This window comes from Gymnoscopelus microlampas, assembly GCF_963454915.1.
Source record: "Gymnoscopelus microlampas genome assembly, chromosome: 20".
Classification (NCBI taxonomy): domain Eukaryota; kingdom Metazoa; phylum Chordata; class Actinopteri; order Myctophiformes; family Myctophidae; genus Gymnoscopelus; species Gymnoscopelus microlampas.
Window position 1 is genome coordinate 510,580 of NC_139957.1, and position 72,089 is coordinate 582,668.

The 72,089-nt window shown below is 42.6% G+C and overlaps 2 protein-coding genes across 2 annotated transcripts; one reads left to right on the forward strand and one right to left on the reverse strand.

Annotated features, from left to right (window-relative positions):
* Nucleotides 1-9,025: 9,025 nt before the first annotated feature.
* LOC311036938 (apoptosis-associated speck-like protein containing a CARD) lies at nt 9,026-23,530 on the reverse strand (the record flags this gene model as incomplete). Its single annotated transcript, XM_084045949.1, has 4 exons — nt 9,026-9,291; nt 13,997-14,074; nt 17,255-17,293; nt 23,446-23,530. The coding sequence occupies 4 exons, from the start codon at nt 23,528-23,530 to the stop codon at nt 9,026-9,028; spliced, it is 468 nt and encodes a 155-aa protein (XP_083902075.1).
* A 39,012-nt stretch (nt 23,531-62,542) lies between these two features.
* On the forward strand, nt 62,543-68,213 carry LOC311036852 (uncharacterized protein). Its single transcript, XM_084045866.1, has 8 exons — nt 62,543-62,638; nt 62,936-62,977; nt 63,648-63,732; nt 64,650-64,744; nt 65,385-65,456; nt 65,718-65,789; nt 67,106-67,177; nt 67,817-68,213. The coding sequence occupies exons 5-8, from the start codon at nt 65,450-65,452 to the stop codon at nt 67,993-67,995; spliced, it is 330 nt and encodes a 109-aa protein (XP_083901992.1). The 5' UTR covers nt 62,543-62,638; nt 62,936-62,977; nt 63,648-63,732; nt 64,650-64,744; nt 65,385-65,449; the 3' UTR covers nt 67,996-68,213.
* Nucleotides 68,214-72,089: the final 3,876 nt, after the last annotated feature.

Sequence of the window (72,089 nt, forward strand, 5' to 3'; positions counted from 1 at the left end):
GCCCTAGGAGGGGTCCACGCGCGACTGCTTATTTTTTTTTCTAGTTTTGATTTTTGGCATCCATAGGACCTCTAATATTGGGATTTTGATGATCCCAAGAAAAAAAAGTGGTCCCAAGTGTGTTTTTTTCAATGTTTTATTAACCCTATGAGACCTGCGGGATGGCTGGCTGGAACGCCGGCGAGACTGTCTTTCGGAGACTGTGGAACACTCAAGACGTAGCCCAAAGATAGAGATACCATTTGATTCCAGACAACCTCAGGTTTCCAATGGGACCAACCTTGTCATGCTACCTTGTCGGGAAGGGGGCTAAATACCTAATGATTCAAAGTTAAGACAACATTTTGGCGAGGGAAAAACAACCATCACCATTTTCCAAATGGTCCCTTGAGCTGTCACCTCAATATATGTGAATGAAAATGGGTTACATGGATACCTACAAGCCTCTCCTGTACAGACATGCCAAATGTATGCCTATCTCATGCAGTTCTGGGCAAGAACCATGCAGTGTTTTGCATGCAGTACAAATATGTAATTTCTGCCTATTGTAAAAAGGAGACCACTTCTAGGAGAGGAGACTGCATCTATAGCTGTATGAGACCACTGTACTGTATCTAGAAACCACTGTACTGTATCTAGACCACCACACTGTATCTATTGCTATATGAGACCACTTTACTGTATCTAGAGACCACTGTATTGTGTATATACCACCGCACTGTATCTATTGCTATATGAGACCACTTTAATGTATCTAGAGACCACTGTATTGTATATATACCACCGCACTGTATCTATTGCTATATGAGACCACTTTACTGTATCTAGAGACCACTGTATTGTATATATACCACTGTACTGCATCTATTGCTACATGAGACCACTGTACTGCATATATGAGACCACTGTATTGCATCTAGACCACTGTGCTGCATCTATATCCCACTGTACTGAATCTATAAACCACTGTGCTGCATCCAATCCCACTGTACTGAATCTATAAACTACTGTACTGCATGTATAGACCATTGTACTGCATCTATAGACCACATACATTGACCACTGTACTGTATCTATAGACCACTATACTGCATCTCAACTCAACACAGCTTTAAACATGTATATATAAAGCACATTTAACATGACTATGTCGCCACAAAGGCTCGGTAGATGCAGTACAGTGATCTACAGATGCACTAGAGTGATCTACAGATGCAGTATAGGGGTCTACAGATGCAGTATAGGGGTCTACAGATGCACTAGAGTGGTCTACAGATGCACTAGAGTGGTCTACAGATGCAGTAGAGGGGTCTACAGATGCACTACAGTGGTCTACAGATGCAGTAGAGTGGTCTACAGATGCAGTAGAGGGGTCTACAGATGCAGTATAGGGGTCTACAGATGCAGTATAGGGGTCTACAGATGCAGTATAGGGGTCTACAGATGCACTAGAGTGGTCTACAGATGCAGTAGAGGGGTCTACAGATGCACTACAGTGGTCTACAGATGCACTAGAGTGGTCTACAGATGCAGTAGAGGGGTCTACAGATGCACTAGAGTGGTCTACAGATGCAGTAGAGGGGTCTACAGATGCACTAGAGTGGTCTACAGATGCAGTAGAGTGGTCTACAGATGCAGTAAAGGGGTCTACAGATGCAGTAGAGGGGTCTACAGATGCAGTAGAGTGGTCTACAGATGCACTAGAGTGGTCTACAGATGCAGTAGAGTGGTCTACAGATGCAGTGGAGGGGTCTACAGATGCAGTAGAGGGGTCTACAGATGCAGTAGAGGGGTCTACATATGCACTAGAGGGGTCTACATGCAGTAGAGTGGTCTACAGATGCAGTAGAGGGGTCTACAGATGCACTAGAGTGGTCTACAGATGCAGTAGAGGGGTCTACAGATGCAGTAGAGGGGTCTACAGATGCACTAGAGTGGTCTACAGATGCAGTAGAGGGGTCTACAGATGCAGTATAGGTGTCCAGAGATGTCTACAGATCACGACAGTAGTCGACAGACATACTAGAGGGGTCTACAGACACACTAGAGGGGTCTACAGATCACGACAGGGGTCTACAGATGCACTACATGGTCTACAGATGCACTGCAGTGGTCTATCGATACAGTACAGCAGTCTATAGATACAGTAGCTAGTCTATAGATGCAGTACAGTGGTCTTTAGATGCAGTACAATGGTCTATATATGCAGTACAGTGGTTTATAGATTCAATACAGTGGGATATAGATGCAGCACAGTGGTCTAGATGCAATACAGTGGTCTCATATAGCTATAGATGCAGTACAGTGGTCTCATATAGCAATAGATGCAGTACAGTGGTATATATACACAATACAGTGGTCTCTAGATACAGTAAAGTGGTCTCAGATAGCAATAGATACAGTGTGGTGGTCTAGATACAGTACAGTGGTTTCTAGATACAGTACAGTGGTCTCATACAGCTATAGATGCAGTCTCCTCTCCTAGAAGTGGTCTCCTTTTTGCAATAGGCAGAAATTACATATTTGTACTGCATGCAAAACACTGCATGGTTCTTGCCCAGAACTGCATGACCATCTTGGATGGCATCTTGAAAATTATGCCTTTCTGCTAAGTATATTTTCCTGGATATTTGGGACGTTCTCAAGCATGCCTAAAGGTACCAGAATCAATTGAAAACCCTTTTGTATCAATGTTTAGGGAGGTTTAGTGGTAATCTTTCTTATATGCCTATTGACCGGTCTATTTCTCATAAAAAGTGCTTGTTTAAGATAAGGCTGAAAATGACCACCCCAGAATGAAATACTATGGGTAAATTATACATTTCCTGAATCCTTAGGGTCATGACAGTATTCCAGTTGTTGTGTTTTGTGTCTCTGATGTTTCTTGATGCCACAGAACTAAAAGACAATATATGGTTTAGGCGGAAATTGTGAGAAAAAAAAGGTTATTAAAGGTTTGAAGAGGTCCAGTGACCACTGTACTTATCATACATAGTCACCAAAGGGCTCGAATGAAAGCTCAAAGTGTCCCCTTAAAAATGATACCAAACATAAAATATAAAAACTTGTAATATGCCCTGAACGTGAGCCAATACCAAGATATGCACATGTGTCTAAAATGCCATTTTTCAATGGGGGGTGGTAACTTTAGCAGCTGATGACCCCAATTTAGCTGGGCCTCAGGAAGGTCTATCATACAAAAATAATATCTAGGGATGTATAGGAATAAAAAAATCCCAACTAGAATTTGCCATCCCAGGTGGTAGCGATATGTGAGATTTTGGGGTTTGGCCCAAGGACTAAGGGTCATGTTTTGTATAATGCAATTTAAATGTAAACTGTGACGAGTGGGGTTTGAACCGTGGACCTTTGGCACATGAGACTAACACTGTATTGATCAAGCTATTCAATCCACAGCCTTGGTCAGTGAGAAGGGAGAATCCAACAAAAACAAAACAAAACAAAAGAGGGAATGAAGTACATCATACATTGAAAACAACTACTCTCAATAAGCGTTTCATTTAACAATTGCATGTTTATTCATTGATACAGTCATGTTGTGTGCAATGCAATTGAGTTGAGGTCTGCATGAGGTGAGATTTTAACCGGCGACCCTCTGGTATCAAGGCAGATGATTAAGCCATTGGGCCAACAGACCCGAACTGATGAAAAGGGAGTTCACACACATGACACACTTTCACGCAAATTGCTCAGAAATACTGAATTTAAATGTTTTTCAAACTGCTCAAAATTGCAGACAATCTAAGGGCGGAGCTTACTGGTTAACAATTGCACATGCATTCATTGATACAGTCATGTTGTGTGCAATGCAATTATAATGAATTCTACATGAGGTGGGATTCGAACCAGGAACCCTGTGGTTTCAAGGCAGATGATTAAGCGATCAAGCTATTGGGCCAATAGACCTGAACTAGTGAAAAGGGAGTTCACACACATGACACACTTTCATGCAAATTGCTCAGAAATCCTGGATTTAAATGTTTTTCAAACTGCTCAAAATTGCAGACAATCTAAGGGCAGAGCTTACTGGTCAAAGTGATACATGTGTTCCTTATGAGTCAAGGCACATGTGTAAGCAGATTTAACGGCTGTCGGCCAAACGAGGCATGACTTTTGCCTGTTTAAAGTTTGCATTTTCAAAAAATTGCTATAGCACCCCCCTTTGACCTATTGGAGTAAGATTGGTTTCAGTGATACTTGGAAGGACCCTCTACAATATTGCAAAGTGTCAAACAAATGTGAGTCTGCATGTATGTGTTAGGGGCAGATGAATAATTGTCATAAAACTGCAATTTTCATTGGCTTATAAAAGCTTAACGTTTTCACTTATGGAAAATCCGCTTGCTCACGTCTGTCGGCATTGGTCCAAAGTTCATGTGTATACAGTTTCGTACAGATTGCTCAATCTGTACGAAGGAAGAGTCTTTTTTACTGCTTTTCATAGAATTCGAAATGGTGGGAGATCTAAAGGTCAGAGGTCAAAAGTCAAACAGTGAAAGTTGTTAGGCATGAGGAGACGCATGTGTGCATCGAAGTTTCATGGCTGTGGGTCAAACAGGGCATGAGTTGTACCTGTTCAAAGTTGGCATATTTCAATTGAGTGCTACAGCGCCACCCTTTGGCCAATGGTTGTGAGTTTCGGGTTTTCGCCGTTTGGCATAGCCCTCTACCATATTGCCGAATTTCATAAAAAGTGACCACGCGGTTAGGCCAGAACTGGCAAAACCGGCGGAAGAATAATGAATTCCTACAGATGTAATAAGGCTTCGAGCCTATTGGCCTCGAAACCTTAATAAAACAGTTTGAATACACTTGGGGATTATTTTCTAACCATGATTTTACATAATAAAAAAAAAATCACGGGTCGCGGGGCGGGTTGAGCCATAGATTTATATATAGGTTCGCGGGGCAGGTTGAGGCGGGGCGGGGCGGGCCGAGTCATGAAAAATGAAAAAACCCGACCCGCGCATCACTAATATATATATATATATATATATATATATATATATATATATATATATATATATATATATATATATATATATATATATATATAATTGTAATTAATTAATCGCAATTAATCGCATATCAAGGGGTCTGCCTGACGTTTCTTCCAGTTAAGAGGGAGTTTTTCATTGCCACTGTCGCAAAATTGCTTGCTCAGAGTGTGCTTGTCGGGTCTCTTCTTTACATGTAAAGTGTCTTGAGACAACTTGTTGTGATTTGACACTTTAATAAAATTGAATTGAAAAATTGAATTGAATGCTCCAAATTCGCGCACCCCCCTAAGTGGGGGTCTGCAAACAAATGCATCAGACCTGGAAGTAGATGTATTCACTTCCGGTTTTGAAAAGTGGCCAAAATGCTCCGAAACTTTGCATTCCCTCCCTAAATGGGGGTCGGCGAACAAATATATAATGCTCAGTTTTTGCCTCAGACCACCCGAAGTGGGTGAAAAAAAATGTATTCGATTTTTTTAAAACATTTTTTTAGATGCTCATTTTTTCCTTCAATTTTTCAGCTTTTTTATTTTCCTTTTTTAGGTTATGGTTTATTTTGTATACATCTTTGAATTATTTTTTTGCTGTTATTTTCTTTTACCCCACCAAAATGGTGGCACATTTCAGGCCATTTGGAGTCAATTGATGGTACTTTGTAGTGACACTATTTTGAGTCTCCAGCCAGCTGCAGGCACACTTAAAATGTCTTAGGAAATTTGTTTCTAGTATGTTTATATTATAGTTTGTTTTCCATCCTGCATTTTAGCCTTAATATTGTATGTTAGGATGTCTTAATGATGCACTTACAATAAGTTTCTAGTTTGATAAGGCATGAATTCTATAAAACATCCCTATGTTAGCAATATTTAGCGTAATTAGCGTTTTTTGACATGTGTACACAACTGTGTGTGTCACCTACCTAGTCAAGCTATATACCATTTCAAAGGTACGGGCCTTGTGATTAAAATGATCAAAACCGACGCTACAATCAACACCAAAGTGTGACATACACAAACAAACAAAAACATTTTCAGGAAAATTGTAGATCTACAAGCTCACGTGTAGCACTGCGACGCGTTGTGAGCTTGTAGATCGGCTATTTTGGATTTCTGCACAGTGTAACATTACTGACCTGTTTAAAAATGAATGGATAAACACTAAATTAACGACGGTTACTGTAGCAATTTTATTCATGTAAGGTATTATGCCAGTAGTAAGTATGTACTTGATCAGACCCCATGAGAGTGTACAAATGAAACCAAATAGACCCATTTGGGTATCTTTTATTACCTAATTACAGTATATGCCAGTAGTGAAAACGTGCATTTATTATTATTATTTCTATTTTTTTATCTCACGATTTTGTAACCCCTACTTTTTACACCCAGTACCAATTGTCTATGTAATCCTGGGCACTACCTTCCCTCTGCCGGGTGCATTTCGCCTTTCCGACATGTTGCCTTTCCGACGTTGACGAACCCTATACCTAATCCTAACCCTAACCCTAACCGCACGCGGAAGCCACTAGTCGGAGTGGCGAGATGTCGGAATGGAAGGAGAACCCCCCCTCTGCCAACCTAGGGAGGCCAGGGCCGAGCTCATGCCTCCTTCAATGCATGAGAGCCAACTAACCTTCTTATCACTTATCAGAGTTTCCCTAGTTGGCCGTAGCGCGTGGAAGGCACACGTTATTCCAACCAGTTCCTTTCCCCTCCATCAGGCGCCCCGGCTGGCCAGGGGGAGGCAGTATAGTGACCAGGATTACTGCATGTTTTTGTGAGGGTACCTTCCCTAGGAGACACGCCGAGAACTTGCAAACTCCACACAGAAAGGCCCTTTCGCCAACCCCACCTAGGGTATGGGCACTGATGACGCGGAGGAGAGAACATGCCTCCAGCGCCCACAGCGTCCCCTGCAGGAATCGAACCCAGGACCTTCTAGCTATGAGGCGACAGCGCTACCGACTAGCCCCTGAAAATGTGCATTAATGACTTCACAACTTAAGCCCTGTTTCAAATAGTGAAAATCGAAGACACGCTGTGAGCTTCACTTTTATAAAGGCTAAATGTGAAACATTTTTATCATTTCCTTTTTTAATATGAATAAGAACTTTAGTGTCAACTTTCTAATATGCTGGATGGCTGGCGCAGTGGTAACATATTTAGGTACTAGCTTGTAGATCAACACTAGCCTGGCGTAGCTAGACTATATCACTGCGTGGATATGAGTCTGGTGCTTCCATGAGGACGTTTTGTTCAAAACAATGGCCCTCGACACAATTGGTTAATTTGAATACTGGGCCCTGATTGGTTACACACGTCTTCTGGAACAGGAAATGGATTCTCGATGGAGCGGTGCCAGACCCAAATCGCAGAGTGCAATTTTTGTTTGCACTCGCAGATTCGTCTGGTCCCAGGCTAGATCAACACGCCTGACTGCGACCCCCCCCCCCCCATTAGAGAACAATTAACTCTGGGATACTATCTGAGCATCTACCTGGATCCCCTCAGACCTCCGCCTTTCAGCAATGCATTCTGGGATAGATGTTAAAGTCTCACAGATCACAGAAGTGAACCTTTCAGGCCTGTTTATTCAGCTCGCTGAATCTCTGCAATACATCAATCAATAAACCATATCTCAAAAACTGGTGGGTCAGACTGCCACCATTATGTCAATTTTGTAGCTATGATTCCCTGCTTTCATATGACATGAAAAAACTAAAACTGGCTCTTTGCCATGCTGGGGCACATTATGGTCAGAGGAGTGGGAGTGAGTAAAAAAAAAGTGTAAAGAATAAAGATGCACACAAGGCACAATAATGGTTCTGACATGTACATATATATCATATATGCAGTGTTTCTCCTTCTGTTGTGTAAACTATCTATCTAATATACAACAAATGTACAGAAAATGTATGCAAGGATGGTACTGGGATATTTACACTATACACTATATTACACAGGTCAAATATACAGTGTTCCTCAGTCTGTTGTGTAAAATGTTGAATATCAACAAATCAAATATACATAAAATATATGAGGAATGTTTACAGCTGATTTCTTTCCCATCTTAACATATGGGTTAAAACCAGTCAGAACAAGATGGAACAGGATATATATACTGACATGGCACTGACATATTTACATAATCAAATATACAATGTTTCTCCTTCTATTGTGTAAAATATCCAATGTTAAAAAAAATATGTACAGAAAATGTATGCATGGTACTGGGATATTTACACTATACACTATATTACACAGGTCAAATATACAGTGTTCCTCAGTCTGTTGTGTAAAATGTTGAATATCAACAAATCAAATATACATAAAATATATGAGGAATGTTTACAGCTGATTTTCTTTCCCATCTTAACATATGGGTTAAAACCAGTCAGAACAAGATGGAACAGGATATATATACTGACATGGCACTGACATATTTACATAATCAAATATACAATGTTTCTCCTTCTATTGTGTAAAATATCCAATGTTAAAAAAAATATGTACAGAAAATGTATGCATGGTACTGGGATATTTACACTATACACTATATTACACAGGTCAAATATACAGTGTTCCTCAGTCTGTTGTGTAAAATGTTGAATATCAACAAATCAAATATACATAAAATATATGAGGAATGTTTTCTTTCCCATCTTAACATATGGGTTAAAACCAGTCAGAACAGGATGGAACAGGACAAACGAGGGATTTAGGCTGAATCCAAGGGCTAACAGGGAGCAGTTGATGGCCTCATCCGTCAATGAGTGCACTGTCCAAAGTAGGTCAGTTATAACCTATATTGAAATGGCATACAGTACTTGGATAATGATAGAATATACAATATACAATTTTCGTTCAGAAACGACATATTCACACTTTGCAAAAACGTCAGGAAGAATCCTCTTTCTTCTTTATTTATTTTGTTGTCATTTCATGACAATAATACTGTAACACTGAAAGCAGCATGGCCTGGGAAGTTCCATAAGTGTACTTAAATTACAAGTTTAGATCATCAAGAGATTCAAGAAGAAACTTCTCATGTTCCTCAAGAGCTTTGTAGAAAATGTGCTTGGCTTTGTCCCCACGGGCCTCCAGGAGTACAAATAGTTCCCTTATCTTCTCTTGACTTGTGCGCTCAGACCTCACATTAGAGTAATCCTCATTCTTTATGACGCCCTCACCAACGAGTAGATCCAGGATGGGTGCGACCATGGTCACTCTCTGAATCAAGGCACGCTTGTGTTTATTGACAAAGTCAACATCTGTGGACAAAACACACACAACTATATTAGTTTTTATCTCTGTTTTGGGGAAATGTAATCATATTACTATCAGCTACTACTGTATTTAAAACCAGAATGCTGTTAACACTCGCGTGACTAAGCAATCAATGGGACCGATTTTGAGAATTGAAAGTGGCTTAAATTCTCTCAGGAAGCTCTGAGAAAGTTCCCCTTTCATGACTTTTCCTAAATATATGTTTCAAACCATCTCCGTTTTTTTTTGTTTTTTTTTAACTCATTATAAATATGAAATACATACCATGTATCCCATCCCAGCCGTTTTATTTCGGCTAAATTGATCGCTCTCCCCCTCTCTCCCCCTCTCTAGAGCACTTTACACCTCGAGACCCCCCACAGAGCGGCCCGTAGACAGCAGACTCTGCTGTGGCCATGTTGCCATGTCTGCTTATTCTAAGCGACTTTGGGCTTGTTTTTCCACGTCTTTCTATTATTATTATTATTATAATTATATATATAATTACATTATAATGGTAATAATTTTCTACTCCACTACAGCTCAGAGGCAGTTACTTTGCAGATATAAATATATTTTCATACTTGTTTAGATTAGAGCTCCATGTCCTTTCGTAATTGTTTTTGTATTAGGTGAATATTTATATAGAAAGGTCTAACCAGGGACTGGGGTTGCAAATTAGCCTCGGCTATAAACCCCACAATGGTTTCATGCCTCACTGTTTTGTCAGGGCACAACGCATGCAGTAACATTTTCATAGACCTGGCTGCTTATTTCTCTCGCAAAATTTGGCAACCCAATGCTGCGCCAACAGTTCTGATCTACAAGCAGAGGGCTCGTCAGCCAGCGACTGTTTTATGTTTGTAGATCAGATATTTAGCGCAGGAGTAGCAGGAATGAGCACATGTGTGGAACATAGCGATGTGTTCTCTTGTTACGCTGACAGGCAGGAGGAGAGGAGACGTTTCTGTCAGCGTGGACAGCTGATAGAATGAGAGCTTTACGCTCAGACAATGTGAATATTATATAATATAATATTGGTTTGTCAAGAGATATCCATGTGTTTTGGACAATGGAGATAGTCACGTAATTAGACAGTGGCTTCAGCGTTCAAATAGGCTCCATGTTTCCCTCAAGAGTTTAATGTGACGCTACAGATTGCACTGTTTTATACGCTTTTTTTTATAAACATTTTACAGAATCTGCAGTTACCATTACTACTAAATTACTACTTTTTAAAATGTTTCTGCCTGCAACAACATGTGAGTGAGTGAGCTAACTGACTGAGCAGAGTGGAGTTGAATGGCTATTTAAAAGACAATGGAACCCCCCACTGGGTGGGTGAGAAGGTGTCAGTCAGTCTGGTCCAAAGAGGTGAGACAGGAACCAATAGCAGAGCTTGATTTCTTGACCAAATTGACCGTTTAGCAGGCTGTGTGTAGGATAATGAAACCCCAGTCATGCCAGTGTTAAAACCAACATTACATGTATGCCTATGTTCTCCCTACAACCCGCAACCCGCAACCTCCGTTCTTCAAACACAAACCTCCTCAAAACCCACAAGGCCAACCTACGTACCATGGGCGACCAGGCTTTCTGCTCGAACTGTGGAACACCCTCCACAGTCGTTTGACTCCTTTAAGAGAGGACTATAGACCTACCTTTTTAGCAAAGCATTTTCTTAGCTACACTGGTTATACCTCTGGGGGCTTTATTTCTTAGTTAATGTTTTTTAATGGTGTGATGTTTCTGTTTTTATGCAATTGCCTTCTGTAGCACTTTGAGATTGTTTACAAATGTAAAGTGCGTTATAAATAAAATCCATTATTATTATTCCTATATAACATTTATGGATGTCAATTGGAAAGTAAGATCCGATCAGATCCGATCAGATCAGATTGAGTTCCTAGTCAGTAGCCCTTGATCCCCTCATAAACGTCTGTGACTGCCGGTTCCCTGCTCCCCAGGTTTACAAGCAATGGCCTCTTTGTCCCTGAAAAAAAGAATAGCCTGCTGTCCGGTCAAGGAAAAACGAAAACACCCAAGAAAACAATGGTTACGTAGGTAACCACTGTTATGTGATCGATTGGATCACTCCAATATGGATCCCTCCGCGGGAGGATTACTCTGTATACAGGGGGTGTACTGCGGCTGAAGGCGGCGCTACGTGCCTGCCCAGATAACTACGCTGCACACCCTTCTTCCTTGTGTGCTTTCGAGGCGCGCTAGATCACCGCAAGACGATTGGAGTGATCCAATCGCTCACATAACCACGCGTACCTATGTAACCATCGTTATGTAGAGCTATATTGGATCACTCCAATATGATATCACAGAATCAGATTAATCCGTGAATCTAGAAAAAAAGAACAAAGCTCAGACTCACCTCCAAGAAGGGGTCGAGCTCAATTTCTCACAACAGAGAGTTGTCGTCCGTTTCCACAGAAGAGGAGGCAACCCCCAAAATGGCCCGTTCCACCTGGTCGGAAGGGACCACATCAACGCGGAAGAACCAAGCAAAAGTGGCAGGTGTAGTCCAGTCGGCCAAGGCAGAGACATCAAGAGGCAGCCACACCCCTGGTGGAGCGTGCCACCACATAAACCGGCAAAGGCCAACCGGCCAACCGATAACGACAGTGATGGAATCAACAAGCCAATGCAAGAGTCTCTGTTTAGAAAGTTCTGCCAAACCCGTTAGTGAAGCCTCGGTACACACCAACTCCCTGTGAGCGCCATCGGGACAGTGTTGCCAAACACTCCTGCGTCACCAGGATGCAGCCTGTGAGAATGAAGCCACTGTTAAAATGGTCTGAGATGGAGAAGGCCCAACAGGACCAACAACGAAGCTGCGGTCAGAAGGCCGAGCAGTCGTTGGCACTCCAAGACTGACAAAGTCCGCCCCAGCCGGAAACGGTTGGAGAAGGACAGGATCTTGTCAACCCTCTCCCGAGGAAGCCCTGCTCTCATTAGAGACAAATCTATTGAGATTTTGATAAAGACCACCTTCTGAGAGGGGGTCAGGCGGCTCTTCTGCTTGTTCAGGGTCAGACCCAGGTCCCGGATGTGGCTCAACAGTACTCTGGTGTCCCTGACAGCGTGTTCTCTCGATAGAGCACAAACCAACCAATCGTCCAGGTAGTTCAGAACACGAATCCCCTGGGAAGACAGAGGCGCCAGAACCGCATCCATACACTTGGTGAAGGTACGAGGCGCCAGAAAAAGCCTGAAGGGGAGTACCTGATACCTGTATGCCACTCCCTCGTGGATGGATGGGTACATGAAAATATCCATCCTTCAGATCCAGCATGGTGAACCACAGGCCCTTGGAGATGGCCTGCAACACGCGAGCTAGGGACAGCATCCTGAACATCAATCGTTTGAAGTGACGGTTAAGGGCACACAGGTCCAGGATAGGACTCTAGCCACCGTCCTTCTTTGGGACATGGCAATACGTGGAGTAAAACCCAATGAGCCGTTCTGACAGCTCTAGTTTCCTTATAGCCCCTTTAGTGAGAAGTGAGGCAAACCTCCAACCGGAGGACCCTCTTCTGACATGGTCGGACACACTAGACACACAAACACCCTGGATGGGTGGTGGCCAACACCGGAACTGGAGCTTGTAGCCCCTCAGTACGGTGTTCAGCATCCAAGGGGACCCCACTCACTCCACCCAGGTTGCCCTCGACTTTTTCTATCCCCCAAAAACGCCATGAAGTAATGCTGTGTCCACATTTTTCGTCAACATGCAGGGTCTCCCTCCGAGAGCGGCCTGGCCTTCATCCTCTTCGTTGGAGTCTGATGCCAGCAGATGGGAGATCCCTTTTTTAGGAGATTCCACTCGATGTCATCGTCGCAGGAGAGGTCGAGGATGTGGTCTCTGCGGCAGGACCGCCCACCACGGGTAAGATGATTCCGAAGAGGGCTACGCAAGACACCGTGTTCATTACACCCGGTCCAGCAGCAAGAAGATACGGTAATGAATTTATCCTCCTGTGCGGCGGCATACTGATTGATTGATTGATTAATTGAATACTTTATTACCCGTTTGTAAAAAAGTACAATGTTACGATTATACAAATGGTGCTAAAAGGACAACACAAAAAGGGTCTCAACGCCTCTTTGTTTGGGTCGATGTGTCGCGACGCCTCGGTGTCTGTGTCCATTCACACATTGAGCTGTTAACACAAGGGAGTTAGCTGCCAGTGCGCGAGCGCACACACACACACACACACACACACACACACTGCACAGCAAAAATAATATAGCATCAAGATCAATGATGCTATATTATTATAGCATCATTGTAACCACTTAAAATCTATACATGGGCTTTTTGAAAATAGCCAATAAGCAGACTTGGCAACACTGCCATTCACAAGAAGGGGGGGGCACTACCCTGTCCTACCATTTCCCAAACAAGAGGGAAGTATGGACGGCATAGTCTTTCCTGAGCTTTTGTCGGTTTGGAAAGCCTGACCTTCCCAAAGAAAACGTTGGCCGTCGGAATCAGTATGGATTCTTGTTTTTGTACTGTATTGTATTGTGGTGTATTGTATTGTAGACTGCTGGTCCATGTCTCTGAGACACATTTCTCCTAAGGGAGACAATAAAGTAAACCTTGAAACCTTGAAACCTTGAGGTAAATATAGCAGCCCAGATAATTGAATCACTTTACTGTCGACACCTACAGTATTTGCCATGTCATCTCACCTTCAGCTTTGGCAAATCCCCTCCTCAATGTTGAACTTGAACTGGGTTTGTCAGCAGCTGCACACTGGTATGTTACATCTATTGTAAGGGAAAATATGATTAGACAAGACAAAGTGCTCCTCGGAGCACAGGTCTCCGCCAGGTCAGGTAGGTTATTGTGGGCCAGCAATGTTCGGAATTTGCCAATCAGGATGGAATATTTAAGTTTCACCACAATCGGACACTGCGTTCATGATTTGTGCATTTTGTTCAAAACGGGCCACTCCTGCAAACTTTAGATGTCAATCTTAGCCATCAGGATGGAATATGAAAAATCAAACAGATACGTTTTGATCACATGAATAGAGATCATGTGTACTGATTTAGTGAAATTCGCCTCGTGGCGCTATAAAAGGCAGATGTGAAAAATGCAGGGCAAAGGTTTTTCTTTGGCCTGTAGGGAGTGCGCCTACAAAGTTTTACACAGATCGTTGCAGTTATAGGTAAAAATGCGAATCAGTTATAGCGCCACCATGAGGCTGATTTTAACATTTTCAAGTGGCATTTCTTCCTCGGCCTAGTGGGAATGTGCGTGCAAAGTTTCACGGAAATTGCATGCTGTGTTCATGATTTGAGGCATTTTGTTCAAAACGGAGCAAACTTACTTGGAAGCCAATTTTAGCAAATTAGGATGGAATATGAAACATCTGAAAGACCTGTATATATATGGATATATATGGGCAGTGGACCAGGGGGTCCACTGCAAACGAGGAACAGTTTAACCACTTTAACCCTATTTTTGTTTGAAAATAGCCGATCTACAAGATCACAACGCGTCCCATTACTGGCCATTTTGAGCTTGTAGATCGGCTATTTTCGAAACATTTTGATGAATCTTGAAAACATTTCCCTGGCAGAAAATATTTTCAGATGAGGGTCTACAGCCAAAAATAAAGTTGTGGGTCCTTGACTTTAGAATTTTCATCGGGCCTGAAATTACAATCTAACCCAAACGGACCCGGTTGAGTTGAAACCCAAGAACCATACCCATCCCATATAACCCCACCCACCCTCATCGCCCCCCCCCATACCCCCAACCCCCTACACCCCCACCCCCATATCCCTGACAGTCGCCACACCCCCATTTTCCCGTCCCCTTCCTACCTGAAAGCCCCCTATACCCACCCTTCATACCCATCCCCATACCCCCCCACACAGCCCCCTACACCCCTCCTTGCACCACCATATCACCCACCACACCCCTATTTCCACCCCATTACATACCAAGCAGCTGCTACCTTAAAGACCCTCCATATCCACCCACCAGCTTTCAGTAATAAAATGTTTTATATCCACTACTAACGCTACTCCTGAAAATGAAATATGGATAACATGCTAATTTCAGCAAATTTACATTGATGTCTAGTGGTGATATGTTGATTAATGTGAGAGAAATTATAAAATACATTCATTCATTAAATCAAATAATTTGCTGTTCACTTCAGAAGTACCTCCACAGTACTATTGATTTATTTATTTTTATGTTTTGAGTCTGGTGTTCAACCATCTTTAGACTTTAGTTTAGGTATTCTTTACTTCATTCTCTCAATTTTATTTCTGTGTGTGATTTCCTGTGATTTCTATGTGCAGCAATCACACACAGGTGTGCCTGCAGGCAGAGCCATGCAATCATGCCTTATATGGGGGTTGGTGGGGGGCTCCCTATGGTAATTAGGATTAACTGGCACACCCCTTCACGTTACGAGGATCGGGATTCATCATCATAAGAACATATTTACGAACAATTCTGCCTTTTAGGAACGTTTCATGAATCTGACTCGACTTCACTTAGGAATTCACTTAGGAAGAAATGTAAGAGGAAACATTAGGAACTTATTGCTGCATGAGGCCCATTGGGCCTCATTCAGCAATAAATTTGTAAGTTGTCTTCTTAAATTTCTTCCTAAGTGAATTCCTAAGAGAAGTCGAGTCAGATTCATGAAATGTTCTTAGGCTCTGCCTGCAGTCACACCTGTGTGTGATTGCTGCACACAGAAATCATAGGAAATCACACAGAGAAATAAAGTTGAGAGAATGAAGTAAAGAATACCTAAACTAAAGCCTAAAGATGGTGGAACACCAGACTCCAAACATAAAAATAAATAAATATTTCTGTGGAGGTACTTCTGAAGTGAACAGCAAATTATTGTATTTAATTAATGAATGTATTTTATTATTTCTCTCACATTAATCAACATATCACCACTCGACATCAATGTAAATTTGCTGAAATTAGCTGTTAAAAATGTTATCCATATTTCATGTTCAGGAGTAGCGTTAGTAGTGGATATAAAACATTTTAGTACTGAAAGCTGGTGGGTGGATATAGAGGGTCTTTAAGGTAGCAGCTGCTTGGTATGTAATGGGAAATGGGTGTGGTGGGTGATATGGTGGTGCAAGTAGGGGTGTAGGGGGCTGTGTGGGGTATGGGGATGGGTGTGACGGGTGGGTATAGGGGGGCTTTCAGGTAGGAAGGGGACTTGAAAATGGGGGTGTGGCGAATGTCGGGATATGGGGGTGGGGGTATGGGGGGGCGATGAGGGTGGGTTGGGTGGGGGGTTATGGGGTGGGTATTCAACTCAACCGGGTCTGTTTGGGTTAGATGCATTTGGCTGCAGACCCCCACCTGAAAATATTTTCTGCTAGGGAAATGTTTTCAAGATTTATCAAAATGTTTCGAAAATAGCCGATCTACAAGTTCAAAATTGCCAGTAATGGGACGCGTTGTACTTGTAGATCAGCTATTTTCAAACAAAGTATAAAATAGGGTTAAAGTGATTAAACTGTTCCTCGTTTGCTGTGGACCCCCTGGAACAGCTTCAAGGACCCCTGGGGGTCCCCAGACCACACCTTTGAGAACCTTTTTTGCTCTAAAGATATGATAAAAATATTATTGTAATTTAAATCCTATATTATACAACTGTAGAATTGAAGAAACTTCGAGAATTAAATATTTTTGCACAAACATATCACACTTAAGAACTCAAAGGCCACCCTAAGAGTGCTCTCTAGTATGCGTAGATTTCTTCTTAACTTAAGAACAAATCACAGCTAAGAAAACATTTATGAATGCCAAAATCTCTTAAAGAACTTCTTAAGTGGCTCTAAGAACAAATTTGTTCGTAAGTACGGTTCATGAATGAGGCCCATTGTTTTTACCAAAGCATATCCTTTCGGTAGCCCTGAACTTGATAATGAGTCATGCTCAACAGCACTCACCTGAGACCGATGCAGCCGCTTCGCACCCTTTGGGTAGTGCTGCAAGAAGAAGAAGAAGAAGACAAAAAAAAAAAACTGTTAAAAGTGGTTAAGTCACAAATCACAGTCACAATCATAAACTAGAAAGGGGATCACCATCTCCGCCAAGTACCCTTGGCTGTGTAACATTCATTTCCCACTGCATAGTATTGGCTCTAGCCTCTTTTATTTGCTTTTGCAAATAAAGACAAATTACCTAGCAAAAGGCAGATTGTGACATTGGCAGGGATGATGTGTGGCATTGCAGGAACAAAGAAAAAAAACGGGGGGGGGGGGGGGGGGTATGGGGGTGTAAAAAGACTGGGTATGTCATGGCAGGATTGTGTTGATTACAGTATGTATGTTGACAATGTGCTTTTATAATGTTTATAATGTTGGAGTGTAAAGCTTTCGTTCTATGCAGCATTGTTCGAGTGATGGACAAAGAGGTACAGATGGTACAATGTTGGTGGATTAGGGTGGATTAATTTACGATGTGTGTCTTAGCAGCATTACATGGCAGAATATTATATTATCGCATGTAACAATGTCACATGAATTATTCATCACAGCATGATCAAATACCAGGAGACATGGCCCATTGATAGTACTTACACTGTAGGGGTCCAAGCACACAGGCCCTCATTTATCAACGCGGTGCAGCCCGAATAATGAGTGTACGGCGCAATCACCGCACCTTTCGGCATTTATCAATATCCTGACGTGGGCTTCATCCTACCGTAGGCTGAAATCACACGTCTGGTCGAGACCAGTTGTTGACGTTGGCTGCACCCGTTTATTCCATTCTAGACCTGCGGAGCACCATTGTCTGACTGTCTGACAAGCATCTGGACACATAATCCACTCCTAAATGTGTATATCTACACTAATAAATAATCGCTGTGAAAATATATCATTTTATAAAGTAATTTAAACAAACTGCTTTAACAGTCATTCAGATAAAATTGTAGATCTGTCTGTATTGAAAATAGCAGATCTACAAGCTCACAAGCCAGCGTTGCATCGCGACGCGTTGTGAGCTTGTAGAACTGCTATTTTCAGCGCAGCAGCGCAGCAGTGCTTCTGCGAGAGATTTTTTGGGAGCCCCGACCATCTTTTCACTGACAGTGAGGTCTACAAACTTACAGTAGCTTGTCCTATGTTATGGAGTTATGTCATAGAGAGTTATGTAGGCTACACAACCTGGCTGGGTTAAGGATATAAACCCGACGCTCCAATATTAACGTGGCGGCACGGAATCACTGCATTCCGCCCGAGTCTCATGTACCGCTACGCTACGGACACGAAAGACAAAGTTGGGCGTGTGTGTGTGTGTGTGTGTGTGTGTGCGTGTGTGTGTGTGTGTGTGTGTGTGTGTGTGTGTGTGTGTGTGTGTGTGTGTGTGTGTGTGTGTGTGTGTGTGTATTAGTACTGTAGTATTAGCTTGTGTGGTAGTCTGTAGTTTCTAGTAGTTTTTGTGTTTTTGTGCTAAAAGCAGTAGGCTATTGGCACCCTGGAGTAGAAGTAGTTTCGCCCTGTATAGGCCACTTGATTGCCCTGTGAAGTGTCTGGTTTGACCAGCACTCCTGGCAGACGATTAGCAATCAGTTGAAGTTGTTTTAAACCACCTGCTCTGAAAGCGGTAGCTTTCAAAGTGGCTGGCAAACAAAGGCAAGAGAGGCGACTTTGTCAAAGCCCGACTTCGTCAATGTACGACCTGGGCCATTGAGTGCTTCTTCTCTTCAGAAGCAGCATCAGTGTTTAGTGACATATAGAGGAGTGTGATAGATATAGTAGTGTGTATATGTTTATTGATCTACAATGTGTTTTCTTCCTATTCCTGTCCTCTCCTCTTCCTGGTGGTCGCACAAACACTGGGTTACACCCAGATGTCGCAAGACCACAAATCTAATCTATCCTACTCTTTCAACTCACGTCGAGCAAGTGGTAACGGGAGGGCTCTGGAATTGCCACTCGGCTGTGGTGGAAGGCAAAGCTGCTTTCATCTCAGCCTACGCATCCTTGCTCTCCCTCAACTTTCTTGCTCTGACTGAGACCTGGATCCCACCAGAAAACACTGCTACGCCCGCGGCTCTGTCAGATGTGTATTCTTTCTCTCACACTCCCAGAGCCGTGCGGACAGGTGGTGGTGCTGGTCTGCTAATTTCCAGAAAATGGAAATACTCTCCTGTTTCACTGTCACAATTCTCTCCTGCCTCCTTCGAATTTCATGTGGTCACTGTCTCTCATCCAGTCAAGCTCACCATTACAGTTGTTTATCGCCCACCGGGCCCTGCTGGTGGCTTCCTGGAGGAGCTGGATCACCTAGTCTCTCACTTCCCTGTCGATGGCTCTGGATTCATCCTTCTAACCAACTGGACCTGAACTTCACCAGAGGCTGCTCTACTGCTAACCTGTCCGTCACTCCTCTTTCCAGTGAAAAGGGTAAGAAATCTCTGATCACTACTTCATGTCTTACTCTCTCTCTCTCTCCTCTCCCCCCTCACAGCCCCTCCCTACCCACATGATTTCCTCACGTCGCAACCTTCGCTCACTATCCTCCACTGATCTCTCCTCTTCTGTTCTCTCTGCTCTCCCTGCCCCTGAATCCTTTGCTCTTCTATCCCCTGACACCGCAACTGATCTTCTTTTCTCTACCCTATCCTCTTCTCTAGACTATCTCTGTCCCCTCACCACCAGGCCTGCACGCCAAACTCCACCTGCCCCCTGGTTGTCGGACTCAGTGCGTACTGAGAGACGGAGCCTGAGAGCGGCTGAGCGCAAATGGAGAAATGGCAACCTCCCGGAGGACCTTCTTACCTTCCAATCTCTCCTTTCTACTTTTTCCTCCTCTCTATCTGCTGCTAAAGCTGCTTTCTTCTGCACTAAAATTCAGGCTTCTGCTTCCAACCCTAAAAAACTCTTTGAAACTTTCTCCTCTCTCCTGCAACCACCACCCCCTCCGCCCTCCTCCTCCCTCCTCCCTGACGACTTCGCCAACTTCTTTGACAAGAAGGTGAACGATATCCGATCCCCCCTCACTCCTCCCCCGGCTGGTGCCCTGCGCACTACCCACACCTGTCTGCCTTCCACCTCTCCCTCCCTATCTTCATCTACTCCTCCTCCCTCTCCCTCACCCTCTGTATCCCACTTTTCTCCCCTCTCCTCTAACGAGGTCCTTCTCCTTGTTATCTCTAGTCGCCTCACCTCATGCTCCCTGGACCCGGTCCCATCCCCTCTGCTGCAGTCCTCTGCACCTGAACTCCTTCCCTTCTTAACCCACCTTATTAACACCTCTCTGACATCTCGCTACTTTCCCTCTGCTTTCAAGACTGCCAGAGTCACCCCCCTCCTGAAGAAACCCACACTTGACCCCTCTGAGATCAAGAACTACAGACCGGTTTCCCTTCTATCCTTGCTATCTAAAACTCTCGAACGTGCTGTCTTTAAACAACTGTCCTCTTACCTCCACCAGAACAACCTCCTGGACTCCCACCAGTCTGGGTTCAAAGTGGGTCACTCCACCGAGACTGCCCTCCTGGCAGTGACGGAGTCGCTCCATACCGCTAGAGCGAACTCTCTCTCCTCCGTCCTGATACTCCTGGACCTGTCTGCAGCGTTCGACACAGTGAACCATCAGATCCTCCTCTCCACCCTTAAGGGGATGGGCGTCTCAGGCTCTGCACTCTCCCTGTTTGCATCCTACCTGACGGGTCGCTCCTACCAGGTGATGCTGAGAGGGTCTGTATCAGAACCACACAGACTCACTACTGGGGTTCCCCAAGGCTCGGTTCTGGGTCCTCTTCTTTTCTCTCTCTACACTACATCTCTTGGTGCTGTCATCCTCTCCCGTGGCTTTTCCTACCACTGCTATGCCGATGACACCCAGCTGATCCTCTCATTCCCCCGCTCTGACACACAAGTGGAGGCACGCATTGCTGCTTGTCTGGCTGACATCTCGGAGTGGATGTCGACGCACCACCTGAAGCTCAACCTGGACAAGACCGAGCTGATGCTCCTCCCGGGGAAGGGCTGTCCGCACCGAGACATGGCCATTACCATTGATAATGCTGTGGTGACGTCAACTCGGAATGCGAAGAATCTGGGTGTGACCCTGGACGATCAACTGTCGTTCTCTGCAAACATCACATCAGTGACACGGTCCTGCAGATTCCTCCTCTACAACAGGAGGATTCGCCCCTTCCTCACGGAGAAGGCAGCCCAGGTGCTCATCCAGGCTCTTGTCATCTCCCGCCTGGACTACTGCAACTCCCTCCTGGCTGGTGCTCCGGCATCTGCCATCAGACCTCTGGAGCTTGTTCAGAAAGCTGCAGCTCGTCTGGTGTTCAACCGCCCCAAGTTCTCCCACACAACTATCCTTCTCCGTTCTCTACACTGGCTCCCCGTAGCAGCTCGGATCCAGTTTAAAACCCTGGTGCTAGCCTATAGGGCAGTGAAAGGAACAGCTCCTTCCTACCTCCGGGCTATGGTTGATGCCTACACCCCTGCCCGACCACCTCGGGGCGACTGATTCCATCGTCACTCAAGGGTCCTTCTGGTCGATCGACACGGTCACGACTTTTTTCTGTTCTGGCCCCACAGTGGTGGAACTTCCCACTGAAGTCAGGACAGCAGAGTCACTGCCCATCTTTCGCCGCAGGCTGAAAACCCACCTCTTCAGGAAACACTACCCTTCCTCTTTGTCTGGCTTACTTGTTGTTAACTAGTTGTATGAACTCTTGTTTTATTGTTGTACTGTTTTATTGGATCTTGTTTAGTCGATACACTTTTTGCATTAGCTTGTGCTCATTTGATTTTGCTATTTTGTCTCATCTGTTTAAGAAAGTAGGTAGCTGATATATAGCACTTTTACCTTAGCGCTAGGTATACTCTTGGTTGCTTGTTTTTGCAGAAAATGCACTTAAGACTTCTGGTGATTAGTAGTTTCTTTCCCTACCTATGTTGAATGCACTTATTGTAAGTCGCTTTGGATAAAAGCGTCTGCTAAATGACTGTAATGTAATGTAATGTGTGTGTGTGTGTGTGTGTGTGTGTGTGTGTGTGTGTGTGTGTGTGTGTGTGTGTGTGTGTGTGTGTGTGTGTGTGTGTGTGTGTGAGAGCGAGAGAGCGAGAGAGAGAGAGGCGTGTGCGTGTGCGGCGAGGCCAGCGGGGGAAACTGTTTCTTATTGGCTTTTCATGTCTTATTGGTCGTATTCTGGTTCGTCTTCATGTCGTAAAATCGGGGCGTTTTGAGAATATTTAAGGGCGTGTTATTTAAATGACGCTCGGTTTCAGCCGTCACATTTATCAACGCTGGGACTAAGTGTACGCTCGGATCAGCTGTGTAGGATGCGTTGATAAATGTGACTTAGACGTTGGTGTACGGCCGAATATATGGAAAAATACATGCCGGTTTATACGCTGCATTGATAAATGAGGGCCACAGTGCGTAGGCACCCTATTGTTTTTGCTAGTTTTCTTCTTCTTAGTCGCTATTTATCCATTTAAGCAGTCTGTTTTTACAAAACTTGGCATAATGGTAGAAGGGCATGCAAAACGGCCAATAAATGAAACTCACACCCATTGGCCAAAGGATGGTGCTATAGCAATCGATGAAAAATGCCAACTTTGAACAGGCATATGTCAGGCCTCGTTTGACCTAAAACCATGAACACATATGCCTTAAACCTATGCCTCAGAACAGATCTGCCCTTGGATTTTCTGCCATTTTGAGTAATTTGAAAGAACACTTAAATCCTTACCTCTCCTGGGATTTTGGAGAAATCTGCACAAAACTTTCTATATACAATCTATGGACCATTGTCCAAAAACCGAGTGCAAGAGAAGTTTGTATGTGAAAAAAAATATTCTAAATGAGCCAATAAATAATGTATTGTGTACTTATGGAGCAATCAATCTTAGTACAAATACATAAACAAACATCTCTATGTTGTCTTGATGAAGTACAAAACATTTTTTGTCTTGATGACTGCATTTTGAACACAAATGTATTGCATTAGGCTTACTAATGAGGCACTTGTGCCGAGTTCTGCAAGCATCACTTTAGTTAATACTACACAAATTAAGGTTGCTATAATGGGGAAGCTAATGTGTTTGAATATGAAAGAGCTATTCCACGATATCCCATAATTAAATTTCAGACAAAAAATTACCTTCCATGTCAATCTCTTGCTCCCAGACTCGGCTGTTCTCAGGTCCCAGTAATTCCAAGGAGATGATTTCTGTATTGAGATCCATCTTCACATTAAATGTTGCATGGTAATTTGGTCCATAGTTCAGATAATATGGCACCGCCTGAAAAGGAGATAATTGTTGTATTATTAACTGCAGTAGTACTAATACTAGTATTGCTAGTAGTAGTAGTAGTAGTAGTAGTAGTTAATGTGTGATACCTGGGGGAGGACTTTATATGAAGTGGTCAGACATTTCAGACTGTAGCATTTGGACTCAGTAAGACAACAGTCAGAGGTGGTCTTGATGTGTTCATCCTCCTTATGTTGTTCTTTTACCTACAATGACACCAACATATTGAAGCGATGAGCGGCTGAAATTCGAAGGACAAACTCTAGGCCTACCCTTTACACACATAAACACATGAACTTTCATGAATTAACATAATCCCCGCACACACACGCCTTCCTGCACCCCCCGGGCTCCTTTTTTTCCCTCCCCCCATGTCTCCCTCTGGAGGCATGGCATGGAGGTAGTGTTTTTTTGCCCATTGATATTTTGACCAGAGGATTCAATTAAACAATATTGATGTGTAACAGTGCAGAATTCCGCAAGCATAGCTGAAGTGTCAATAATGACGGGTAAGCACACCCTCGAGTGTCATATTGTGATTATGCAACAGTCACCATCCTCCATAATCTGAAGACTCAGCTCTTCAGACTCCACTCGTAGCACTTGCCCTAGCCTTGACGACCTTGCAGGCTAATGCAAAGGCTAAATATATATTTAGATGTACTGTACTGCATGTTATGCAGACAGGTTCATGTGTTGACCTGGCATCCTATAGTGTGTATAGTTTCAATGTACAAATTATAGATTTTTTGATATTATACTGTTTAGACTAACGGTAGGTTCTTGGTTTACCTATCCTAGATAACTATTTCTGTGTATTTGACGTATTACCTTGTGTTTTCCTTGCTTACTGTAAATCGCTCTGGATTAAGATAAATGCCTCAATTGTAAAATAAAACATAATCAAGACGCATTTATATTTCGGAGTAATTCACTCTTAAAATAAAACTTTTACGAGTGTTATCTCTGTTATTCTGGAAATACATGGGGTCTGACAGAGACAATAACTAGTCCATGTTTACTCAGCCACTCCAGACCCATTGAGATGGCTGTGTGACAGGCATCCCCCTCCCCCCAAACTGAATCATTACCACACATATAGAAACATAGCTTCACTGGTTATAGCTCATTATCATTTTAACTAAGATATTCAATGGAAATTAAAACATAATTACAGATTTGGCTACTATGTCTGCAAATCTAACATGCAAACAATTAGCCTAGCCGTGCCAATGAGATTGTCTGACCAGCACGGCTGATAATGATGTCATAGTGGGAGGAGCTCCTAGTACACAATCAAAATCCACTGAGTTTACTGTGCTTAACAGTGGCAAAGTAATATTGATATTGCCGTTCTCAAACATTTCTTTTGAGAACAGCTAGGTGTGCTGTCATGCTCATTTGAGCATGGCTGGACAACCTATGTCAACCAATCAGATTGCTTGGTTGGAACTACAGGGTAAACACAAAATGACGGTCTTCACACGCACTCACACCACACATTCTATTTCTCACACTGTCAAATTTTCCCAAGGGGGAAACTGCGTCAACTCATGCCCCACTGAGACATCAGACATCCACTTATGCCGGTATAAACACTATACACTATACACTATACACTATACTCTATACACTATACACTATACACACTATAAAGGAATCAACACCTGTCCCTCTCAATAGTCCAATGATTATCAAAAGCTGATTGCCAATTGGTTGTTTCTAGTTGTCTCGCCCAGTTTAACCTGTCTACTGCTTTTCTGGGTCAAACATTCAGGCACGCCATGTGATTATTGTCTCTGCCAGACCGAAAGGCATGGCGAGAGTATGTTTTGCACCCTGTCCGTCTGTGTGTGTGTGTGTGTGTGTGTGTGTGTGTGTGTGTGTGTGTGTGTGTGTGTGTGTGTGTGTGTGTGTGTGTGTGTGTGTGTGTGTGTGTGTAAAGTACATAAATTAATAAAAATGGTTATTTAGTGTGTGGTGGTGACTTAGAACAGGTCTATCCAAAACAAACAAAAAAATCAATCAATAAATACATACAGTACATACGTACACACACACACACACACACACACACACACACACACACACACACACACACACACACACACACACACACACACACACACACACACACATACATACATACATATACAGTCTAAAGATATATTGTTGCTGTCGGGCAGAAACCAGCTAACTCCATTTTTCCGCATTGAAACATATTGAAACAATGAAAAGTATTAAAAAGAGCTTCTGACAAAACCAGTTAACTTCATTGGATCCTCAAACTTTCTGCTAAACCAGCTAAGTCCACCAAAGGGGGGTGGAGTTAGCTGGTTTTGCTGACTCCAGGCTTCACACCCTTTTGACCTCCAACCTCATTGTGAGCTTGGAGAAGTTGTACAGCTGTTCTAATCAATGATGAACAAAACCAATTTCCTGAAAAATGAACATTTTGGAGTTAGCTGGTTTCTGCCCGACAGCAGTCTGAGATGCAATCTACTCAACAAATAAAATTGTACCTCTTTGGGAGGCACATTTTTCGGCAGCAGAAATACACTCAGTATCTGTCTCTGACGTCCCGGTGGTCGAAGGAACAGCAGGACTTGAGCACGTGTTGTTTTTGTTTTTAAGTTGCTCAAAATCCTCCTCAGGATCCCATAGAGAGACAGCTGGGTCACATTTACAACCACATGAGTATCGGTCACTTTATCTGGTTCTAAGAGGTGCATCCCCTCATCTGTGATGTGGGCCACAGACAGATCATCACCTGTGATTTTTTTGGAAACATTATAGATTCCATTTTATGCAAACAAGACTTTAAAACAACACAATATGATATCTCTTTAATAACATACCTAAACCAACAAGGGATGAAATGTTGTTTACAGTTTTACAGCATACAGTGGTATCAAACTGCTCAGGATAATTTTGTGCATGTGCATATTACGTGTTATTTTATGTAATAAAGCATTGTTCCCAGTTTAGACTAGGTAGATGAAAAAAGAAAAGAAAAAGAAAAGTTAACTGTGTCAATAAGAGTATATTCTCTCAAGAACAGATTCAGAGCTGCGCTTGAATCTGTCGGTAGCCCCGTTGAGAACCTATGCACATTGGCTACAAGTGGGCGGGCCTTCAGATCAGGAAGCAGGCTGTGCTTTACCCAATCAAATGTAGTGGGCGGGATTTACTTCTCTGCGCTCGCTTCCCACTGGGAACAAACTGAAACTCATTTAACAATAACGTCCTCGAAGCCGACAAAACCACGGAAACATTTTAACTTGCTCTTTCATCATAGAAACAAGTGGGCTTATAACCAAAACGATCCATGTTCTTTGGGAGAAATGGTGTTAGTGTTCTGTGGAAAAATGTTGTTAGTGGTAATGAAAACATAGCCGCACCACCGAAAGTGGAGGACTGAAAGCATGTCCAAACCCCGGTTTCCAGTGAGAATGGGTCTGGTTAATCCCCACCCCAGATCATATGCAAAAGTGAAAAACAGCAGAGGGTTCTGTTTTTCCTTTTTATTTCAAGATGGGTTCCCAGATTGATAACAAGAGTATAATAGTCTATGGTGGTTTCCAGAAGCTGGCTGTTCTGTTGTGGTTTATTTTCTCATAGCATCGTGTGATTGGCTCAGTTGCAATCAGTCAAATGAACCAATGAAATCAGCCAATCAAATGAAGCTTTGGGAAAATGAACCAGAACAGGAAAAATATATGACACCTTCCAGAGACCCAGGATTACAATTACGCACAGAGCCTATGATGAACTTATTAATTAACTTATTAACCTTAAATAGGGCATTGTTCCCACTTTAGACCAGTGGCACTTAGTAACAGTTAAGCTGTTACTACGTGCATGGTTAACATAGCTAATAAATGCATGATAAATATCTTTATTGTAAATAAAGCAACAAATTGCTTAGTAAAGGTTGAAAATGACATAATAGGTAAGTTAGTGGGACTGGATACATTTCTTTTTAATGCTATTATAAACAAAGTTAAGAAACGCACAAGACTTTTATTAAGGTTCTTAAGCAGTCTATAAACTGTTAACAAGTTTATTATACACACTTATAAATGTCACCATGTCAACATGTTTACAATGCTATTGTTAAGACATGTATAGCCGTATTAACACATAGTAAGGTTATTTTTTAAGGACTTACAAAAGTTTCTTATTAACTATTAATTCATGTTTATTATGGTCTTACTAAATGTGTTGACTGCTATTATTAACACGTATATATCCTTATTGACAAATAATAAGGTTAATATGCATCTTATAAGGCTATAATGTTCATTTAAAGTGCTACCAGCATAGTTACACTGTTAATAAGTGTACAATAAACCACTAATACATGCATAATAAAGTATGTTGTATTGTCCCCTGTACTGTCCTTTATATGGACCAATTATAGACTGAAATAAAGATTGATATATGGTTTAATGTTAATAAGCAGTCAATAAACTGTTAATACATTTCTTATAAGTTCTTAAAATAACGTTATAATGTAACAATTAACATGTTTACAATGCTATTATTGCAGTACAGGAGGTGCACACACATCCAATAATGTTATGATGGGTGCTGTATCACAAAGGCTCTTCTCTTCAGTACAATAGCCTTATTAACACATAGCATCTTATAAGGACTAATGAGTGCCTTATTACCTATTACTTAATGCTTATCACAACTGTCTACCTTAGTATAGTATAGTATTAGTGTAAGAGCAATTATGGGGCAAATGTCTTCACAGGTTGTTTTTTTTGGACCAGTGAAGAGCTCGGGTCTAACCATGAGCCACTGACTGAATCATTTATGAAGGGTCAAAGTCGATGACACAATCATCTCTAGCAAAGAAGAGATTACCTATTTGGGATGTTCTTGACAAATACCTGACAGGTGAAAGCTACAAAGGTGGTCAAAAGAGTAAACCAGAGAACCAGATTTATGGTCAGAGTTTCCTCTTTTGTCAACCCTCAGGCCCTCAGGACCCTCTCAGGGGCCCTGATTCAGCCCCTTTTTGACTATGCTTGCTCCACTTGGTACTCCAACACCTCAGTGTCACTGAAGACTCAATCTGGGAACCCATTGCCAAGTAAAAAGGAAAAACAGCGCCCTCTGCTGTTTTTTACTCTTTCACTTGGCTCTGGGGGGGGCTATATGGTGGACCCGTGCGCAAGGAAACCGGGGTTTTTGGTCTGCCTTCAGCACTCCACTTCCGGTGGTGCTACTATGTTTTCATTCCCACTAACAATATTTCTCCACGGAACACTAACACCAATTCTCCCAAAGAACATCGATCGTTTTGGTTATAAGCCCACTTGTTTCTATGATGAAAGAGCAATTTAAAATGTTTCTAACATTCCGTGGTCTTGTCGGCTTCGAGCACGCTATTGTTAAATGAGTTTCGGCTTGTTTCTAGGAACGGCACACACATAAATCCCGCCCACTACATTTGATTGGGAAAAGCGCGGCCTGCTTCCTGATCTGATAGCACGCCCACTTGAAACCAATGCGCACAGGTTGTCAACATGGCTACCGACAGATTCAAAAGCAGAGCAGAATCTGTTCTTGAAAGATTACTGAAGACTAAGCTTCAAACCTCCCAAAACAAACAAAGATTCGACTACTTCTCGGACTGAGGCCCATGACCCACCTCTCTCCCACTCATTTTGCCAGCCTAGGCTGGCTCAGGGTGGAAGACAGGGTTAAACAACTAAAAATGGGACTGGTCTTCAAAATTGTAAATGCAGATTTGCCCAAAATTCCCCCTATACCCGCACATCTGTCTAAATACCTCCAAAAAGTTAGTGACACCCACGTCCGACTTTTTTTGGACGGACCCTTTAGACAAAGTAATATAAATGTAATTGTGATATTTTACATTTTTTGCCTAATAAAAATGTCAATCAATCAATCAGACTGGCTCATCAGGAGCGGTTAGGGGTTCAGTGTTTTGCCCAAAGACACTTTGACTGACTCACCAGGCGTGATTTCACAGTGTGGCAGATGTAGCTGGCAGATAGACTGCTGAGGACACTGGATGTCAAACAGGGGCCCTGCTGGAGTCTTTGTTGACTGAAGCCAGCTTTCCTCCCACTGAACAGTCCTGTAGAGGACTTCTCCTTCCCTTGTCATTCCAAACATCAACCCTGTCACATTGCACTGGAACAGCCCTGCCCCCGGGGACTTGAATCTGTGACACAAAACAAACATTTAAAAAAATATATATATATTTTGACTTATTAAATCTCATCTTGCCACTTCTGCAACTTAATTTACAATCACAGTGGTTGGTTGAAAAGACTCAGCTGTGGTTAGTGTAAGGTTGGGATCGGGAGCCAGTACTTTTGAAGAAGATTTTTCTGCGCTCCGTAAATGTCTGTATTCTTACTTCATTTGTGCATGTTTGATGTGTGCATTGTGTGCATGCAAGTGACTGTGGTGAGGTCACCTACATGACTGAGTGAACAACACCCACCAATCTCAGATCAGAGTGTCTATCTAAGGAGGCGGAGGCAGTGTACACTTCAATGACGAGCAGACAATGAAAGTCAAAAGTGTTGTTGTACTTCTCAAAAGAAGGATAAAACTGTGCAAAGTGCATGGAATGCACAACCATCTTAACATACAAAGGTGGTTGCATGTCTAAGTTGATAAAACATCTCCTGAAACAATGTAAGAAAATCCGTACCAGGAGCAGCAGAGGATGAAGCCGCTACAGTAGAGCCTGCAGCTGGTTCCAGTGCGGGCTAGTACTAATTAGATAAGTATTTCAGGGTACTACGTAGCCTGAAATAAAACAATAAGCCACAAGAGGCCGTGGTTTATGGTGGATTTCACAACCATAAACCAACCAAAAATGAATGTATTACCATGGTGCAGTCATGACATATTTCCTTATTAGCATAGATTATGTAATAACAATATAAACTAGAAAAAGTGCTCCTCGGAGCACAACTCTCCGCCAGAAGACTTGTGTTGGGAATGTTGGGAATGTTCTATCTGTATAAGTGTCCTATCCGTCCTGTCTGTATAAGTGTCCTATCCCTCCTGTCTGTGTAGCCAATCAGATCACAGTATTTCACAGTATTGTCACGTGTCTCCCACTCGGTCACCGTATGGACCGAGTGGGAGTGAGCGAGTGGCCGGATTTTCGGTATTGGAATCTGGCTTATGACTCTTTCAAAGTGACACATGTATTTATAGGCCGCTATCCGTCCTGTCTATGTAAGTGTCCTATCCGTCCTGTCTGTGTAAGTGTCCTCTTCCGTCCTGTCTGTGTAAGTGTCCTATCCCTCCTGTCTGTATAAGTGTCCTATCCGTCCTGTCTATGTACAGTAAGTGTCCTATCCGTCCTGTCTGTGTAAGTGTTCTATCCGTCCTGTCTGTATAAGTGTCCTATCCGTCCTGTCTGTATAAGTGTCCTATCCCTCCTGTCTGTATAAGTGTCCTATCCGTCCTGTCTGTGTAAGTGTCATATCCCTCCTGTCTATATAAGTGTCCTATCTGTCCTATCTGTCCAATTATGTATCCTATCTAATTGTTACAGTATCCACCATGTCTCAGCCATTTCGTGATGGTTCCTGTCTTACCTCATTTTGAAAGTGTCTGCGCCACTTTCAAAATGACGCCATGTATTTATAGACCACTATGCGTCACTAGCCAATCAGATCACAGTATTTCACCGTATTGTCACGTGTCACGTGAGGCTTGACCAATCGGTGTGTCATATTTAGAAAGTGAAAACAATACTCTCCTGGCGGAGAGTAATAAATAATGTAAAAACCAGGACATTTCTACTTTTCTTAACTTTTCTTAGAAAGATGATCTTAAGTATTTGAAGTCTAAGCTTTCAAGTCCAGTAATTCATCATATCATACATATAGGCATAATTTGCATGAATTCTGTAATAATTAGGGCCAAAACTAGTAATTTTGTCAAGGAGGCCATGGCCACTCTGGCCACCACTTGGGGGCACCACGTCTGCACAAGTCATTGGCTGATTCTGTAATTAAGGAAAATGTGTATTTTCACTAACAGCGGTTTCACACTACGGTCCTGGGTGCGCACTCGAGAACGCTTGGCAGGTTTCGCGCTAGTGTGAATGTTGCGCATCGTTCCCCGAAACGGATCGCCGTTCCGTACCTGAAACCACCTCGGGAGGTAGTCTCGGGTGCGATTCTTGCGTCCTCGGGGACGGTACACTGCAATGTGAAAGCAAGCGTATCGTTTGACGGAAGTGGCCCGCTATTTGTAATAGGTGACGGTATATAAACTCGACAAAAAAAACACGTCGCAGATCAATCCACAGGGGTTCAACCATGGCCGGATCCCGCGGGTTAATTTCATCATTAAATGACCAAATGAACCCGCGGGATGATGAAAGATTTAGTACCGCATCATCCCGCGGGTTAATTTTATCATTAAATGACCAAATGAACCCGCGGGATGATGCGCTAAAACCCGCAATATTTATATATAAAACGTATTTATTTATTTATATAAAACATTACATACAGAAATAGAATGAGAGCGCGAGATAGAAAGAGAGGCCGTGTCATGGCCATATAATGACAGCAACAATATATATATATATATATATATATATATATATATATATATATATATATATATATATATAATAGTATATCTTGTGGAGTTTCAGCTACTATGCATCCCAGAAATATATAGCTTATAAGGCTTTGTAATTTGAAATTTGTAAGTAAATATAACTCATTTAGATCAGTGGCGTAGCCAGAAAGCTGGCAGTAGGTGGGCATGGGGATTTGTGGGTGGGCACTCATGCACACGCGCGCAGCGTGCGTGCATGAGTGCCATGTGCACTCTTACTTAAAATCTTACTTTTTTGCGCAATTTGCGGGTCTTTTGCGGGTTTATTATGTTATTAGGTTTCGAGAGCCTGTAAGGCTTCGAACCCTATTACATCTCTACACTTTCATTATTATTATTCTTCCGCCGGTTTTGCCAGTTCTGGCCTAACCGCGTGGTCACTTTTTATGAAATTCGGCAATATGGTAGAGGGCTATGCCAAACGGCGAAAACCCGAAACTCACAAACATTGGCCAAAGGGTGGCGCTGTAGCACTCAATTGAAATATGCCAACTTTGAACAGGTACAACTCATGCCCTGTTTGACCCACAGCCATGAAACTTCGATGCACACATGCGTCTCCTCATGCCTAACAACTTTCACACTCTGACTTTTGACCTCTGACCTTTAGATCTCCCACCATTTTGAATTCTATGAAAAGCAGTAAAAAGCAGTAAAAAAATCACTTCTCCTGGGATTTATGAGCAATCTGTACGAAACTGTATACACATGAACTTTGGACCAATGCCGACAAACGTAACTTAGCGGATTTTCCATAAGTGAAAACGTTAAGTTTATAAGCCAATGAAAATTGCAGCTTTTTTTAAATTATTCATCTGCCCCTAACACATACATGCAGACTCACATTTGTTTGACACTTTGCAATATTGTAGAGGGTCCTTCCAAGTATCACTGAAACCAATCTTACTCCAATTGGTCAAAGGGGGGCGCTATAGCAATTTTTTGAAAATGCAAACTTTAAACAGGCAAAAGTCATGCCTCGTTTGGCCGACAGCCGTTAAACCTGCTTACACATGTGCCTTGACTCATGAGGAACACATGTATCACTTTGACCAGTAAGCTCTGCCCTTAGATTGTCTGCAATGTTGAGCAGTTTGAAAAACATTTAAATCCAGGATTTCTGAGCAATTTGCATGAAACTGTGTCAAATACATGTTTGAGGCCCTTTTTCACAGGTTCAGGTGTGTTGGTTCAATAGCTTGATCGCTTAATCATCTGCCTTGAAACCATAGGGTAGCCGGTTCGAATCCCACCTCAGGTAGTCTTAATTATAATTGCATTGCACACAACATGACTATATCAATGAATACATGTGCAATTGTTAAAGATGACGAGAAATGAATACTTGAAAGTAGTTATTTTCAATGTATGACGTACTTCATTCGCGCTTTTGTTTTGTTTTGTTGGATTCTCCCTTTTCACTGTCTAAGGTTGTGTATTGGATAGCTCCACCAGTATGTGTGAGTCTCATGTGCCAAAGGTCCCTGGTTCGAATCCCACTTATTACAGTTCACATTTAAATTGCATTGTACAAAACATGACCCTGTTAATTCAGACATGTGCAATGTTTAGACAATAACACGAAATGCTTTTGAGAGTAGTTGTTTTTTATGTATGACATACTTTCTTGTGAAAATAGACGATCTACAATCTCACACCTTTTTAGATAGCAACGCGTTGTGAGCTTGTAGATCGACTATTTTCCACTAGTTTCCATTCCGAAATATATTGAGCAGTTTGAAAAACATTTAAACCAAGGATTTCTGAGCAATTTGCGTGAAAGTGTGTCATGTGTGTAAACTCCCTTTTCACTAGTACAGGTCTGTTGGCCCAATGGCTTAATCATCTGCCTTGAAACCACAGGGTTCCTGGTTCGAATCCCACGTCATGTAGAATTCATTATAATTGCATTGCACACAACATGACTGTATCAATGAATACATGTGCAATTGTTAACCAGTAAACTCCACCCTTAGATTGTCTGCAATTTTGAGCAGTTTGAAAAACATTTAAATCCACTATTTCTGAGCAATTTGCGTGAAAGTGTGTCATGTGTGTGAACTCCCTTTTCATCAGTTCGGGTCTGTTGGCCCAATGGCTTAATCATCTGCCTTGATACCAGAGGGTCGCCGGTTCAAATCTCACCTCATGCAGACCTCAACTCAATTGCATTGCACACAACATGACTGTATCAATGAATGACCAATGCCGACAGACGTGAGCAAGCAGATTTTCCATAAGTGAAAACGTTTTATAAGCCAATGAAAATTGCAGTTTTATGACAATTATTCATCTGCCCCTAAAACATACATGCAGACTCGCATTTGTTTGACACTTTGCAATATTGTAGAAGGTCATTCCAAGTATCACTGAAACCAATCTTACTCCAATTGGTCAAAGGGGGGCGCTATAGCAATTTTTTGAAAATGCAAACTTTAAACAGGCAAAAGTCATGCCTCGTTTGGCCGACAGCCGTTAAACCTGCTTACACATGTGCCTTGACTCATGAGGAACACATGTATCACTTTGACCAGTAAGCTCTGCCCTTAGATTGTCTGCAATTTTGAGCAGTTTGAAAAACATTTAAATCCAGGATTTCTGAGCAATTTGCGTGAAAGTGTGTCATGTGTTTGAACTCCCTTTTCACTAGTTCAGGTGTGTAGGTTCAATAGCTTGATAGCTTAATCATCTGCCTTGAAACCACAGGGTTGCTGGTTCGAATCCCACCTCAGGTAGACTTCATTATAATTGCATTGCACACAACATGACTGTATCAATGAGGAACATATCTATCACTTTGACCAGTAAGCTCCGCCCTTAGATTGTCTGCAATTTTGAGCAGTTTGAAAAACATTTAAATCCAGCATTTCTGAGCAATTTGCGTGAAAGTGTGTCATGTGTGTGAACTCCTTTTTCATCAGTTCGGGTCTGTTGGCCCAATGGCTTAATCATCTGCTTTGATACCACAGGGTCGCTGGTTCAAATCTCACCTCATGCAGACCTCAACTCAATTGCATTGCACACAACATGACTGTATCAATGCATGTGCAATTGTTAAAGATAACGAGAAATGCATACTTGAAAGTAGTTATTTTCAATGTATGACGTAATTCATTTGCCCTTTTGTTTTGTGTTGTTGGATTCTCCTTTCTCACTATCTGATGCTGTCAATTCAATAGCTCCACCAGTAGAGTGTGAGAGTGTCAACAGACACCATCAGGGAGGCCATATCTCTAGCTCAATGAGAAGAGAGGCAGCCTGTGAATCCATAGGTCGCTGGTTCGATCCCTGTCCCCAACAATGCGTTGAGGTGATCATCATTTGGAATTCCCCCTATTCCCATGGATTGGATCCACCCCTCTCACTCATCACCAATCACACCTGCCACATGCACAGTACAATTTTTAGGTACTTTTACTTTACTACTCTACTCTACTGCAATTACAGCAGATGACAGCTTTAGTTACTTGTTACTTTGCAGATGTAATTATTAATACAACACCTACAGTAACCACATACAGCCGATCTACAATGTGACGCGTTATGAGCTTGTATGTATATAATAAGCAACCCATGCTGTATGATAACTTACCACATATGAAATCCAATTCTGTCTATCCAATGGCTCAGTCTGTACTGTGGCCATAGCTGAGTGGTTAGTGAGCCCACCTAGGGAGCCAGAGGCCCTGGTTGCCCCAGGTACGATTCCAGGCCAGGCCAGCAAATGTGTCGATGAAATGAAATTTGTCCCTGAGCAAGACTCTTAACCCCTAATTGCTCACAGGCCCTCATTGGAAACAAGACCGCAAGGACTTTCATGAACGGACCTGGAATTATCCTTATCCTTTACACTGTCTACCCACAAGTCTATAGGTCCCTGGTTCAAACCTCAATTTAACCGGTCCAAATATAATTTACTGAACAAAAATCATGACTTTGTTAATTAATGCATGTTCACTTCTTCTCTCTCGCTCTCTCTCTTACTGCCTCTCTTTCTCACTGCCTCTCTCTCTCTCTCCCTCTCTCTCTCTCTCTCTCTCTCTTTCTTTTCTCTCTCTCTCTCTCTCTCTCTCTCTCTCTCTCTCTCTCTCTCTCTCTCTCTCTCTCTCTCTCCCCTTCTCTCTCTCTCTCCCTCTCCCTCTCCCTCTCCCTCTCTCTCTCTCTCTCTCTCTCTGTCACTGTCTGTCTGTCTGCCAGTCTGCCACTCTGTCACTGTCTGTCTGTCTGCCAGTCTGCCACTCTGTCACTGTCTGTCTGTCTGTCTGTCTGTCTGTCTGCCAGTCTGCCAGTCTGCCACTCTGTCACTCTGTCACAGTCTGTCTGTCTGCCAGTCTGCCACTCTGTCACTGTCTGTCTGTCTGCCAGTCTGCCACTCTGTCACTGTCTGTCTGTCTGCCAGTCTGCCACTCTGTCACTGTCTGTCTGTCTGCCAGTCTGCCAGTCTGCCACAGTCTGTCTGTCTGCCAGTCTGCCACTCTGTCACTGTCTGTCTGTCTGCCAGTCTGCCACTCTGCCACTCTGTCACAGTCTGTCTGTTTGTCTGTCTGCCACTCTGTCACAGTCTGCCAGTCTGCCAGTCTGTCACAGTCTGCCAGTCTGCCACTCTGTCACTGTCTGTCTGTCTGTCTGTCTGCCAGTCTGCCAGTCTGCCACAGTCTGTCTGTCTGCCAGTCTGCCAGTCTGCCACAGTCTGTCACAGTCTGCCAGTCTGCCAGTCTGCCACTCTGTCACAGTCTGCCAGTCTGCCACTCTGTCAAAGTCTGCCAGTCTGCCAGTCTGCCACTCTGTCACAGTCTGCCAGTCTGCCATTATTCTCGAAACCGCTCATTGCTGCTTGCAGCTATATTTTAATTCTTATTTTTGCCTTCATTTTCATGAAAATATTGACAGGTCGCATATAATGCCCCGTTGTCCGCCTCCTCCGCGCGTCCGCAGTCCGCCTCCACTCACAGAGCACACATATTATGGTAGTAGCGAGCGTCGTCACTACCGTCCTGGCTGAATTCAACCGGGTGTTTGTACTTTCTCTATTTACAACCGTACATCTACATAAACGTTCAGATTTCAAATATAAAGTGCTTAACTCATGGCCATGGATGTTACAATTCACTTCGAGTGGGTATAAGTACATGTATCTTCCGTATTGTTCAATAAAAAGCATTTTAATCCGATCGGCGGCCATTTTCTCATAGAGTTATAATGTATCAGAGTGCAATACTCCTCCCAACCGATAGGGTCGCGTAATTGAAAGCCAATGGAGACAATTCGAAGACAATAGCCACCAATCCGATTAAAATGATTTTTATTGAACAATAGGAAGAAGATAGGTGTACTTATGCGGGCCCATACATAATTGTGGCCATTGGGTCAGCACTTTATATTAGAAATATTAACGTTTATGTAGATGTAGGCCTACAACACCAGGCTGAAGTTCATCCATGACCATCGTAACAGACGACCGTCATGTGATCCATGGCTAACAGCGAGGCGTTTGTTTTCATTCTTATAAGACCGCATGGCTCATTTATATGCACGTGAAAGTAACTAAGCGGAAAGTAACTAAGTACATTTACTCCATGTCCGCTTGTTGCTGACGGGGGTAGTGTAGGAGCAGCGCGCCAGCTTTGGGAATGTCGTGCGGTTGTGTACCCGGAAGTAGAGACGCACTGTGATTGGCCAGTAGTGACTTTGAGTGACAGTTGGGGCAAACGCAGTCAGTGGGGCAGACGCAGTCCTGACAAACGCAGTCAGTGGGGCAGATGCAGTCCTCACCAATAATATTTACGATTCTGTCCCTATCGGTACATAACTCGGACGGCACTGAGTCGACGAGCAGACCTTCGGCTGGTCGTCGCGGCCACTCGCGCCTGGAGGCGCTCGGGGGCGACTCCTCAGCCTCAAGGTCTGCTCAGTCGGCGCGCCTCCGTCATGGTCCATAACTATACTTAGTTTATCGGCGAAAAAAAGTAGTCCGCGGATGACAGAAAAAGTTTCTCCCCAAGCGGGAGTCGAACCCACACTCCCAGTGGTAGTGGGTTGGGGGTCTAATGATTAGCGAGGTGCGCCACTGAGGCCGGTGCCGAAATTGGGTATTTTGGTTGTATTAGAATGTGACGTCCTAACTCTTCTATAGTAGAAGAAAGAAGTCCCCGCCCGCGCCCCCGCGCCCAAAAGGGGGCGCCTCGCCCCTTCGGCCCAAATACGCACTACACTTAGATAGCTGGCGAGCAGCGCTATAGCGTCATCGGTTCAGGAAAGATGCGTATTTGGTTGTACACACGGAGACGCAAAAAAAAAAAAAAATCTTCTTTTTTTTTGGGTGGGTGGGCACAACAGCCAGGTGGGTGGGCCCAGGCCCACCTATGCCCACCCGTGGCTACGCCCCTGATTTAGATGTAGGCCTACGTAGGTTTATGGTTTCCCATGGACTATAGCCGTTTCACTCATGATGCAATTTCTCTTTCATAACAGATACATACATGTGCCAGATAATCCCCACACAAAGAGAGTAAAAAAAGAAAAGACGTTACTTTATTTAGTAAGACATGAGAAACAGTACATGGAAGTACAATTCACAATACAAGGTTTCAGTCATTCAGTCCGACTTCACTGTATAGGCTAGTTGCCTTTTCATAAATTATATATTTTTGTACTTAAGCTGCCGTGAAAGTTTATAATATTTAGAGAAATGTAAGGTTTCAAATACAAAAGTAGTAGTAGTTGTGAAGGTTAGCAAACTGGACATTTAGACTGAATGTTTCCTGTATCCTCATCTTGCGCAAATGCACACAAGTGTTTCACCAGCTTTTATTTGTGTTGTTTCTCATAAGCGTGTATCCGTTGTCCGTCAACAACTGAACACATTCTTCTGTGCCTTGACTTCAGTGCGCTCTGTGCGCTGACTCTCTCCCCAGCCGCAACCCCGCCCCCTTGCTTTCAACTCCCTACGTAGAGGGTAGACGCCGCTGGCATATTTATGCGCGACCTGCACAAACATTGTCGCATAGTTGATGACGTCTGTGTCCACTGGCGAACAACTATGTGCATGCCGCCACCTATAGGATCGGGGGTATATATGCAAGTGTATTCGAGCGCGTTAGAGACTTGGCCAGTGTGAATGCGGGCCAGCCAAGCGCACTCGGAAACGGAGCGGTCTGGAGTGCGCACGCGGAACCATAGTGTGAAACCGCTATAAAATGTTATGTTTTTACTCTTGCTTAGACACTGGAATCATGATCCTAGGTGGTCTACAACCTGAGTTACTGGTAAAATAAGGGCCGGTAGCAGCCATTTTGGAAAATGGCTACCATGGTTACCACGGGACAAATCTGCGATGGCCCTATTGCTAAAAATGGTTCTTTAGGCATGCTCACTACACTAACAGTGTGCCAAAGTTCATGCTTTTATCATTAGCCTGCTGATCTGCTCGCATTAAATCCGACCTCGTCGGAGGAAACGCAGAGCGTGCTGTTGCTTCCCGGTGGCAGCAGCATGCGCGTCAATCCCGGGGGGGACGGGGGGGTTTTGTCCCCCCCTAGCTTCAGATTGGACCCCCCCAGATTGGACCCCCCCAAGTCAGATTGGACCCCCCCCCCCAAGTAATTTAGGATAATTAAAAAAATACTTTTTAATTTAAGTTAATAGAATCTGAACACGTAATAATAATAATAATAATAATAAACTTTATTTGTATAGCACCTTTCATGACATGAAATGCAGCGCAAAGTGCTTTACAGAGCAAGAATACAGTTACAGTTACAACCAATTTAACAATAAAGCAAACAAAAAATAAAATAAAATAAAAGCAAAAGCATAAAACATTAAAATAGGCAATACAGTGAGGACTTAAAAATCAACCAAAGAGTCAGCTAAAAGCAAGAGTGAAGAAATAGGTCTTGAGCTGTGCTTTAAAGCTATCGACAGAGGCTGCCTGTTTTAGGTGTAATGGGAGTTTATTCCACACTGTTGGTCCGTAAAAGCAGAATGCTGCTTCACTGTATTTTTTATATGTCATTTTAGGCACCTCGAGTAGGTCAGCACTTGAAGACCTGAGGGTCCGGTTTGGATCATGTCTCTCTAGGCAGTCATAGAGGTAGGAAGGTGCCAGACCATTTAGAGATTTATAAACTATTAAAAGAATTTTAAAATCAATCCTAAAAACAACCGGGAGCCAGTGTAGTGAAGCTAGTACTGGAGTGATATGTTCTCTCATTCTAGTTTTAGTTAAAATTCTGGCTGCCGCATTTTGAACAAGTTGTAATCTGTCAGTTGTTTTCTTAGGCAGGCCAGAGTAGAGTGCATTGCAGTAATCAAGCCGAGAGAAAACAAAAGCGTGGATCAGCGTTTTTGCGTCGTCTAACGACAGATAGTCTCTAATTCGCGCAATATTTCTAAGATGAAAGAAAGCAATCTTGGTGACATGATTAATGTGTGCATTAAAATTCAATTCAGAGTCGATAATAACCCCCAGGTTCTTTACTGTGGTGTTACTTTCTACAGCCAGGTTACCAAGTCTACTTATTATTAATTCTCTCTGCTCACTGGAGCCAATTATGAGAATTTCTGTTTTATCCTCATTTAGCTTAAGAAAGTTCTCACTCATCCAGCATTTTATACTGGACAGACAGGTCAACAATGGGTCTAGAGCGCAGGGGTCGTCTGGAGCTACCGAAAGATACAGCTGGGTATCATCAGCATAGAAATGGAAGTTCACTCCGTGATCGGCGATGAGTTCTCCCAGTGGTAGTATATACAGGGAGAACAATAAGGGACCCAGAATTGAGCCCTGTGGAATACCAGAACAGATGTCATGTTTGTCTGAGTCAAAATTAGCTAGGCTGACAAAATAGCTTCTGCCTGTTAGGTAAGAGTAAAACCAAGACAAGGCTGTGCCTGACAAACCAATCCAGTACTCCATGCGTTGTAGTAGAATTTTGTGATCAATCGTGTCAAAAGCAGCGGTTAAGTCAAGGAGTAGGAGAACAGATATATTTTTGTTGTCAGCGGACACCCTAAGATCATTAATTACTTTTACAAGTGCTGTTTCTGTGCTATGACCTTTCCTGAAGCCAGATTGGAATTTGTTATGAACCTTATTGTTCTGTAGGAACACATCCAGTTGATGAAAGATAGTTTTTTCTAAGACCTTTCCCAGAAATGGCAGATTAGAGATTGGTCTATAATTACCCAGCACCAATGGATCAAGGTTGTGTTTCTTGAGTAACGGCCTGACTACAGCCGTTTTCAGTGAGTCTGGAAAGACGCCTGAAAGTAGAGAGCTGTTTACAATTCTTAGGATATCTCCAATCACGCTGTCTAAAACCTCTTTGAGAAACGGGGTGGGTATTGCATCCAGTGAACAAGATGATGATGCCATCTGTGATATAGTTTTACGGAGTTCCTCTTCATTAATTGTGCAGAAAGATATTAGACTTCCTCTGGAGTGATCTACGTTTTTGCACCATGCACCATTTGCAGCATTTGCAGCATTTGCAGTGCTAGCAGCAGCATTCATAATACCAGCTCGAATGCTAAAAATGTTGTTTGCAAAAAAGGACGCAAACTCATCACACTTAGCTTTAGAAGCAGGGAGCGACTCCTTGTAAGCCTGGGGGGGGTTTAAGAGATGTTCAATGGTAGAGAATAAGACTCTGGCATTTTGCTTGTTGTCATTGATAATGCCTGAAAAATATGCTTGCCTTGCCAAGCGCAGTGCTTTGTTATAGGCCACTGTTGACTTCTTAAAAATCTCTAGGTGGACAGTGAGTTTGTTTTTTCTCCAAATTCGCTCAGCTCTACGACATTCTTTCTTGAGTGAGCGCATGTGCTCGTTGATCCAGGGTGTTACTCTAGAATTAAGTTTCTTTTTAGTTTTCATAGGAGCCACTATGTCGAGAGCTGACTCTAATTTGAGATTAAAATGTTGAACCATATCATTCACTGAGGGAGCATCAAGTAGGGTGGGCACCTGCACACACGCCAGATGACGAGGAAACTCGTTTGCTGCAGATGAGCTAAAAAAACGTTTTTTTATAGTATATTCTGTATTGTTTTTCCTTAGATCAAAGACAGTTATTTTAAAACACAATAAATAGTGGTCTGTTAGTTCGGGCTTATCAATAATACTGTCAACAGTGATATTCAAACCTTTAGTGATCACCAAGTCCAGGGTGTGGCCATGTTTATGTGTTGGCCCAACAACATGTTGAATAAAGTCAAAATTGTGCAGTAACTGTAGGAAACCCATAGCCACAACATCTGAAACAATGTCAACATACAAATTAGCATCTCCAGTAATCAGAGTTCTGTCATAATTAGTGGAACAGATAGATAAAAGTTCTGATATTTCTGTTAGAAATAAGGCTTTGCTGCACTTTGGAGGTCGATACATACTAATCATAAGCACAGACGATTGACTCTCCAATATGGTGGCCTGGTATTCAAATGATTTAAAACTGCCAAGGTTTGTCAGAGGTTTGAATTTTAAAGTGTCAGAAAAGATATTCGCCAGACCACCTCCTTTTTTTCCCTCATGTCCTGAGTGAATGAAACTGTACTTTGGTGGGCATGCTGCAGATAAGAGCACCGCTCCATCAGAACCAAGCCAGGTTTCTGTTAGAAAGATAATATCTAGTTTCTCTTTACAGATGATATCATTTACAGAGGAAGACTTGTGATTAAGTGACCTGATGTTAAGTAGGGCCAAGTTTAGCTTAAGGCATTCAACTACTTGGTTGTTTCCTCTACATGGAATGCCTGTTAAATTTGCTGTATTTGCAGAGCGTTTAAAGTCACTCCTTGTCCTGGGAACTCTATTTGAGATAACAGTGGAAATATTGTAAACCTTGTTTTCTACAAGGCTAACTAAAATAGCCTTGGGCCCAGACATGATTTTGGCTATGCATAATGGACCCTGCCTATCTCAGCAATCAAATGTATTCTCTAGACGTAGGGAAGCCGACAGGACGTTCTTGTTCTTGCAATGGCTCCGTCGAGGGGCGATGGGTGGGGGGCAGGGCACGGTTGGTGCTTGGCGTTTGATTTGGGGGGTGAGTCTAGTCCCCGCTCTAATCAAGTCGTTCATGCTACTGGTGAAATCCAGAAGAGGTATTGGGGACAGGGAAAAAGATGATGATGAGGAGGAGGAAGGTGATGACGTTGGATAATCTTCCTCATTGAGAGACTCCTCTTTGTCTCCTTCCTCTTCCAGCATGACCGTGGCTGCAGAGTCGACGTCAGGGGCCGTGGCAATCTCCTCCTGTGGATTTAGGCTGTTATCAGCGGTTGTTTTCAGCACGCTGTCCTTTGTTTTTGTTTCCGAGTCTTCACTATCAGAGAGTTCATTTGTTATGGATGTTCCTCCACCATCAGCAGCGGTGGGGGGTGGTGTGACAGCGTATTCGTCCACACAGAGCCATTCACCTTGGCATTCTTCAACGGCAGCAGCATTATCTGTTGTTATGGAAGCTTGTGCTCTGGCAGAGGTTGACGAAGACAGGGGAACATTGTAGAAAATGTTTGACATAAACAATTTTGTTCCCAGCTTGTTCAATTTAAGGCCATCCGAAGAAAAAAGATGTCTTCTATCCCAAAAAAAAATTGAAATTGTCAATACAATGTACAGATTTGTTGGTGCACATAATTGAAAGCCATTTGCTCAGTGCAGACAGTCTACTGAAACGTTCATCGCCGCCTCTTGTAGGTGGTAGTGGGCCGCTGATGCACACCTTTACATCAAGTGAGCTGATTTTGCTGAATAAGGCTGTGAAATGCTGTTTTAGGATTTCGGACTGTTTGTTCTCTGTATCACATGTGCCAACGTGCAAGATCAGGGTTTTCACCGTTGGGTGTTCAGCGATAAGATTCAGAATTCTGTCATTCATGTCAGAGACTTTGTCTTTAGGGAAGCATAACACTTTTGCCTTTCTTCTTATCATGCTTTTAACATCTTTAACAGCGGCATCCCCTATGATCAGAAATTCAGGCTCACCATATAGCCTTTTTTCATCTGAGTTACTCTTGGTTCTTACCCTGCTGGGTGAAGAAGATTTGTTTTGTCTGCCATCAGACGGGCATCTGGGGTCCTGGAGCAATGGGGTGAATCTGTTTCCCAGCTGCACAGGACACTCAGCACTCGATGTTTTGGGAGATTTGTTTGTAGATCTACCTTTGGCAGTTTTCCACTGTTGACGCTCAGCACTCGATGTTTTGGGAGATTTGTTTTTAGATCTCCCATTGGCAGTTTTCCACTGTTGAAGGGGGGTAGAAGACGCGGTACCCTGTGTCCGGGGGCATCGATGATGGTGACGCGCGGGTGGTAGCGCAGGCCAGCCGGTCAGATCTGTAATCACAGGGCTCCGAGTTCTGCCAGTTATTCGCCCCTTCAAATCCTTTGGCTTTGCCCCAAAAGTGTTCCATGAGAATGCCTTGTCCTGGGGTTTCTCGGAAACCACACTAGGTGGCTGCTTGTTGGCATGGTCTTGTCCGTTGCTCTGAGACTGTGGAATTCCATAATGTTGATTCACTTCCACATTCACTCTTAAACGGTGTAATTCCGTTTCCAGCACTGCAATCCTTTGCAGCAATTTTTGGTAGTCCTCTGTTGAAAAAGTCGGGTACATCCTGATGCTAATTAGCTTTGGCTATATGCCACGCACCCAGTCACTGGAGGTCGACAAATAGGTCGAAAAATAGTAGAAATATGGCTTGTATCTATAGAAGAAATAGAGTCCCATGGGTTTATAAATATCCAGGATCCATTCGTGGTTTCTCAGGGAAAAAAATAAAAATAAAAAACATGGATATCAGCAGAGGAATGTAAGCATAGGGCAGAGCGAGCAGCAAAAGCGTCCTCACAGTACGAGAGCAGAGAGCAGTAGCAGGACGTGAACGTCGGACATTATGGAATATAAATACTTTAGGGCAAAAGTTCTTATTTACCCCACCATGCTCTCTGAAACCAAGACAATATGCCTGGAACAAAAGTGTGTTCTCTTTCGTCATCTTTGCAGAAGGTGAGTAAGTAATTAATCAATCTAATGCTGACAGTGGTGGAAAGTAACTAAGTACATGTACTGTAGTCTACTCAAGTATAATTTTAAGGTATTATTACTTGACTGGAGTATTTCCAATTTGCAATTACCTTTACTTCTACTCCACTACATCTCAGAGGCAAATATTATAGCCTACTTTTACTCCACTACAATTATTTGAAAACTTTAGTTAGCCTACTATGTTTCTTTGCCTTTGCAGCTTGATTTTAATTGACAAAACATACATAAACCACTTCAGCCCTATTTAAACTTTTGAAAATAGCCGATCTACAAGCTCACAAGCGTTGCAACGTGTTGTGAGCTTGTAGATCTGCTATTCTGAAAATATTTTAATATATTGATTTTACCCATGGACCCCCATCTGAAAATGTTTTGTGCCAGGGTCGGGACCCCCAAAAGAGAACATTTGTTAGCTCTGTTTTCATCATGCAGCCATGGGTGGGCCTGGGTATAAAGCTGGCCCACCCAATAGATTTTGCAAAAAAATATATATATATTTTGATTCATTTATTTATTTTTGATAATAAATCTGTAAAATCAGGCAAAAATGAGAATTAAATAACATAACCCTAACCCTAACCCTAAAACTGAAATAAAGTAAAAGAAGAAGCACTGAAGATGATGGCCAATGTTGATGATAATTGATAACAAAATATATATAATATATATATATTAAAACAATTAAATAAGCCCCCCCTGCAACGTTTCCTTTTTGCCATATATATACACTTCATGGAGTACATTTTTTTTATACCGAATTAACCGAATTAAAGTAATAAAAAACGGAAATAAAAGGGGAATAACCACGAAATAAACCCGAAAAAATTAACCCGCGCACTGGTCGCACATGCACCCGTGCTGCGCGCGCGTGCATGTGTGATGGGCGGACCCCCCCCAGCCTCAAGACAGATTGACGCCACTGGGCAGCAGCTGATCAGCTGGCTGATCTGTTCGCGTTAAATCTGACCTCGGAGGAGGAAACATTGAGCTGCTACTGCTTCCCGATGGTCCATTACACCACTGCTCTGTCCCAAACACGCTAAATCAGACCTCTGGTTGGAGGACGTGCTCGGGTGCGCACGGGTGGTTCCGACACACAGAACAAACCAACGGGGAGATGCAAACAGTGTGACAGCGTGTGACAGCGTGTGACAGCGTGTTCCAACTCGGTTAACTTAAATGACTGACAACGCCTGTTCGGCGCGTGTCAGTGTGTGTGTGTGTGTGTGTGGGGGAGGGGGGGGGGTATGATTAGAGCAGCTGGTTACTAAGTTGTACTTGCCCTTCAGCAATCACAATATAATGTTCACTCTCTCTGTCGTCTGGGGAAACATGCTGAGCCCAGTGGCCCATATTCGTGCATGTGACGTCTTTAATATAGCTCAGCTATACAGTCAATACTATGCCACTACCCACACCTGTGAATTGTGGGGTCAAAATGCCAGTGAAGGACAGTCATGACCAATGTTTCCATTGCTTAGGACTGGCCCATGCACACATTGGCCAGTCATGATCGGTCCACCTACTGTTTTATCCTGCCAGCCAGGGTGACGGATGTTAGGGCTCTGACGTTTTCTCTTAAACGTCTAACCACTCCCCAACTGGGGGGTGGGGTCTCGCTCATTCCATGAGGCCATCAGGGCAGGGCTTTCAATGCCACCCCCTGACAGCCCCGTCTACTTCCCAGCACCCTGCGTCCGCCCTACTAAGGCAAGAGGAGGTGCATCTGATGGATGTGTCAGATGAAGGCGAGATTGACATTCTGGGGGTTGACTCGGGGGATGAAGACCTCCCCTCTGATCATGTGTGTGTGGAGGGGGCACAGTTAGAGGAGGAGCTGGAGCAGCTTCCTCTCCTCTATCACCAGCTCATTACTTGGGCCGCTCAGGCTTTTTAGTAGAGCAGGTTCAATCAAAGTGGCCACACACGGGTGGGGCTTACCACCACAGGTGATGTGTCTTAAAGCAAGGGTTCCCAAACTTTTCAGACCGTGGCCCCCCGAAATAATCCTATTTGAACTGGGAATCCCCCCAAAATAATCATATTTGAACTGTGGACCCCCTGTGGAATTGTAGGCATTACGATTTAGTTCGACTCGGTTTCACAGATACATATTGTGAAAATAGACGATCTTCACAACTCCTCGCTTGTACAACGGCTATATCCACAATGTTTGCCTCTTTCTTACATAATATTTGACAATTTGGTCAATTTGGTATTAACACATTGCCTACCAAAGACGTTTTAAAATGTTGTATCAAAACACTTGCCTGCCAAAAACGTTTTAAACCCTATTTTTAAAAATTATAAATTATAATAATTAAAAACAAATTATGCTGGCAGAGGCTGCAGCCTGTTTTAGAAAACCCCTGGCAGTGAATGTGTTAAAAAAGGTCTTAAAAGTCTTTACATTTAGAAATGTGCAGACAGCCTGTATACACTTATACTGTATGTTGTTTTGTTTACTGTTGAGTGAGAGAATAATGTTGCACATTAAGATAATCATCTGGGGACCAACCAAAATAATTTGGAGACCTACAGTGTCCCGCCAGCTTTTTGGGAACCACTTAAAGAGTATCCACGTCACCCGTTCATATGGAATATGTAGGGTGGACAGACAGTGTAACCTTAACCCTATAATAGGAAGGCACCAATGAAGCTATTTAGGATGTCTTACCTGTATTCGTTGGTTGTCTGTTCTGTGTTCACGCTCGGTGAAAAACGGTTCCTATTGTTAAAAGACAAAAATAAATAAATAAATAAATACAATTACACACACACACACACACACACACACACACACACACACACACACACACACACACACACACACACACACACACACACACACACACACACAATACCATTTATATATATATATATTTATATATATCTCTCTGCTGTCCGGCAGAAACCAGCTAACTCCAAAACGTACACGAGTTAGGAGGTTTTGTTTATTGATGAGAACAGATAAATGGACCTCAAAGCTCACAATGAGGTTGGAGGTCAAAAGGAGGTGTAGCCTGGAGTCAGCAAAACCAGCTAACTCCACCCCCCCTTTGATGGACTTTGCTGGTTTAGCAGAATAGAAAGTTTGAGGCTCCAATGGAGTTAGCTGGTTTTGTCAGTCAGAAGCGCTTTTTAATATTTTTCTTTGGTTCAATATTTTAATCAACACACAGACGTTAAGGGTGTTCAATAGCACTGATTTATGGGGGAAAAAATGCAAAAGTGGAAAAATGGAGTTAGCTGGTTTCTGCTGGACAGCAACAATATATATATACTAGAGTCTCGGGGGGCTACGCCCCCCTCAACCCCAGCCGCGCACGGGGCCCAGCGTGGGCGCGTGTATATTGGGGTACCCAAATCGTCGGAGTAAAATGTGCAAAAGTTTAAAAAAAAAAAAATGTGATGAAATTATATTTTTTATGTTGCAGGGGGTCCGCGGACCCCATGCTGGTCCGCGGACCCCCTGTGGAGTGTCGGGACGCGCGGGGACCCCCGTGGAAGATGACGGACCCCTTCGGTGGGCGTTTTTTTTTCCATGAAGGTGGTTGCTTGTTAATGGTGCTTGTTTTTAGAAAACCTGGCATGCAAACCTGGCATCCCAATGGCGGCGGCGTGTTGTTTTGCTTCGGTGGTGCGCACGGTAAACGGTACGAAGCTGTTTCCCCTTCCGTTTTGTCCGAAATGTGGTGAGTAGAATTAATTATGTTGCGACGTGGAAACTGTGTCGTGAGCAATGAGAGGTGCCCTACGCCACCCGTAAAATCGTCGCTTCCGCCGTGGCTACTGTGTTGGCGAGATGTGGTGTGTCGGCGTTGTGTTTACTCGATTACAGAGCTGTGGCTATGGCGTCAGCGGTGCGCGGAAGTGACTTGCCGTTTATATAATTAGATAGTCATGGTTACAGCAAACATATCTAAAACAACCAAACTAGATAAATTTGCTATGTGAGTGTGCATCCCCTTGTATCTGGTATTTTGTTCTCCAGACTTGTAATACACAAAGCTACTATGCTAGTATGTTGACGATTCTGACAATATTGACGATTCTGGCCCATAGAGAGTTCACTGCAGTAATTTAACCTTTCTGAATCTACAAGACATTGGGAGAAAACATATTTAAAGGCAGGGTAAGTGATTTTCTTTTGTTAAAATAAGTGTTAGATAGCTCTATATTCTGATAGTACTCATTGCTATAGAGTGTTTGTTCAGTAACAGGAGTCTATGTGTCTCTCTGGCACACATTTTCACCTACAAGACGAAATATGAAAGTATCCATATCCGAGTACTCCCAGCCAAATTCCAGTCTACATATATATCATATATTACCAGGCAGGCAAATCAACTACATGTCCCATTATATAACACCACCAGGGGGCAAATACAAAGATGTCTACATGTTGAATACCCATTTCCACCTAGTGGCTACCACATCCTCCCTATCTGCTTATAAAAGAAGATTAATACATACATTTTATACCCGAGAGAGTAATTAGATGGTAGGCTTCCATAATGCTGTCATGTTATGGGTATTTTAAAAACAATTGTATATATTTCACACGAGTAGTAGCACATGACTTTGTTTTGTCTTATTTATTCATTTTTAATATTCTTCTCAGTTAGTTTTTTGATGTATCTATTTTCTTATACTTTATGATCTGTTTTTATTTATTGTTTTTTATTTGTTTTTGTTTTTAGACACCAATAAATTCTAACTGTATGTAATGAACCATAAACGGTGAGGTTCTCGTATAAGCCCTGAAATGGTGAAATTAGTAAAAGTGAATATGCATTTATGAAAAACGATTTTCCTGTCATTCCTGTTTTCTATATAAGGTACACAAATCCCAGACAATTCCACTAGTGGGCAGACCAATAGTGAGTAGTATTGATTCTCTAACCACTAATGTCTCTACCCATAGGCGGCGGGTGAGTCCGACATTTGGGAAGGCTAGTACGGGACACACATGCACGCTGCGCGCGCGTGCATGTGTCCCCCCCCCCCGCGCGCGCGCGATTTTTTTCGGGTTTCCCGTGGATAAAGTTACTTTTTTGGTTACTTTATTAAGTTTATTTCGGTTATAGGGTGACAAGCAGTGCTGCGCAGCCTGCGCTGATGTGAACGCAGTAATGCACGTTATTTTCTGCTGAAGGGAGGGGGCGGAGAGGGTGCTCCTTTGATCGGCGGGTAGGCGTGATTGTCACCAGGGGGCTGCAGCGACAGCACACACAATATATAATGCTGCGCACATTTATTATATATAATTAGCTCAATTTCAAAAATTTTCCAGGATAACATTTGGGAATTACCCGCCGCCTATGTCTCTACCTTTGTTGATTATTGCCTGAAACCATGGGTTACTTCTCTCCCCTCTTATACGAGGGATTCAATTGATTTTATTAGCAAACTAGAAAAAGTGCTCCTCGGAGCACAGGTCTCCGCCAGGTCGGGTAGGCTACTGTGGCCTCCTGGTGGCGCTATAATAGGCCAACGTGAAAAGGGTGCCATTTCTTCTTAGGCCTTGCACGACAATCGGACACTGACTGCATTCATGATTTGAGGCATTTTGTCAAAAACATGTGTTTTGCTGAATTAGACCTGTTGGTGGCGCTATAACAGGCCAATGTTAAAAGGGTGGCATTTGTTCCTCAACATAGTGTGAATGTGCGTGCAAAGTTTGAGCGCAATTGGACAATGCGTTCATGATTTGCAGAATTTTGTTCAAAACAAGCCAATAATGCAAACTTTAGATGTCAATCTTAGCCAATCAGTATGGAATATGAAAAATCAAACGCATCCGTCGTGATCACATGACTATAGAGATCATGTGTACCGATTTGCGTGAAATTTGGATACAATTGGAAGGAGTAGTATAAAAAAATGTGTTTTACACAAGTCGGCCTCCTGGTGGCGCTATAAAAGGCAGATGTGAAAAATGCAGGGCAAAGGTTTTTCCTTGACCTATAGGGAGTGTGCATACAAAGTTTTACACAGATCGGTGCAATTATAGGTAAAAACACGAATCGGCCTGTTATAGCGCCACCATGAGGCTGATTTAAAAATGTTCAAATGGTAGTTCTTCCTCGGCCTAATGGGAATGTGCTTGCAAAATTTCACGGAAAGTGCATGCTGTGTTCATGATTTGAGGCATTTTGTTCAAAACGGAGCACTCCTGCAAACTTTGGAAGTCATTTTTAGCCAATCAGGATGGAATATGAGAAATCTGAAAGACCCGTTTCGTTTAATGACTGTAGAGATACTGTGTACCGATTAGTGGGATTTTTGGACAAAATCTGTAGGAGTACTGTCAAAAAATGTGTTTTGCACAAATCGGCCTCCTGGTGGCGCTATAACAGGCCCCTGTGAAAAATTTGGGGCAGAGGTTCTGCTCTGGTATCCAGGGACTGTGTGTGCACAGTTTGGCTGCGAGCAAGCCAACGGTGCCGGAGATTAGCTGTACACAGACAGATCGAATGACGGACGGACACACGGACACACGGACGGACGGACAGGGGGTAAAACATACTCTCTCGCCATGCCTTTCGGCCTGGCGGAGACAATTAAAGTCTGTGGACCTACCCACCACAGAGTGTCTGTTGGTCACGTTGGATGTTAGCAGCCTTTACACCAACATCCCGCATAGGGGTGGTGTGGAGCCTGTCAACTTTTTTCTGAGGCAAAGAGATCCTCTTATTAAACCTAGCACAGCCTGTGTCCACAATGTAGTATTGACTACAAATGACTTTCTCTACAAAAATGACTTCTTCTTACAAACTAAGGGGACAGCCATGGGCAGTACAATGGCCCCCAATTACGTAAATGTATATATGGGTTATTTTGAGCAACATTTTGTTCTAGACTCTACCGTTAATCCTTACTATTCCAATATTCTACTATATATTGATGACCTGTTAATTTTATGGACGGGCACGGCAGAAACTCTTAAATCGTTTCATGCCTATTTAAATTCGGCCAACGAACATTTACAATTCTCTATCGAGTTCAGTGACACAAGCATTAGTTTTCTGGATGTGTTAGTCATAAAAAATTACAACTCCATACAGACAGACCTGTATCGAAAACCTACTGATAGGAATACTCTACTTCGAGGGGATAGTTTTCACCCCACACATTTAATTCGAAGCCTGCCCATTAGTCAGTTTCATAGGGCACGCAGGGTCTGCAGCACTGACGCTGGCTATAGTGCAAAGACCACTGACCTGACTAACAGATTTAGAGATAGAGGGTATAAACAGGAATGGGTTGATGTCGCTGTTGATCGTTTTAAAGCCATGACGCAAGAGGAATGTCTCATACCTAAAATCAGACCTCAAAACGTAAATTCCCCTTTCTGTGTCCTCAGATATTCACCCATGGGCTTTGATTTAAAAAAATAATAATTGCAAAACATTGGCATATTATTAAATCGGACCACAGACTCAACACTGTCTTTAAAGAAGCCCCAGCTGTTGTTTTTAAACGCCCTCCTAATTTGAGGGACCAGTTGGTGAGATCTTATACGCCCGAACTAAAACAAAACACCTTTTTGGATGATATTCCCGATGGGAACTACAGGTGTGGGAGTTGTGCCCAGTGTGGCTTTACGTCTAAGTGCAAAACTTACACACATCCCCACAGTGGTAAAACCGTCAAGATACGCGGTGTGATTACCTGTAGTACCAAAAATGTGGTGTATCTTATTAAAGGGATATTTCACTTTCAAAAAAACGTTTGGTCATTTTGTCATCTACTCAGGCCTTTGTGAGCCCCCCAGACAGTTTTTAAGTTGCTTGATTCATTATTTAGATATTTGATATTCATTTTATCAGACACGGCCCCTTCCTATACAAACCCATTGTAACTTCAAACTACATTTTAACCATGTTAGATTCATCAAAAACACCCGTCCTTGGTTCTGATGACTCATCCTGCCCTCCTAATGCGTGAGGGGGCCGTATTTTTTCAATTACGTTTTTTATTTATTTTATTTAATTTATTTATTGTATTTTTTTTTTTTTTTCATTTAAAAAAAATAAATAAATAAAATAAATGAAAAAAGTAATTGAAAAAACACGGCCCCCTCACGCATTTGGAGGGCAGGGTGAGTCACCAGAACCAAGGACGGGTGTTTTTGATGAATCTAACATGGTTAAAATGTAGTTTGAAGTTACAATGGGTTTGTATAGGAAGGGGGCGTGTCTGACAAAATGAAAATCAAATATCTAAATACTGAATCAAGCAACTTAAAAACTGTCTGGGGGGCTCACAAAGGCTTGAGTAGATGATAAAATCACCAAAAGTTTTTTTGAAAGTGAAATATCCCTTTAAATGTCCCTGTGGCTTGGGGTATGTAGGAAAGACCCCTTCGTACTCGCATCAGCGAGCACCGCTCTAACATTAGATGCGGGGACGAACGCAATCCTGTGGCTCTACACTTTAAACAAGCAGGCCACAGCATTAGCACTTTCCGTTATACAGGCATTGAAAAGGTGTCACAACCTCCTAGAGGAGGGAATGTAGAACGCCGCCTGCTACAACGAGAAATGCTTCATATTTACTCTCTAAATACTATGGCGCCTCATGGGTTGTACGAGGAATTCGACATCAAACCTTTTTTGTAACATGTATACTAGTCTTGTCTTTTAATTGCTTTTTTAATGTTTAATGTTCATATATATCTGACTGTGTGGTCTCTCTGTTTATTGTTCAGGGAGCTTTGTTTATACATTGTGGTAGACTGGTATTTTGTATAGGGTATAGACAATTATTCACCATAAATGTTTCCCTCTTTCCTGATGGCCACCAATGAATAATGGCTATAGACAATTATTCACCATAAATGTTTCCCTCTTTCCTGATGGCCACCAATGAATAATGGCTATTCTATGTAATTGTCATAGGTCTGTGTGTTAACTTGTGAGTCATAGACTCTCAAATTGGGGTGTTGTCCCCGGGTGCTTGCACTCAGTGATTAGTGTATCCTGCCCTCCTCTGTTCTTCTTATGCCAGTCTGCTCACACTTTTCAGTATAACTGACGAAGGCCACACCGGCCGAAACGTTACTGACCGCTCTATTCAATAAATTATCGGGAGCAGTATGACGGTGTGCGGACTCTTTTTCCTTGTTTATCTCATATAAGCCCTACCAGGGTTTCTTACCTCACCGGCACAACAATATTTCTGTCATTTTTCCTTGGAAAGAAGTAGTATACTATGTATATGATTATTGTAATGCAAAACAAAAAAAAAGTTGCCATAGTTAGTTAGTGTGCAGGTTGTGATAGTCAGATCCATTTTTGAAATCTCTGCCAATGTGGTTCTTGTGCCCTGTCCATGGTCCTGAATCAGTTGAAATACCATTATGTATGAATGCTATTTAGTGTATTTAGTGTGTTGCCCTATGATGTTTTCCCTCATTGGTGTGTGTGTGTGTGTGTGTGTGTGTGTGTGTGTGTGTGTGTGTGTGTGCGTGCGTGCGTGCGTGCGTGCGTGGTGAGGAGTGACTGATTGAGTTCCAGCTGGTGTGTGAATGGTGACTGGGTGGTGGCTGAGAGTGAGTGGCTAACTACTAGGTGGAGCCTGCTGTGCTGGTGATTGGCTCCTGTGACCAGGCTTAACTGTAAAGCTAGAGGTCACCAGTCTACTGATGTCTTCCTCCTAGCCAAGTTTCAAACACCAGCACTGCGTCCAGTTTTAGACTTGTGATAATGTAATGCCTTGGGTAGGGGTGGGTGACCTCTCTCTGTGTCATTTAGTTTGTTCTCTGTTCTTTGTTAGTTATGTCAGGTTAGATAATGTGTATCTTTGGTTTCCTTTGTTAGTTAGCATTCATTGCCAGGTATTAATTCATTCATTCATCCGCCACTGCCAGCGGTTTTACCTTATTTTGAGTCTTTTTGACGATCCACAGACATTCTTTTTTAAACCCGGATGTGAACAAACGATGTCTCCGTGGAAAGACAAGTCTCTCTCCTTCTCAACAGCATCACGTGTCCGGTGGCTGAGGGGACAGCATCACGTGTCCGGTGGCTGAGGGGACGCTGGCGCGGATTTCGCCGCTCCTCAAACATCTTTACAACGATCCTTTCACTGCGAATGTCACTCTACATCTGGATTATTTACACAGTTCAATGATCAGACTCTTTTGGTTCTCACCGCTCCATTGTGCAGCTGTTTTTCAGACTATCAGGATGTTTTCCCTTTCACCGATAGTGAAAGCTGGCGGTGGCTGCCTTTCATTGTGGAAGATGAGGATATTAAAATACTCCTCCGAGGAACTTCACAAACCTCCCTGCTATTCCAACTCCCATGCAGTGATTAAATCCTTTGGACTCTTGCGTCGCCCTCGGTACATACATACTGCAGGGGCTTACGGCGTGAGTTTATTTATTCTGATTCACCCATTCCATCTGTACTGTCTGTGGGGATGTCCGGTCTTGCGCGACGTCATCAACAAACTCCACGTGTGCAGGACCAGTCTCCGCCCACTGGTTTGTGTTGACAGCTTCACTCCTCCCATTCAACCTGCCAATACTGCGACCTTCATGCTGCTGAATGCTCGCTCTATCAATAATAAACCTGATCTAATCCAGTACAGACAGGAATATTCATATTATCTGTCTTACAGAAACATGGCTGAGACAACAGGACTTTGTTGCACTCAATAAAGCCACAGCCCCAGGCTATGTATATTTGCAGAAGCCTCGTTCTAAGGGTGGTGGTGGTGGCTGGCAGTTATACACCGAGCAGACATCCGAATTAGAAGAGGTCAGCATTAGCCTGGCTCCATACCATAGACCCCGTCCACTCTCTGAGTGGACTGCCTCTTGGTCTGGAGTTGTAAATGTGAACGTAGGACTTCTCCGGTACAAAATGCATTGTCCAATGAGAGGTGGAGGTGGGCGTGGGGATCCCTTAGGATTGGTTTACTGTGAACACCATTGCGTCTACAGTATGAACAAATGCTTACGGCTCCAGTAAACCCCAAAAAAGTTAGAACAGGAGGCAGAGCATTTAAGTTTCAGGCACCTCAGCTGTGGAACCATCTCCCAGCCTCAGTCCGTGAAGCAGACACACTGTATATTTAAGACTAGACTAAAAACCTTTCTCTATGATAAAGCCTATAGCCGAAGTGTATAGACTCAGTCAACCTATAGTCATCCTCTCCCCCCCCCCCCCCCCCACTTTCTCCTCTCTCGTCTCGTCCTCTCTCTTCTAGTCCTCCCTTTGGTTGTGTGGGTTTGTGTCCCATTGGTACAATCGTAATTGACCCTGTACGGATTCACGCTCTAGTAAGGCCTGCCACTAATTCTACAACCGGGGACCCGCTCCCCGGAGTTTCTTTTATTTCCCACGTCGCAGGTCCATGGACTGTCACTACGGACCCCCAGCTGCGGCTCAAGACTGTGACTGCGGACCGGGACCATGGAGCACGACCGTGGATTTCTACTACACTACACTATACCACTACACTATTCTGTATATTATCTTAACATTTTTATATTATCCCATTATATACTGCATACACATTATTGCTGTACTATATTATATTATCATATACTATCTTACACTATTATATTTGCTACTATTGTTATTGTTACTAATTGCACTGTATCTCTTTCTGTCTCTCCTCTGTCTCTCCCTCTCTCTCTCTTCTTTCCCCCGACACGGTCGAGCCAGAAGGCCGCCACCCTAGAGCTCAGGGTCTGCCTGACGTTTCTTCCAGTTGTAGTATATTAGAATAAGCATATAGTCTTGTAATGAACACACATGAGGAACCCACATGGTCTGAGTTGAACCATACAAAGAAAACATACCTACAGACCCAGAGACTCTCCTCCCCCGCAGGATGCCACACACAGAAAATCACTGATCACTTGTTAATGAGGAACAGGCACTTAAACAGCACATGGTCCTTGTACTTACTTACATACATCCATACATAATATCATATATCAATATACACTAATGCACTAGTACTTATATTGTAATGCACTTACATTACAATATAACTAGGCATACTACTACTGAAGGTTTTAATAGACACAGTCCATTGATTACTAGTTTGCCTAGCAAGGCATTCCTGATTAGTCACAGAAACTTTAAACCCTTCCATAAGATAAAGGTCCATTCTCTTAGGAGGTCCAGATGGCCAGTATCTCCTGGGGTCATCTGACCTTAGGTGACCAATATATTGTTCTAACCAACTCTCACAATAGACTCACACACACACCAAACTACTTAATCTAGCACAGACACATTTACACACATAGTCTAACACACACACCTACGTGCACACTGAAGTACATCCATACATGCCTATACACACACACAGGACACACACCGTTTAGGCATCTGGTTCAGAGCACACACACCACGTGCACAAAACCTATAGAAACAGTGTGCATGTGCATACACACCAAGTATAAATATCAATGCTGTGTTTTACTCTGTCTCTTTCCTGCTGAAGCTGCGATGTGATGTTAACTCTTTACTCTCCTTGAATAAAGTAACCAATTAGAAGCCATGCCTGGACTCCTTCATTCTCCTTAAACAAGGGCAAATAGTCTCACAGATTAATGCATTTTACTACAAATGGCGAACCAGCCCCGATTTCATTGATTCATTTGAGGGACAATCTTCAGTACGGTGAGTTGATTTATTTTGACTCAATAGTTTGTCCCTAAAATGTTTTCGAAAACAAGAACCTATTTTTTAATTTTTATAATTGCCATCTGTGGGGCATTATTTTTGCCTTTGTTGAAGGAGTGTTTTGGATTCATGTTAAATTTATTTTTATTGAAATTTTGGTCAAAAGTATATGGCTTACATTGCAGTGATGCCTCTGTGTCAGGCGATTACGCATCAGATTAAGACGTCACGCTCTGTCTCCTAATAATTTTGCCTGACTGATCATGAAGCTAAAAAAAAAAAAAAAAAAAACAGTAAACTAATAAGAGGATTGATGATGGAAGATGTATGATTTTATAAGCCACACTCCATGTTGCGAGACTATCCTCCGAGGACTATAATTCATGGATGGCCCACCATGTATAGGAGTTAGTTCCAAGACCTTCATGAGATCTGCATAATGACTGGTCGTCTTTCCATTCATAGTTCGACTATAAAAAATGTAATATTAGGAAAACCAAATAAAATCTATGACTATTCGATTGGATAGTATTTATATACGGCGAGGGATCCTCCTAGAATACCCAGGATATGCCTGATCAGCTTTGGGTTGGGGAGGCTGGCGCTAAGGCAAATTGGGTTTGATTTTCGTCACAAATTGTAGCGTATGGCTACCGAATTCTTACTTAATTGATTAGCGTTTGTAAAAGAATCCGCTGGGTGTTCTGAGGGAACACGGGGTACCTCCACTTCTGGAACTTGGAACCTGTTGAGTTGCGGCCAAGAGCTGCTACTTATATTCACTGAAAACTGTCGTTTTCCGTGTACTGAAAAATGTTGCGGGCTGCTACTGGAACCTCCCACATAGCAAAACCTATGCAGACTGGTCTGGCCCAAATGCCGTTTTCGTTCCGGCAGTCTGGCAGACCTCCGGCAGAATATCACTCCGGCAAGTGGTATGTGGACCGGATGTGAGCCAGGTCTGGCAATGATGGCACCGGTTACATGATGGCAAGCCGCATATGGGCCGAGTATAGATTGGGTTCATTTGGCCCACATTAGGCATTTTTGTATCTGGCCCACAGGTGTTTTGGGTTCATTTGGCCCACATTGGGCATTTTTGTATCTGGCCCACAGGTGTTTTGGGTTCATTTGGCCCACGTTAGGCATTTTACAATCTGGCCCACAGGTGTTTTAGGTTCATTTGGCCCACGTTAGGCATTTTTGTATCTGGCCCACATGTATTTTGTGTTCATTTGGCCCACATTGGGCATTTTTGTATCTGGTCCACAGGTGTTTTGGGTTCATTTGGCCCACATTAGACATTTTTGTATCTGGCCCACAGGTGTTCTGGGTTCATTTGGCCCACATTGGGCATTTTTGTATCTGGCCCACAGGTGTTTTGGGTTAATTTGGCCCACGTTAGACATTTTTGTATCTGGCACACATGTGTTTTGGGTTCATTTGGCCCACATTGGGCATTTTTGTATCTGGCCCACAGGTGTTTTGGGTTCATTTGGCCCACGTTAGGCATTTTACAATCTGGCCCACAGGTGTTTTGGGTTCATTTGGCCCACGTTAGGCATTTTTGTATCTGGCCCACATGTATTTTGTGTTCATTTGGCCCACATTGGGCATTTTTGTATCTGGTCCACAGGTGTTTTGGGTTAATTTGGCCCACGTTAGGCATTTTACAATCTGGCCCACAGGTGTTTTGGGTTCATTTGGCCCACGTTAGGCATTTTTGTATCTGGCCCACATGTATTTTGTGTTCATTTGGCCCACATTGGGCATTTTTGTATCTGGTCCACAGGTGTTTTGGGTTAATTTGGCCCACATTAGACATTTTTGTATCTGGCCCACATGTGTTCTGGGTTCATTTGGCCCACATTGGGCATTTTTGTATCTGGCCCACAGGTGTTTTGGGTTCATTTGGCCCACGTTATGCATTTTTGTATCTGGACCACATGTGTTTTGGGTTCATTTCATTTATCATTTTTGTATCTGGCACACAGGTTAGCCTTACTTCTATCTGGCCTGCATGTGTTTATGGGCTTATTTGGCCCAGATTAGCCTTATAATTAACAAGCCCTAAAGGGCGATCTCGCGCACATGGGTGCATGCACATGAGCCCTTGCACATGGGCGTTTTGGCATGTATACCCTTCTGCTGAGCTGGTTGAGTCACACTGTGATGTCAAAACAGGTCAGCTATATCCATATATGGGGTCTCTTTGGCTTGGATGTGTTGAATCCTAAATGGTAAATGGTGCATTTATATGGCACCTTTTTTATCCAAGTCCCTTGGATTAAAAAGGCTGCAAGGCAGCAACCTGCGTACCAGGAGCAATAAGGTTCAGAGTCTTGCTCAAGGACTCTTCGACATGTGGACCTTGAAAGTGTATTCTCCGGGGTGGGTAACCTCTCAGCACCCCACCCACACTGTAAAATAGACTATTTTGAGCAGAAAACAAACCATGCCATGTCGGAACTACCATGTCATGTCGGAACTCAGCACACTACCACTGAAAGTCAATGGGGATGTGCTAAGAGTTCTGACACTTTCCGACATTGAAGGACGCATAAGAACCTTTGTTTATGTGAGTAGCGACGTAGTTTAGTTTATTTTGACTACAGTTTAGCGCCCGTAGCGCGGTGCCTCGCACGGTCCGTTTTTTTGTCATGCCGGAACCGGCTTGCCATAAGTGAGCCAGATCTGGGCCAGATCTGTTTGCCAGATTTGGCTGTGTTTTGGATGTGGATGTCTTTGCTCTTCGCACCATGGCAACCTCTTCCACCCCCTCCTGGGGGGCACCCACGATCCTGCCCGCCCCCCCAAACCCTCTGAGCCTTCTGAGTGAAAAGAGCTTGCTCTTTCTTCTGCTGTGCAGTGCATTGGCATCATCGGACCAGTCAAGCGAGCTGTTTAGGTGCACGCCCAGGAATATGTAGCTGTCCACCAGCTCCACCGACTCTCCTTTGATGATGCTGGGTACTGGTGGGACCTTTCCTGCTTCTTCGGGGATCCACCGGCATCTCCTTAGTCTTGCCGGGGTTGAGTGGGAGGTGGCCCACCTCGCTCCATTGCACAAAGCCGTTCACCACGAATGTAACGTGGATAATGCAGCAAAGTGAATGGCAGTGATGACAAACACTCCTGAAGAAGAAACAGTAGTGCAGACACTCTCCAATGGAACTGTACGTGGAACTGATACTCACATGCACTTGCCAGTATCCTGAACATCAGCTGTACATGAGCTAAGCAACAAAGTCCTTATGAAAATATGTAATTCTTATACTCCAAAACGGCACTGCAACACGGCTGTCTCTGTAAAAAATGACACATGACTCAGAGTTTGAACACCTGTTCCATAACAGGCTTTGAGAACCCACACATGTGGGACTGGACTCCTGATTGGCTGTCAACTATGAATAAATCAAAACTCAACCTTTGAGGGGTTTCCACATGGGTCTGTAACTCAGACAGACTCCAGCATGTAATGGTTTGACATCCTGTAATATTGTTTTAAATACCGGGGTCCCACAGGGTGTCTTGCCACATTCTCTTCTCCATAAACACAAACAAAATCACATGCAATAACAATGGACTGTCATTCTTTAAATATGCAGGTGACAAGCGCTCTCTGACCACTTGTGGACATGCATGGTTCTCCCTGAAGCTGAGTGTCAGTATAAGACCCAAAAGCGCATGTTCCTCCTGAGGAGTCTGAATGATTTTAATAACAAGGACAGTTTAACAGTATTGAATCAGTTCTCACATTCAACACATCACAAAAAAGTTAAAAACAACAACAAGAATCATTAAACAATAAAGCTACCGAAATCACCCACCACACCAATATGTGTCTCTACATGCAGTAAAAAGTAAGGCAGATCATCAAGGACCCTTCAAACTGGGTTGAGGGGGTTCCAGGGGTACCCAGTTAAATGACATGACAGAGCCTTTTACTCTGTTATAAGTAAAAGGCCTGTGTTCAAATTGTTACTTGAGTAAAAGTACAAAAGTATTGGCATCAAAATACTTAAAGTATCAATAGTAAAAGTACTAAAATGTTTGAGCTTGTAGATCTGCTATTTTCATTATAATTTATATCTGCAAAGTAACTAAGTATAAAGTTTTCAAATAATTGTAGTGGAGTAAAAGTACATTATTTGTCTCTAAGTTGTAGTGGAGTAGAAGTAAAAGTATTGAGAATGGGAAATACTCCAGTAAAAAAAAAATACCTAAAAATGTTACTTTACAGTGAGTAAATTTAACTTATTAACTTTACACCACTGTGATCTACAAGCTCACAACACATCGCTTTGTGACGCGTTGTGAGCTTGTAGATCTGCTATTTCCAAAGGATTTTATACACATGATAACTTGTAAAATGGGACATTGTGCATAATGAGTACTTTTACTTTGAGTACTGAAGTATATTTTGATGCCAAAAAATGAAAACCCTCCAACTCTATTCCCATTGCCTGAGAGACAAGAGCCTGCGGTGATTGGTCGTGATGGTTTCCCTGACAACCGATAAAACCTGCGCTCATTGGTCGTCCCTCAGAACACACCCCCGTGTCCTGTGCTCTCATTGGTTGCATGACTCCAGCGCATGGGATAACCAGCTCAGCTGGTCTAATCAGCAGCAGCTGTGACTGAGATTGTCTTTGGGAGACGTCGACAGAACACAGAACAGCAAAAAGAGGTATGTTTATGCATTTATAATTATTTAGATCACGTCTGAACATTAATGGTTGAGAAATAACGTTGTGACTCAACATATGCTGCACATAATGTAAGATTCTGTTGGTTAGTTAGCCTGTAGTGTAACAGGTATTTCCTTGTAAACACAAACCGTTTGTTTGGACGTTTTAAAAGACAACATGCTATTAAAACAAAAGTATCTTGCCTTTTGTATATAGAATACATAGGTGTGTGGCCTTTTCTACTGTTTATCATGAAGTTGCCTCAATAATCTATATTTATTTTACTTATATTGCAGGGCTTTGTAGGCCAGGGGGGACTTTTAATAAGCAAGTCAAAGGTAAGGTTCCATTGGTACACTCTTGAGTTACTGACACGTAAGGGTCCATTTGGTTCCATTTGTACACTGTGAGTGTACACATGTAACCAAATGGACCCTGACAGGTCTGTAACTGACAGTATACATGGAACCAAATGGACCCTTACAGATCTGTAAGAGTTACAGACCTGTACGGGTCCATTTGGTTCCATTTGTACACTCACAGTTACAGATATGTAAGGGTCCATTTGGTTACATGTGTACACAGTTACAGATATGTAAGGGTCCATTTGGTTACATGTGTACACTCACAGTTACAGATATGTAAGGGTCCATTTGGTTCAATTGGTACTCTCAGAGTTAAAGGCCTGTAAGGGTCCATTTGGAATCTTGAGGGTCCCTGCTGAACCCCACCTGAGAACCACTGTACATTTAATGTGTTGGTTCTTAAAGTGGGTTTCTAGAGATGGTTCCTCCAGGTGTAAATACACTTCTCTTGTGGGGTTCCTTGGCGCACAACCTTTTCAAATCTGAAGCCAAATACAATTGACATGGAAATCTTTGAGAACCACTGATATGATATAGCTACTTATAACTTATTTTAAGGTGAATTGTAATATGACAACTGTAAACAAAATTAGAGTTTGAATATACTGTATTGTTAGTTAATCAAACATTTCTTTCCTTGCAGGGCTGTGATTGTCATTGGTTGTATGACTCCAGCGCATGGGAGAAGTTCATTACTGTCTGATCAGCAGCTGTTATTTTCACAGCAAGTAAGTTCAATCTGGTTGATTCTGTTGCATCTCTGCGCTATCTTTTTCCTTGGTGTGCTAATAATCGTTCAAACAAGGCATATATATCATCAAAGACGTATTTGACTATCTGTCAGGACTTATCTAACTTGACTGCGTGACTCATTTACGCTGCACCGCACACACACCACGTTTAGATGCGAGTGAGCAACAGGCATGCTGTCACTGAAATATGGACCGTGGTGACAAACGCTCTAAAGTGTGGCTTCACTAAAGCCTTAGATCAAGACTATCGTATATGTATTTTATCAAATCTGACTTTTACTTTCGTATCTACGAGAGTCTTAGTGACCACACCCCCAGTTTGCCCTGAAATGTCACCGGTAAAACCTGGAGCTGTATGTCTCCAAACATGTAGAAATGCAAAACATAAGGTGCTTGCCCCAAATGTTAAGTAGGTGTCCAGAGTATTTGTGCAATGTATTAGTTCATATTTTTCAATAAAGAAGTGCTTTAATCCCATCTGTGGCCGAACGCCATGCCCCCCCCTCGTTTACTTCCTATTTACATGTAAATTGTGTAATTCCGGCTTTCACTAGATGCGCCACGTCACTACCGCCGATCTACAAGCTCACTGCCTTTTTAAAAAGGAGGAAAAAAATTAAAACGTGCAGCTCACTGTATAATCCACAAATGAATCGACTGTTGGAATAAAGGAGAGGATGTTACTCTATTCATTAAATGTCTTAAATTGACTAAGGCTTAAAAGAATAAAGTTACTTTATTCTTGTGTAAATATGTAGATGCATTGTTGTTTTTTTAAATGTATCTTCTCTCTCTTCCCCTTGCTCCATCTTCTTCCCTTTCTTTATGGAAATACACCCACTGTTTTACACCTGCAAACCTGTGATGTGATAAAGCTTTTCTCATTCTCATAGGTGTTGAACCAAATCTGCTGCCATTAGCTGATACCCAATCCCTAGAAAACCTGGAGGAGCGGCTACAAAATAGCCCCGACCTCAAAATCCAACTGGTAAGAATTTCAGTTCTACTCGGGGAAGACACACACACAAAACCCTTTTTGTTTGTTGTTTAATGCTAACCCTTATCTTAAATTGGCTTCTAACAACTTTGCTGGGACATACAATATAGAATTGAGAAGCTAATTTAGTCAATCATGAAGGAACACTGCTATTCTATAGCTACTGCTATTTTTTAAAGAATTGTGCAGTAAGTGATTTTGTTTATTAAAAGATAAACATATCTATATTCGGATGGCAATAATTACTATGAAGTGTTCAGTAACAGGGGTCTCCCTGTCTCTCCAGGTGTTTAGTAAACAGAACATGCATGTTATGGTCAGATACCAATGTTATCCAATCAGAGATGACTCATACAGGATAAACAAGTGAAATTGGAAATGATGACACAAAGAAGTGAGCAGTAGCAGTACTCCAAGTCTTTCGGGTGACTGAACTCATTTCGGCTGCTTGTACCTGTGACCTTATGCTTTTGGTCATGACCCACACTTCAGCACAGAGCACATCATCCTTAGTTCCAAATTCTTGTTCTAAACAAAATTGATTTATTTTCCCTTACTGTTTTATTTACCGTTGCACTGAGAATTAAGACACATTACTAAAGAAACATTCTCATGATTGCTTTGATTTCAGGTCTCCAGCGTCAGGTGGAGGTGGGGGCAGAAGAGGCCGAGACAGGGGGTTCTCAAACAGCTCCAATGCAGAGTGAGTCTTGTCTAGAAAGATGGTGTGTTTACATTGATACAGTTCATTCTGGAATAGGGGTCTTGTCTGGCCATTAATAACTGAGCTTAAATTATCTTAAATTCCAAGTTCTTCTTCTAAACAATATGGATTTGTTTTTTCTTTTTTTTTCCCTCCAGTTTTCCTTACTGCATTTTATTTTATTTATTTATTTTTTTACCGTTGCACCGAGAATCAAGCCCCATGACTAAAGAAACATTCTGATGTTTGCTTTGATTTCAGGTCTCCAGCGTCAGGTGGAGGTGGGGGCAGAAGAGACCGAGACAGGGGGTTCTCAAACAGCTCCAATGCAGAGTGAGTCTTGTCTAGAAAGATGGGGTGTTTACGTACAGTCAGTCCGGAAAGTATTCAGAATGCTTCACTTTTCCTACATTTTCTTATGTTACAGCCCTATTGAAAAAAGTATTTTTGAATATGTTTCCACAAGTTTGGCTCACATATTTTTGGGTAGTTTTGACCATTCCTTTTTGCAGAACAGCTGCAATATATGCCAGCTTATGTTCAGCTAAACAAAGTAACGTTTTAATTCAAATATCAACTTTAACGATCGGACCAACATCTAGGCTAAACATGTCACGTTTGATCTCTTCGCAGAGCATCAGTAGAATAATGATAAGTGGCTGAGCTCATCAGTATTAGTGTTGGGTCGATAGTCAAACTAGGCTATAGATTTTAAGATATAATGTCAAATGATTGAATAAATCTAAGATAGTCTAATTGATACTGTACAGTATCAGCGGCGCTATAGACAAATTGTTTCAAACAGGCTGTTTTAGAAACAATTTTACATCAAGTTGTGCAGATGTGAAGGCGAAATATATTGAACTTGCAACGAAAATGAGAAAATCAGATTGATCAGAATAAGAGGAATTAGAGGGGTGTGTTCTAAAATAATAGCCTACTCTACACTGAAGGTATGATAATGACTGCGCGTGCATGAGGACTCCAGTCTTTGAGCTCATGACAAAACACAAAGGTTGCATTTGTTCAGAAAATAATGTTTGATACGAGCTGTCCAGAAGGCTCTCATCCACTGCAATGTATTCACTGAACTTCTGGTAGATGTTATGCCACCGAAAGTGTCATGGCGCATCTCTATGGACGCAACCACGTGATGTATGACACTTCCTTATGAGATTTTCCTTGACGGCTACAAGGAAGTAACACGGAAGTATCCATTATTGTTTTACAATGGGCGGCGACACTACAGGCCAATCAAAGCCTTGTTTTTCCAGGGACTTCTGGGGTTGTTTCTTCAGTGCACTCAGGGCATGGTGCTGCAGCACATCAAGCGCACCGTAGATTCTGTCATGTGACGGGAAAGACCCGCGGTGATTGGCCAGTTTCTCCAAGAAACAAAAATGCCGACCATGTATGCTAATTACTGAGAATGTCCATCGGCCATTGCCGGATGAGGCATCTAGGTATTTATATCTATGCTTGTACCTGTGACCTTGTGCTTTTGGTCATGACCACATCTCATCTTTAGTTCCAAATTCTTGTTCTAAACAAAATGGATTTATTTTTCCTTACTGCGGTCTTATTTACCGTTGCACTGATAATTAAGACACATTACTGAAGAAACATTCTCATGATTGCTTTGATTTCAGGGCTTCAGCGTCAGGTGGAGGTGGGGGCAGAAGAGACAGAGACAGGCGCATGTGAAGGAGCTCCAATGCAGAGTGAGTCTTGTCTAGAAAGACATGGTGTGTTTACGTAGATACAGTTAGTTCTGGGATGGGGTCACGGCTCCAGACGTAACTTTTTCACTGGTGCCACTTAACTTTTCAGTAGGTAGCACCACCAAAAATTACTTACCCCCCCCCCCCCCATATAGCCTACAGTATGTAGGAATTGTGTTTTAATATACTACTTAAGATGTCTGCCAATATTGATAATATGGTGTACCATCACTAGCTTAAGTTTTTAAGTGCTTTATTTATAAAGTACATACAAAGTTCTTTTTACATAGAAAAATAAATACTCCTGGGAAGAGGAAGAAATCGTTATTTACCCAGGGTTTGGACTAAGTTGCAGTAACTTATTTCTTGCCAGACCCTGCAGGATTGTTAATCACCCGGTGATTTTCATACCTAGTGTCGTGTTGGGGAGTCGAACTGGGAACCTCTCGGTAACAAGCCTGACCCTCTTAACCACTAGGTCACCGCATCCCTTGGGTATACAAGCCTAAATAATAAATTTACTTTGATGCTGCGTTTTCCCCCCTCTTTTCTTACACAGGTTTTTATTTATTTACTATTTTACCAATAATTAAGCCACTTGACTAAAGAACAACATTCTTATGTTTGCTTTGATTTCAGGACTCGGATCTCATCAGTTCTGTTCTGACAATGGCCAGAACAGCATCTACAACAGCCTCGTGGAGGAGGTCTGCCATCTCTGCGTGAACCTTGGTTCTGAGGGAGGTGCGAGCTACGTGGATGAGGGTCTCCTGGTACAGTTCTTTGTGACTCACAGTTGTCACATCGGAAATGTATAATGGACATGATGAGATTTGTTGACTCGGAACGTCAAATTCTGTGAGTTAAATTTTGGCGAGGGAGGACCGTCACTTCAGCAAAAAAGCACTACTTTTTTTTTCAGTTTACAGTTTCTTGTTAACTGCATTGTTCACATATTCCAAATGTTGACTGCATTGTTCATACACGCATTTGCCTCACATGGTTTGCAGTTTAATAATAAAAAAGCAGAAAACTTTATGCTTGTTTTTATTTTATCTTAGTCAATTATAGCCTGTGTATGGCATTTAGTATGGCTTGATTAAAGGAGAGAGCCTGACTAAAGCACAACCCCCCCTAAATAAGACCTTTGTCACACCCCATCTTAACTTCTACAGTTGACTTTTTTCATAGGTGCTCCTGTTTCCATAGTGGAAACACTGTTCTGGCTCATCACTGGGTCAGCACAGTGTGGCCCTTTACAGCTGGCCCATGCACGGTTCATGTATGTCTGAGCTTCTGGCAAACCGATCTGGCGCCAGACTAGGGGGTATAGACCATTGCTCCGAGCGAGCCATGACAAACTGCATGATCCGGGCCATAACTTTGCCAGCTTTGGGCCAGAACATTATGTCCACAGCTGGCCCTGTCCTGGCAAATGTATGGGCCAGCTGTGGGCACAGTGTTCTGGCCCTATGCTGGTGACCCATATCTGGGCCAATTATGGACACATTGTTCTGGGCTAGTTCTGGCCAACCATGCCTAGGCCAAGTATGGACACAGTGCTCTGGCCCTGTGCTGGCCAACCATGTCTGGGCCAGCTGTGGAAACACTATTCAGGCCCTGTGCTGGTGACCCATGTCTGGGCCAGCTGTGGAAACACTGTTCAGGCCCTGTTCTGGCGACCCATGTTTGGGCCAGCAGTGGAAACACTGTTCTGGCTCATCACTGGGTCAGCACAGTGTGGCCCTTTACAGCTGGCCCATGCACGGTTCATGTATGTCTGAGCTTCTGGCAAACCGATCTGGCGCCAGACCAGGGGGTATAGACCATTGCTCCGAGTGGGCCATGACAAAGAGCATGATCCGGGCCATAACTTTGCCAGGTCTTTTTTGCTATGTTCTGGCTCATCACTGGGTCAGCACAGTGTGGCCCTTTACAGCTGGCCCATATACGGTTCATGTATGTCTGAGCTTCTGGCAAACCGATCTGGCGCCAGACCAGGGGGTATAGACCATTGCTCCGAGTGGGCCATGACAAACAGCATGATCCGGGCCATAACTTTGCCAGGTCTTTTTTGCTATGTGGGCTGTTGAGTTGCGGCCCAGAGCTGCTACTTATATTCACTGAAAACTGTGGTTTTCCGTGAGACTGCGATGTTGACGTCTTTTTGGAGGGTTTTTGTTTTTGTGTTGTATGTGCGTTCATCTTCCTGTTGCATACATGTAAAGCCATACATGTGTTCAAGTTGTGAGATGAAAATGTTTTGTTTGTTGTCTATCTGTCTTTGTGAGTATGCGTGTCTGCTTGTCGTTTGTCATTGGTGTTTTGAATGTGTGTTTGTCTTCATGTTTGTGCGCAGGTGTTATTTTTTTATATATATTATAAATACAGGGTTACTGGCCTGAGCTTAATTGGGCGTTATTTTGTATTATGTTGGATGCTTTTGTGTGTTGAATTAAAGTGCGCCCGTGAGCCTATGGGACGCTGCCCGCTGAGGTGACGTTTGACTGCCTACGGACTGGACCGTGGCTTTGGAGGAGTAAAGGTTCGATATCGCACCTTTTCATACAACATTTGTGTAGTACATTTGTCTCTGACATTATATTTTGGATGCTAAGATATAAGTGTGAATGAATTGTAGTATATTACGTGACACAAGTATTTTTCCATAAGTATGACAATGAGTTGAAAGGAAGGATTTTGCACAAGCGTGCGTGTGGCTACCTCATGAATGCATTACACTTATTTTTCTGGATTTTATAATACACACTTCATGCTGGCTTAATGTTTTGCAATGTTATGTGCTGTGTGTTGATGATAATTCATATATTTGCTGCTGATGTTGCTTGTTTGGCTGACAAATGCTATATTGGATAGGTTGCAGTGATTGATATATTGAAATTGCCTTGCTAAGTTTATTGCATTTACTGCAGACGTGTTTTATATGTAATTCCTTGTTGACGTTTTTTCTTTATGTCATACAATGCTAATTTAACTTATGATTAATAGTTATATATTATAGTTTGGCTTTGTGGACTCTTATTTCTGTGTGTCGCCGTACACTGCTTTGTTTCTACTAACTTAACTTCACTCCGCTGTGGGTGATGACTTGTGCTGAGACGCGCTAGCCTGTCTGGTTGCTAACTCATGTGGCTAGCTCATGCGAGTGAAATGAATGTCCATTTATTGGCTTAACTGAGTGGTGTCACGTAATTCCAAAGCAGCGACTATAAGTGTTTTGTTCATAACACCTGAACCATGTGTTTTATCGGAGCTTTTATGGCCTTTATTGTCACTTTTACACATTTGTGAAAACGCGTTGGTTTTTGTTGGCATCTTGTTACTTCCGCGTTGTTACGTCGCTACCGTAAACCATTGTGATTTTTGCTGGTTGCTATGGTAACGTTCATGTGACCTCTGTATTAGACACAGCTGATCTTTATTCTTTTGGTCAACTTCTTCAATAATATGTACTTTTGGTACGTAATCTAAAATTATTATTTTAACTTTAAAATACTTGTTGTGTTAATAATAGTCATTTTCATTTTTAAACTTGTTGATGGTAACATTGTCATCTGCTGTTTAAATTTTTCAACGGACAACTCGACACTGTTAGCCTTTGTGTCAGGTCACGTGGTACGCTGCTAATACAATTCAGTACGTCACTACGTTTATACGTGGGGATTCCCTCCCCTCTTTTTGTTGGGGGTATCCCTTCTTTGTCCTGCGTCATTGAGATCCTCCTTTCGAGGGCGGGTTTTGCCGCATCGTATTTTACACTTCGCCTACGTTGTGAAGTATATGGTTCAATGACTGCTCCTGTCTCAGCACATGTTGTCTCCATTTAAGCGGTTTAACCAAGTATTACTTTTTCCCATACATTAATGCAAGATCGTTTCTGTTTCTGAGTTGAGTTTGGACTATTCTGAACTCACTTATTTCTTACAGCTTACTGTTATATTGTTGGTTTAATAGTTTTACATTGCTTTTCATCCAACTTTTGTTTTTTCTTTATGTCTCATATTACTTATTACATTTTAGTAACATTTTAACACGCATGTGTTTTATTAACTACTTCACAGCCACTTCCATGTGGTATTTTCTTTTCGTTTCCTCTTTATAGTTTGTTCATTATACTGACATGCCTTATGACATTGCTTGTTTGTTATACTGTAGGCCTACTGTTCTTTATAACGCCTTAGAGTATTCTATTTAATCGGTTTATTTCAAATTAGCGATCTTGCATATTCGATAGTTTACATTTTTAATTTTTACAGTTTTTAAAAATAAAATAAAATTAATGAATAACTTAAAAATATTTTATCAGCACCTACCTAAGACATTGTCAAGGGGGGTACTACATTTATTTTGCTCAATTTACTGATCATTTCCCTTGTTTTATTTTAGACATTTAAGCGGTTTCGGTGGTTCGGCAATTTGAGTAACGAAATTAAGGTTGTTTTCAGTTCAATATAGCGTCAATTAATTTGAGGGAGCTTGTTAGCTACTTCTATCTCCTATATTGAAGCTTGTGTTTGTTCTTGCTGCAGCCTTTTAGTCAACCACAATACAAATCTAACTACACACACGCACACATACACATTGTTATACGTATACATCAGCTTATTTGTGTACGTCGGTATATATACATTCGCATCTTTGTGCATTCATACTCAAGTTGCATTCACGTATATAGGTGTATTCGGTGTGGTTACATGTTTTATAGGAATATACATAACAATCGTATTGTTCCTGCACAACTTTTCTTGGGGGTTGACTGACGGGTCCTTTGTGGACTGGCAATTGTTCGTGGTCTGTCTATGAACCTTTAATGGTGAACGTATAGTTTTTCTTTAGTGCTTTCAACATTATTTCAAAGGCTATATAATCAAAAAACACTATTATTATTGGG

What these genes read in the sequence shown, in the direction of transcription:
- LOC311036852 (XM_084045866.1), top strand. An exon ending in TCAAACAGCTCCAATGCAGA is followed by an intron (nt 65,790 to 67,105) that starts GTGAGTCTTGTC and finishes CTTTGATTTCAG; the next exon opens with GGCTTCAGCGTCAGGTGGAG. An exon ending in TGAAGGAGCTCCAATGCAGA is followed by an intron (nt 67,178 to 67,816) that starts GTGAGTCTTGTC and finishes CTTTGATTTCAG; the next exon opens with GACTCGGATCTCATCAGTTC.